This window comes from Elephas maximus, chromosome 5 (assembly GCF_024166365.1).
Source record: "Elephas maximus indicus isolate mEleMax1 chromosome 5, mEleMax1 primary haplotype, whole genome shotgun sequence".
In the NCBI taxonomy this organism is placed as follows: Eukaryota; Metazoa; Chordata; class Mammalia; order Proboscidea; family Elephantidae; genus Elephas; species Elephas maximus.
In genome coordinates, this window is record NC_064823.1 from 165,284,730 (window position 1) to 165,355,645 (window position 70,916).

Sequence of the window (70,916 nt, forward strand, 5' to 3'; positions counted from 1 at the left end):
TGTCTATTCATATCTTTTGCCCATTTTTTAATTGGGTAATTTGTCTTTTTGTAGTTGAGTTTGTGCAGTATCATGTAGATTTTAGAGATCAGGCGCTGATCAGAAATGTCATAGCTAAAAACTTTTTCCCAGTTTGTAGGTAGTCTTTTTACTCTTTTGGTGAAGTCTTTGGATGAGCATAGGTGTTTGATTCCTAGGAGCTTCCAGTTATTTAGTTTTTCTTCTACATTCTTTATAATGTTTTGTATACTGTTTATGCCATGTATTGGGGCTCCTAACATTGTCCCTATTTTTTCTTCCATGATCTTTATTGTTTTGGATTTTATATTTAAGTCTTTGGTCCATTTTGAGTGAGCTTTTGTACATGGAGTGAGGTATGGGTCATGTTTCATTTTTTTTGCAGATAGATATCCAGTTATGCCAGCACCATTTGTTAAAAAGACTGACTTTTCCCCATTTAACTGTTTTGGAGCCTTTGTCAAATATCAACTACTCATATGTGGATGGATTTATGTCTGGATTCTCAATTCTGTTCCGTTGGTCCATGTGTCTGTTGTTGTGCCAGTACCAGCCTGTTCTGACTACTGTGGCAGTATAATAGGTTCTAAAATCAGGTAGCGTGAGGCCTCTCACTTTGTTCTTCTTTTTCAGTAATGCTTTATTTATCCGGGGCCTCTTTCCCTTCCATGTGAAGTTGGTGATTTGTTTCTCCATCTCATTAAAGAATGTCATTGGGATTTGGATCAGAATTGCATTAAATGTATAGATCGCTTTTGGTAGAATAGGCATTTTTATAATGTTAAGTCTTCCTATCCATGAGCAACGTATGTTTTTCCACTTATGTAAGTCTCTTGGTTTCTTGCAGAAGTGTACTGTAGTTTTCCTTGTATAAGTCTTTTACATCTCTGGTAAGATTTATTCCTAAGTATTTTATCTTCTTGGGGGCTTCTGTAAATGGCATGGATTTGGTGATTTCCTCTTCAATGTTCTCTTTGTTGGTGTAGAGGAATCCAACTGATTTTTGTATGTTTATCTTGTATCCCGATACTCTGCTGAACTCTTCTATTAGTTTCAGTAGTTTTCTGGAGGATTCTTAGGGTTTTCTGTGTATAAGATCATGTCATCTGTAAATAGAGATACTTTGACTTCTTTCTTGCCAATCTAGATGCACTTTATTTCTTTATCCAGCCTAATTACTCTGTCTAGGACTTCTAGCACAGTGTTGAATAAGAGTGGTGATAAGGGGCATCCTTGTCTGGCTCCAGATCTCAATGGGAAAGTTTTCAGGCTCTCTGCATTTAAGGTGCTGTTGGCTGTTGCCTTTGTATAAATCATCTGGCTTACTTTTGACATGTCATCAGGAAGGATCAATCCCTGGAGAAGGACATCATGCTTGGTAAAGTAGAGGGTCAGCGAAAAAGAGGAAGACCCTCAATGAAATAGATTGACACAGTGGCTGCAACAATGGGGTCAAACACAGCAATGATTGTGAGGATGGTTCAGGACCAGGCAACATTTTGTTCTGTTGTGGCTGTTCTGTTCTGGGGTGGCTGTGAGTCAGAGCTGACTTGGCAGCACCTAACAGTAACAGAGGGAAAATGGTGAGCCACTGGTGAAACTCTGTGGCCTTATTGGGGTCCAGTGGGACTGCCTCTTTTCACCCAACCCGCAGAGCCACTTGTTTCAAGAAGAGGAGACTTGCAGAGTTCCCGAGAAGAGGGGTGTAGCCAGGGACCTGCAGCCCTTCCCCATTTCTCCCAACACAGCTGGGCAACTTGACATTCAGGAAGGGGCACAGCAAGTCACCACAATGGCTCAATAATAACGGCCATAATCTATTAACCCTATCTACTATTGGAAAGTCTGTCAGCTTGTTGTACTGTGGGGACGTGGGTTTTGTTGTGATGCTAGGAGCTATGCCACTGGTATTCAGATACCAACAGGGTCACTCATGGCTGACAGGTTTCAGCTGATCTCCCAGACTAAGAGAGACTAGGAAGAAGGATCCAGCAGTCTACTTCTGAAAAGAGTTAGCTGCCGAAAACCTTATGAATAGCAGTGGAACATTGTCTGATATAGTGCTGGAAGATGAGCCCCCCAGGTTGGAAGGCGCTCAAAAGATGACTGGGGAAGAGCAGACTCCTCAAAGTAGAGTTGACCTTACTGATGTGGATGGAGTCAAGCCTTTGGGACCTTCATTTGCTGATGTGGCATGACTCAAAAGGAGAAGAAACAGCTGCAAACATCCATTTATAATCGGAACCTGGAATGTACAAAATATGAACCTAGGAAAATGGGAAGTTGTCAAAAATGGAATGGAACACATAAAGATTGATATCCTAGGCATTAGTGAGCTGAAATGGACTGGCATTGCCCATTTTGAATTGGACAGTCATATGGTCTACTATGCCAGGAATGACAACCTGAAGAGGAATATTTTGGATTCATCGTCAAAAAGAACATTTCAAGATGTATCCTGAAGTACAATGCTGTCAGTGATAGGATAATATCCATATGCCAGTTAATGATATTATCCTGTTATACAGGAAAATTATTATTTAAATTTATGCACTAATCACTAAGGCCAAAGATGAAGATATTGAAGATTTTTACCAGCTTCTGCAGTCTGAAATTGATCGAACATGCGATCAGGATGCTTTATAATTACTGGTGATTGTAATGTGAAAGTTGGAAACAAAGAATAAGGGGTCGGTAGTTGGAAAATATGACCTTGGTGATAGAAAGAATGCTGGAGATCACATGATTGAATTTTGCAAGACCAATGACTTCTTCATCGCAAAGACCATTTTTCACCAACATAAACGGTGACTATACATGTGGACCTCATCAGATGGAACACACAAGAATCAAATCGACTACATCTGTGGAAAGAGACGATGGAAAAGCTCAGTATTATCAGTCAGAACAAGGTCAGGGGCTGACTGCAGAATGAACCATTAATTGCTCATATGCAATTTCAAGTTGAAACTGAAGAAAATTAGAACAAGTCTGCAAGAGTGAAAGTATGATCCTGAGTATATCCCACCTAAATTGAGAGACCATTTCAAGAATAGATTTTACTTGTTGAACACTGATGATGGACGACTAGATGAGTTGTGGAATGACATCAAGGACTTCATCCATGAAGAGAGCAAGAGATCATTAAAAAGACAGGAAAGAAAGAAAAGAACAAAATGGATGGCAGAGAGATTCTGAAATTTGCTCTTGAACGTTGAGTAGCTAAAGCAGAAGGAAAAAATGATGAAGTAAAAGAACTGAAGCGAATATTTCAAAGGGTGGCCCATGAAGACAAAGTAAACTATTACAATACAGGTGCAAAGAGCTGGAGATAGAAAACCAAAAGGGAAGAACACGCTCGGTGTTTCTCAAGCTGAAAGAATTGAAGAAAATATTCAAGCCTCGAGTTGGAATAGTGAAGATTCCATTAGGAAAATATTAAATGATGCAAGAAGCATCAAAAGAAGATGGAAGGAATACACAGAGTCATTATACCAAGAAGAATTAGTTGACGTTCAACCATTTCAAGAGGTGGCATATGATCAAGAACCGATGGTACTGAAGGAAGAAGTCCAAGCTGCTCTGAAGGCCTTGGCGAAAAACAAGGCTCCAGGAACTGACAGAATATCAACTGAGATATTTCAACAAACAGATTCAGCACTGGAAGCGCTCACTCATCTATGCCAAGAAATTTTGAAGACAGCTACCTGGCCAACCGAGTGGGAGAGATCCATATTTATGCCTGTTCCCAAGAAAGGTGATCCAACTGAATGCAGAAAGTATCGAACAATATCATTAATATCACATGCAAGTAAAATTTTTCTGTAGATCACGCAAAAGCAGCTGCAGCAGTATATCGACAGGGGACCTCCAGAAATTCAGGCTGGATTCAGAAAAGGATGTGGAATCAGGGATATCATTGCTGATGTCAGATGGATCCTGGCTGAAAGCAGAGAATACCAGAAAGATGTTTACCTGTGTTTTATTGACTATGCAAAGGCTTTTGACTGTATGGATCATAACAAATTATGAATAACATTGTGGAGAATGGGAATTCCAGAACACTTCATTGTGCTCATGAGGAACCTGTACGTAGATCAAGAGGCAGTTGTTCGAAAAGAACAATGGGATATTTGGGTGGTTTAAAGTCAGGAAAGGTGTGCATCAGGGCTATATCCTTTCACCATACCTATTCAGTGTGTATGTTGATGAAATAATCCCAGAAGCTGTACTGTATGAAGATGAACCAGGCATCAGGATTGGAGGAAGGCTTATTAACCACCTGCGATATGCAGATGGTGCAACCTTGCTTGCTGAAAGTGAAGAGGACTTGAAGCACTTACTTATGAAGATCAAAGACCACAGCCTTCAGTGTGGGTTACACCTCAACATAAAGAAAACAAAAATCCTCACAACTGGACCAATGAGCAACATCACGATAAATGGAGAAAAGACTGAAGTTGTCAAGGATTTCATTTTACTTGGATCCACAATCAACAGTCATAGAATCAGCAGTCAAGAAATCAAAAGACGCATTGCGTTGGGCAGGTCTGCTGTGAAAGACCTATTTAAAGTGTTGAAAAGCAAAGATGTCACCTTGAAGACTAAGGTGTGCCTGACCCAATCCATGGCATAAAGCATGGCTAACACCTGACGTAAACCATGGTTCTGATCCATAGCTACCCTATGTACAACAAAATGAAACACTGCCTTGTCTGTGCCATCCTCACAGTCGCTGTTGGAGCCCATTGTTGCAGCCACTGTGTCAGTCCATCTTCTTCCCTTTTGCTGTTCCTCTACTTTATCAAGTATAATGTTCTTCTGCAGGGACTGGTCCCTCCTGAGAACGTGTCCAAAGTACATGAGACAAAGTCTCGCCATCCTCACTGCTAAGGACCATTCTGGCTGTACTTCTTCTAAGACAGACTTGTTCATTCTTCTGGTGGTCCGTGGTGTGTTCAATATTCTTCACCAGTACCACAATTCAAAGGCATCAGTTCTTCTTTAGTCTTCCTTATTCATTGTCCAACTTTCACATGCATTCGAGGCAATTAAAAAGACCATGGCTTGGGTTTGGCACACCTTAGTCCTCAAAGTGACATCTTTGGGTTTTAACAGTTTAAAGAGGCCTTTTGCAGCAGATTTGCCCAATGCAATATGTCATTTAATTTCTCAACTGCTGCTTCCATGGGTGTTGATTGTGGATCCCAGTAAAATGAAATTCTTGGCAACTTCAGTCTTTTCTCTGTTTATCATGATGTTGCTTATTGGTCCAGTTGTGAGGATTTTTGTTTTCTTTGTTAAGGTGTAATCCATATGACAAGTACTTGAAGGAATATGTTAATGTTAACTATGGATTTTTTTAACAAAATTTTTATCGTGCTTTAAGTGAAAGTTTACAAATAAAGTTGGACTCTCATACAAAAATTTATAAACACCTTGCTATATACTTCTAATTGCTCTCCCCCTAATGAGACAGCACACTCCTTCCCTCCACTCTCTTTTTGTGTGCATTTGGCCAGCTTCTGACCCTCTCTACCCTCTCATCTCCCCTTCAGACAAGAGATGCCAACATAGTCTCATGTGTCTATTTGATCCAAGAAGCTCATTCTTCACCAGTATCATTGTCCAATCCCTGTCTGAAGAGTTAGCTTTAGGAATGGTTCTTGTCTTGGGCTAACAGAAGGTCTGGGGACCATGACCTTGGGGTCATTCTAGTCTCAGACCATTAAGTCTGGTCTTTTTATGAGAATTTGAGGTCTGCATCCTACCGCTCTCCTGCTCCCTCAGGGGTTCTTTGTTATTTTTCCTGTCAGGGAAGTCATCTGTTGTAGCCAGGCACCATCTAGTTCTTCTGGTCTCAGGCTGATGTAGTTTCTGGTTTATGTGGCCCTTTCTGTCTCTTGGGCTCATAATTACCCTGTGTCTTTGGTGTTCTTCCTTCTCCTTTGTTCCAGGTGGGTTGAGACCAATTGATGCATCTCAGATGGCCACTTGCTAGCGTTTAAGACCCCAGACCACCACAGACCACCACTCTCCAAAGTGGGTTGCAGAATGTTTTCTAAATAGATTTTATTACACCAATTGACTTAGATGTCCCCTGAAACAATGGTCCCCAAACCCCTACCTGTGCTACGGTGGCCTTCAAAGCATTCAGTTTATTGAGGAAACTTCTTTGCTTTTGGTTTAGTTCAGTTGTGCTGACCTCGCCTGTATTGTGTGTTGTCTTTCCCTTCACCTAAAATAGTTCTTGTCTACTACCTAATTAGTGAAAACCCCTCTCCCTCCGTCCTTCCCCCCGCCATAACCGTCAAAGAATATTCTCTTCTCTGTTTAAACTATTTCTCAAGATCTTATAGTAGTGGTCTTATACAATATTTGTCCTTTTGCAGCCAACTAATTTCACTCAGCATAATGCCTTCCAGATTCCTCCACGTTGTGAAATGTTTCACGGATTCATCATTGTTCTTTACTGATGTGTAATATGCCATTGTGTGAATATACCATAATTTATGTATCTGTTCATCCGTTGATGGGCACCGTGGTTGCGTCCATCTTTTTGCTATTGTAAACAGTGCTACAGTAAACGTGGGTGTGCATATATCTGTTCATGTAAAGGCTCTTATTTCTCTAGGATATATTCCAAGGAGTGGGATTGCTAGATTGTATGGTAGTTCTATTTCTAGCTTTTTAAGGAGGCCCCAAATTGATTTTCAAAGTGGTTGTACCATTTGACATTCCCACCAGCAGTGTATAAGTGTTCCAGTCTCTCCACCACCTCTGCAACGTTTATTATTTTGTGTTTTTTGGATTAATGCCAGCCTTGTTGGAGTGAGATGATATCTCATTGTAGTTTTGATCTGCATTTCTGTAATGGCTAATGATTGTGAGCATTTCCTCATGTATCAGTTAGCTACCTGAATGTCTTCTTTGGTGAAGTGTCTATTCATATCTTTTGCCCATTTTTTAATTGGGTAATTTGTCTTTTTGTAGTTGAGTTTTTGCAGTATCATGTAGATTTTAGAGATCAGGCGCGGATCGGGAATGTCATAGGCAGTCTTTTTACTCTTTTGGTGAAGTCTTTGGATGAGCATAGGTGTTTGATTTTTAGGAGGTCTTGTTGGGAGTTTTTTAATTACCTTTCATCTTCTTCTTTTGTTAGGGGTCTATTTAGTTCTACCTCTGTTTGTGTGAGTTTAGGTAGGTAGTGTGTTTCTAGAAATTCATCCATTTCTCCTAGGTTTTCGAATTTGTTAGAGTACAATTTTTCGTAGTAATCTGATATGATTCTTTTAATTTCAGTTGGATCTGTTGTAATATCGCCCATCTCATTTCTTATTCAGGGTATTTGCTTCTTCTGTTTTTCTTTTGTCAGTTTGGCCAATGGTTTATCAATTTTGTTAATTTTTTCAAAGAACCAGCTTTTGGTCTTGGTAACTCTTTCAATTGTTTTTCTGTTCTCTATTTCATTTAATTCTGCTCTAATCTTTATTTGCTTTCTTCTGGTGCCTAAAGGTTTCTTTTGTTGCTCTCTTTCTATTTGTTTAAGTTATAGGGATAATTTTTTTGATTTTGGCCCTTTCTTCTTTTTGTATGTGTGCATTTATTGATATAAATTGACCTCTGAGCCCTGCTTTTGCTCTGTCCCAAAGGTTGTGATAGGAAGTGTTTTCATTCTCATTGGATTCTATGAATTTCTTTATTCCATCCTTAATGTCTTCTATAACCCAGCTGTTTTGAGCAGAGTATTGTACAGTTTCCAAGTGTTTGATTTCTTTTCCCTGCTTTTTCTGTTATTAATGTCTACTTTTATGGCCTTATGGTCAGAGAAGATGCTTTTTAACATTTCAATGTTTTTGTATTCTGCTAAGGCTTGCTTTATGACCTAATATGCGGTCTATTCTAGAGAATGTTCCATGTGCGTTGGAAGAGAAAGTATGCTTGGCTGCTGTTGGGTGGAGTGTTCTGTATGTGTCTGTGAGGTCAAGTTGGTTGATTGTGGCATTTAGATCCTCTGTCTTTATTGAGCTTCTTTCAGGATGTTCTGTCTTTCACTGAAAGTGGTGTGTTGAAGTCTCCTACTATAGTTGTGGAGCTGTCTCACTTTTCAATCCTGTTAGTTTGTTTCATGTATCATGCAGCCCTGTCATTGGGTGCATAAATATTTAATATGGATATATCCTCCTGTTATATTGCCCCTTTAATCATTATATAGTGTCCTACCTTATCCTTTGTGGTAGATTTAACTTTAAAGTCTATTTTGTCAGAAATTAATATTGCCGCTTCTGCTCTTTTTTGATTGTTGTTTGCTTGATATATTTTTTTCCATCCTTTGAGTTTTAGTTTGTGTCTCTAAGTCTAAGGTGTGTCTCTTGTAGGCGGCATATAGGCACATCGTGTTTCTTTATCCAGTCTGAGATTCTCTGTCTCTTTATTGGTGCATTTAGTCTATTTACATTCAGCATGATTATGGATAGGTATTAATTTAGTGCTATCATTTTGATGTCTTTGTGTGTTGTTTCTTTTTCCCATTTACCTTCTTGTGCTGAGTAGTTTATCTTTATATATTGGCTTTTCCTCTTATTCATTGTTGTTGATTTTGTTTCTGCTGAGCCTCTATTTTTTCCTTGTATTTTATTTTGGTGAGTAGGGTAGTTAGTCTCCTTTGTGGTTACCTTAATATTTATTTTTCTAAGTTTAAACCTAACTTTTATTTCTTTATATCACCTTGTCTTCCTCTCCATATGAAAGATCTGTGACTACATTTCTTAGTCCCTCTTTATTGTTTTAACGTTGCCTTCTTTTACATTATGACATTGCTGTTTCCCTGTTTTCAGTGTTTTTTAATCTTGATTTATTTTTGTGATTTCCCTGTCTGGGTTGACATTTGATTCCTCTGTCCAGTGTTGTAGTCTTGGGTTGATACCTGGTATTATTGATTTTCTAACCAAAGAACTTAACTCTAGATTTTATAAAAAACAAGTAGAAGGCAAGAAGGTACTTTGGGTACTGTTATGGACTGAATTTTGTCCCCCTAGAAAGATATGTTGAAATCCTAACCCCTGTACTTGTGAATGTGATCCTGTTTGGAAATAGGCTCTTTGAAGATGTTATCAGTTAGGTTAACACAGGGTTATAAAGGAGTAAGGTGGCTCCTAATGCAATATGACCGGTGTCCTTACAAGACAAGAGACAGAGACAGGGAGACAGAGGATGGATGCCATGAGACACTGCAGCCACAAGCCAAGGAATGCCTGGAGCCACCAGAAGCTGGGAGAGCGGTATGGAATAGATTTTCCCTCAGAAGGAATCGACAAGGCTGATACCCTGATCTCGGACTCCCAGCCTCCAGAACTGTGGGAATAAATTTCTGTTCTTATAAGCCACCCAGTGTGTGGTATTTTGTTACAGCGACCCCAGGAAAACAATACAGGTACTAAATTTTATGATTTAACAGTTAATATAAATTGATTATGCATCTATTGAGGTAGGTCCACACCTACTCAGCCACAGTTCTGAAATCTAAACAACTCTGAAAGTGGAACGCTTCTTTGCGATTCCTTTGGTGGCGAGACCTGGTTTGTAGATGTGAAGTTGTTTGTGGTGGTTCTTCACCCAGTGTTGTGTGAACACCTGAGTGTTCATTGCAGGGATATCAGGGTTTGTTTCCTGTGCTGCCCCAGGTCTGGAGGGGTAGGGGTATTGCTCTTTCAATATAGGATGGTGCCCTTTCTAGAATTCTCAGGTGTCACAGTGGATTCCTCGCTGCCTTTCCCAGAACTTCCTGGGGTTGGCTTTTGAAAGTGAATGAAGACGCATGTGTGTGTGTGTGTGAAAATACCATGCATGTGAGACAGGAAGGCTGCTTGAATGGGGGAGGGTAAGAAACAGGACCTTGTAATTTAAATTTTATTTATAAAATGAAGAAAGAAAACTGCAAATCTGACCAAAAAAAAGAAAAACTATTGCCATTGAGTTGATTCTGACTCATAGTGACCCTATAGGACAGTGTAGGACTACGCCATCGGGTTTCCAGTGAGTGGCTGGTGGATTTGAACTGCCAACCTTTTGGTGAGCAGCCAAACGCTTAACCACTGAGCCACCATGGCCCCAAATGACCAATTCCTGAAGTTAGCCAGCTGAATTGGCAGTGCCGATTCAGACACTTGGCCTCCTGGCACCCTCCACACTGCTTTCCTTCCTTTCGTATTCTGTTCTGTTCTGTTACATGGAGTCACTGGTGGCCTGGAGCATTCGTGAGGGCTCACTGCTCTTGGAAGTGAACGAAGAACGTGCGGATTTCCTTTGGGTGGACTGTGACGGTGGTGCCTCCTGGCGGCCTCAGACTGGAGCTGGTGCCATCTAGGGGACAGAGGTGGTCTGTCCAGAACTGCTCTGGAGCCACCTGCTTCTCCAGGACGCTTCTTCCCATCCTCCCTCACAACCCTACACCTGCCTACAGTCTGCCGTGGCTCCCACTGTGATGATGGCTGTCTACCCCTCTGCCCTGGGACTCCTGGTGGGAGTGGGTCTCTCACATTTCTGCTGTCCCCCAGGGCCCAGCCCATGGCGGAAGCTATTAATAGGCTAGTTCTGGCCCCGATCAGCCTCATTTCCCCAAAGGGTGTTGCATTAGACATCTAAGGGCTTTCTGAGACCATCAGGTGAGCCTTGCCCTTTACCTCACTAGGCGCCACTGAAGCCATGCCCTGATGTTTGGGCTTCACCCTTGGGAGAGAAGTCTGTTCATCCATCCATCCACAAATCTGTCCATTCATCTACCCACTCAGCCATCTATCCACTCATCCAAGCATCCATCCACTCATCTGTCCATCCAGACACACACATTCATCCATCCATCATCCATCTACACATCTGTCTATCCATTTGTCCATCCATCCATTCACAATCCATCCATTTGTCCATCCATCATCCATCCATCCATCCATCTGTTCATCCAGCCATCCTTCCACCATTGACTGAATGTCTACTCTGAACCTGGAAGTATGTGTGCAGTGGATAAAGAAGAGATGTAGGAGACAGAAGAAACATGGGGAAGGGCTGGGAGAGCAGAGGAGGTGTGTGACCCAGCATGGGACTTGGGGAGGGCTTCGGGGGAGGCTGAGTGGGAGCAGGCCAGAATGGATGAGGGTGTTCCAGGCAGAGGGAGTGGCAGAAGCTGCCTGTGTAGGCAGGAGCTGACCATGCGGTGCAGGGTGGGTGCAGGACAGCAGAGGACAGCGGGGCCGGGCTGGGCGCAACCCTGTGAGCTGGAGAGCTTGGCTCTGACCTGGGGCATGGGCAGGGCTAGTGCAGCTCCAGGACCAAAAGTGACGGACAGGCCAATAGACACACACATGTATACACATGTAATCACACAGTACACATGCACACACATACCCCAAACATGCACACAGCACACAATGCTCACACGTATATACGGTACACACATGTATACATTCATGCAAACACACGGGGGCCCTGGCAGGCCTGATAGCTTGAGGAGGGCTGCGGATTCTTTGAGACTTATCTTGTGGCTCCTGGGGCAGGGTTGGGATCTGAACCTGGTCTGCCTAGCTCCCTGTCTGTGCTGACGGCCACGTTGGGAACCCCAGTGGAGGCCGAGTAGGGAGGGGGGTACCACCTCCGTGGGGCCCCCTCTACCTCCGTGGGGCCGAGCAGAGCTCCCACCTCCGCGGGTGCGGTGGGTCCGTGTCCGCCAGCTCCAGCGGCGCAGCGCATGCACATCCGAGGTCCCTGTGAGTGAGCGCTCCTCCAGGGCCACCACAGTCCCCAGGCCCCGCAGCACGGCCTGCAGGGACAGAGCAGGGGAGGGCAAGCCACACGGAGACCCCAGATCCCAGCATGAGAACAGCAGCAGGTGACAACGCCTTGGACTGAGTGTCCCGGTGCCGCCCTGCCCCAGAGCTTCACAAGTCGCTCTCTTAACCTTCACAACAAATCTGCAAGGACAGGCTTGGAGGTGGGGAAACTGAGGCTGGGGCGGCTGGATGTGCAAACCCAGGAATGGGCAGCATGTTAGCTGCCTCCCAGCATGGAGTCCCCTTCTCTGCCCAGGATGCGTGCTTAGCCCAGGGAAGGAGTGGCACAGCTACTCCCCACCCCCCACAAATAGCCATACCCCAGCCTGCCTCACAGATGTGGGGACAGTGGCCCCGTCTGCCACTGGGAGGAAAGACAAGCCTGCTGGGGGCAGTGGTGGCTCTCAGAGCATCCCTGAGTGACAGGAGAGAGCCCCAGGGGTGGCTGTACCCCACCCCCTCTGCCTTTCCCTACGCTCATGATGCTGTGATGCCTTGTGACACTGAGTTGACAATCAGGAAGACAACGGTCATGTGCTGAGGGCAGCCAGGTGGGGACATGGAGGAGACTGCCCATGATGACAGCGTCCAGCCACATTGCTCACAGCCAAGCTGTTCCTGACTACGAGAGGCTCCCTCCATACCAGGGAGAAAGGGTGCAGCTGGCAGCCCCTACTCCCCGTCAGCCTTGGGGCTTGAGGTGCCCATGGCAAGTGTACCTGCAGATCCACGGTCACTGGCTGAGACAGGACTGGGTCCTCCCCCACCTCATACAGGTGGTGGAGCCGCAGCAGCACTCGGCGCAGGTTGGCCTCGACCTCCCCCTGGCGGCCTTTGAGGACAGAGGGAGCAGTGAGAGGTCCATCTAGCCTTGTACCCTGAGTCTGCGCCTGGCGTGTACACATGACCCCATTGTGCATCCTTGAACCCCATGAGGCCGGCCACGGCCCCCATTGGACTGGCACCATACCAAGGCTCCAGGCGATGCAGGAGGGAGGGCCAAGTCTAGGCCTGGAAACCTCTGGTCTTGTCCAGGGGAGCCCAGCCCTGGAAGGGGTGTGGAACTTGAGGAAGGCTGTGGTACCGTCAGCCCCAGCCTCAGAGCTGCTCAGTCTAGGCGGGCAGGCAGGCTGTGGCTGGAGCAAATGCTTTGAGACAGGTCACATTAGCTCCACGGGCCTTGCCTCCACCAGGAAGCCCTCCCTGATGTCTCTGCTAGGGGCTTCTCTGTGATCACAGCCATCCTGTCTGGTGACTGTGCTGACTCCCTTGAGACAAGAGTGTGGTAAGCCCAGGGCTGTGCCCACCTGTCCCTGCTCCATCCTCAGCTCCTAGCACAGGACCTACTTGTGTAACAGTTAGGCTGCTTGAGCTCAGAGAAGTGGGCTCAGCATTCTGGGCTCCAGGACACCTGGGGAAGGCAGGGCTAAGTGGGCCCCTGAGGGTCGGCAGGATGTGGAGGCTGGAAGGGACTCCCTCAGAGAACTGGGAGGGTTGGAGACCTCGCTGTGGTCAGAGATCTGGAGTCTAGGCCTGCGTTTGCCCCGTTATGGGTTGAATTATGTCCTCCAAAAGCCATGTTCAAGTCCTCATCCTTGTACCCATGAATCTGGCCTATTTGGAAATAGGGTCTTTGCTGATGTTATCAGTTAGGTTAACATGATACCGTACTGGAGCAGGGTGGGCCCTGAGCCTATGTTGGAGCGATGTCTTTATAAAAGAGGAGAAGAGACACAGAAAGACAGGGAGACAGAGGAAGGTTGCCATGTGAAGATGGAGGCAGAGTGATGTGACCAAAAGCCAAGGATGGTGAGAAAGCACCAGAAGCAGGGAGAGACCAGAAGTATCCTCTCCTAGAGCCTTTGGAGGGAGCAGGGCCTGCCCACACCTTCATTGTGGACTTCTGCCTCCAGACTGTGAGAGAACATCCCTGCTGTTTTAAGTTCCTTGGTTTGTGGAAACTTGTTGTGGTGGTGTGAAGATGGTCACGGCCCTGTGTCCTCGGTCTCCTTGTTTGTCAGATAAGGGGCCAGGTGACCTCCGAAAGTCATGACAAGCTATCAGGGAAGCCCCTTCATCTGGGGCTTGGGGCCTGCACATAGCCTGTGTACCTGCCTCACCTTTCCGGAGACTCTCCAGGTGCTCGGTGTGGTTCGAGCTGTAGTTCCAGCCAGGGATGCTCAGGGTCTGCAGGTGAAGGTTGGGGGGAAGCGTCACGGCTGCCCGCTGCCGTGGTCCTGGGGGTGAGAACAGGAGAGCCCCCAGGGGCGGACGGATGGAGTGAGGAGAGGATCGTTGGGCCCGACTCCTTGTCCAGGGCTCCCCCACTACACCCCTACCCTTCTCCAGCCGATCCCCTCCCCCACACGCCCACCTGTGGGATCATAGATGCTGACAGTGGGAAGACCCTGTGTCTCCTAGTCCAGCGGTTTCAAACTACAAACAAGGAGACTAAGGCCCAGAGAGGGCATAGGGTCTGCTCAGGACCACATAGCAATTCACGCCGAGCCCGCTCCTCCCTGTCTTGTTGTCTGTCTCTCTTTCTGCTTGGAGGTGCCACGGCCCCCTCCTCCCTCTAACTCTAGGCTCTTGGCTGGAATGGCCCTCTCCCAACACCCAGGCCTCAGTGATTGGTTCAAGACCAGGCTGCATGACCTAAAAGGACCAATCAAAACCTTTCCCTGGACATTTACACTGGGGACCAGGAAGTCTGGGGCTCGGCTCCTCATGGGTGGGGGGAACCTGCAGCTGCAGGGCCATCCACAGGGGAGGGATGGGACAGAGGGACAGCCTTGTCTCAGTTCCAGTCCCTGGGCCCAGTTCTACCCCTGCCCTTCCCTTGGTCATGGGCCTTGGAATAACTGCCTTTGGTCAAGCTGGTTCAAGGGGGTTTCTCTTGCAGCTGCAGAGACCAGAGCAGGGCCAGGTTGTATGGGGCAGGCAGGAGCTGTGGACTTTCCCAGACTTAGAAGCTTCGCATGTCTGGGAAAGGCCCATGGCCCCTAACAGATCCAGGAGTGGATCCTGACCTCTCCTGACCCTGAGCTTGACATGGTCATATTGTCATAACTAGAAAGAACTGGGCACAGGAGGGAAGAGGATGGAGAAGACTCAGGGGAGGGTGCAAGGTGGAGGGGTGAGTCCTAGCCCTGCCGCTGATGAGCTGTTTGACCTCCAGCGAGCCCCTGATCCTCTCTGTACCTCAGTTTGCCCATCTATGAAATGAGGGCTGGACAGGTGGTCCCTGAGGTCCCTTCCTGCTCAAAAGTTGCCTGGATCCCTGAGGGCACAAACCCTCTGTGATGATTAATTTTATGTGTCAACTTGGCTAGGCTATGGCTCTCAGTGGTTTGGCCAAACACTAATCTAGGTGCTGTTCCATAATAGAATGTAATGCAGTGTAAGGAGCCTTGTTGGCGCAATGGTTAAGCACTCAGCTGCTAACTGAAAGGTTGGCAGTTTGAACCCACTGGCGACTCTGCAGGAGAAAGACCTGGCAATCTGCTCCTGTAAAGACTGCAGCCCAGGAAACTCTATGGGGCAGTTCTACTGTGAATTATAGGGTCACTATGAGTCAAAATCGACTAGATGGCACCCAACAACAGCAACAGTGTAATGTGATGTAATGATCTTCCATAACGTAATGTCCTCAAGCAGTCAGTTGAAAAGGGAGTTTCCCTAGGGTGCGTCCTGCCTCCGGAATACAAACAGATATTTTGGCAGAAGTGGACTCTGGGCTCTACTTGTCACCTGACCTATGGATCTTGCACTTGCCAGCTCCCCAGAGTTGAGTGAGCCAGTTCCCTGAAGTAAATCTCTCCCTCTCTATGTGTACATATCTCACTGGTTCTGTTTTTCTAGAGAACTCCAAGACCCTGTCCCAAAGCCCACCCTGCCAGGCTGGTGCATTCTGGGGTGGTGCCAACACAGCTCTGAGGCGTCTGCTCACCAGCTAGCTCCCCGCACAGTACCACGGGCCTGTGCTGCAGCGCCAGCCTGTCTCTCGGGTGCAGGGTGGCCGTGACTGGCTGGGGTGCCAGGAGCAGCCAGAGTGTGGGCCGGACGATCGAGGTGTCATTCAGTGTGAGGTTGTAGGCCAGGTCCCACTCGAGGTTGTTCCATAGCCGCCGGTGAAGCATGACCTGCAGGACAGGCTGTTCCTGGGCCAGTCTCTCACCAGGCGCCCAGGAGAACCGCCAAAGGGCTGCCTGCGCCCACTCGTACCTCCACCTGCCCGTTGTCCTGGCTGGAGACGCCATGTGCCCGCTCCGACAGCAGCACCAGCCTGCTTCGGTTGTCCTCGATGAAGGCCGTCTGGACCATGGGGTAGTAATTCTGCGGACACAACATCGCTAGGCTGACCACCGGGAGGAGGGCGAGGAGGCCAGGGGTCAGGGCTCACCTCCGCCCACCCAATCACTGTCCACACAGCATGGCAGCAGCTTGGAGCAGAGCCTTGGCAGGGTGCTCTGCTGCTTCCTGGCCACAGGGCCCTGGGGGATCGGCCTTGCCTGCCCAAGCCTGTTTTCCCACCTGTAACGCGGGGTCACACAATGGCTGGAAGGGGCGAGTGAATGAGTGTGGGCCAGTACAGCTTGGGGCTGGCCCTCCATCAACAGTCACTAGGCAGAAACCTGTGGGACGGCTGGGGTAGCAGCACAAAGCCCCTGCACCTGGCCCGTTGGAGGGGACGGCCTTGGCTCAGGGGCCTCCCAGCCTCGGCTCACAGGCCTCCCAGCCGTGGCCGTGAGAACCACCGAGACAGAATGGAAGGAGAGAAGCAGGAAGAAAGCAGAGCAGCATGGGGACCGCCCCTGCGGAGCCACGGGAGGAACAGGGTCGGCTTGCTGAAGGCCACAAATGCTCAGTGCTGCACCGTGCCTGTACCAGCCCCAGCCTCACAGCTCAGGGGTGTCACCCCCCTCCCGAGGACACAGGAGGGTGGCTGAGTAGCTGGGCAGCGTTCCTAGTAAGACCTGCTAATGTGGGTCCAGGCCCTGTAAATACTTGATGTCATCCTTCATCTCAGAACACCCCTTGGTGAGGTGTCCATTTTACAGAAGAGGAAAGTGAGGCACAGACCCCTTCAGTGACCTGGCTGAGGTCACTCAGTACCTGTTGTCCCCGTCGTTTACCCCAAGCCCACCTCTTAGCCCCTAAGGCCCAGCAGGGTGCATGGTGGGCAGCCCCGGGGCATTGTGGGTGTACCCGAGCGATGCTGTTGTTGGCGTGCGCCAGGTGGGGCCTGCGCTGCATCTGGTACCCGTTGTTGTCCGTGTGGATGACCTGCTGGCTGTCCAGGTCAGTGCTGGTCCTGAGCACGGCCTCGCGATTCAGCTCCAGTGGGCCTGCCCGGTACTCCTGCTCAATTCGTCCACACAGCAGCTCCCCTTTGGATGGTGGCACATGGACCAGCCGGGAGTGGATGGCGTATGTGTGCTCCTTGTCTGCTGGGTCCCTGCAGGAAGACGTGGAGCCGGGAAATACAGCCAGGAGCCTTCTGGATGCTCCGTCCCTCCTGCCTTTCTCCAGGGGTCAGCTGGGGGGAGGGCAGGAGGGACGGAGGGAGGGAGGGAGAGAAGGAGAAAGGGGAAGAAAGAGAAAAGGAGGGAGGGATGGAGGGTGGAATAGAAGGAGGGAAGGAAGGAGAGAGGGACAGGAGGGGACAGGGACGGGGGGAAGGGGCAGGGATGGAGGGAGGGGGAGGGCAGAGAAGCAGGGAGGCAGGTGAGGAGGCAGGGTGGGGCACAATTTGGCACTGTGTGGAAGAAGGCCCCATGTAGACACTGAGCACTGGGACGAGAGGGCCTGGGTCCTTGGTGCTGGAGGGCAGCTGAGCCAGCCCTGGACATGATGTCTACACATTGACAAAACAAGGACTCGTCCATGTGTGGGTTTGTCCCAGCCCTAAGCCTAGCTCCTAACCAGATGACCAGGGGGCTCTGTCCCAGCCCTGAACCTAGCTCCCAATCAGAGGACCCGGGGGCTCTGTCCCAGCCCTAAGCCTAGCTCCTAACCAGAGGACCCAGGGGCTGTCCCATCCCTGAGCCTAGCTTCTAATCAGATGACCTGGAGGCTCTGTCCCAGCCCTGATCCTAGCTCCTAACCAGATGACCCGGGGGCTCTGTCCTAGCCCTGATCCTAGCTCCTAACCAGAAGACCTGGGGGCTGCCCCATCCCTGAGCCTAGCTCCTAACCAGATGACCCGGGGGCTCTGTCCCAGCCCTGAACCTAGCTCCCAATCAGATGACCCAGGGGCTGTCCCAGCCCTGAGCCTAGCTCCTAATCAGATGACCCGGGAGCTCTGTCCCAGCCCTGATCCTAGCTCCTAACCAGATGACCTGGGGCCTCTGTCCCAGCCCTGATCCTAGCTCCTAACCAGATGACCTGGGGGCTCTGTCCTAGCCCTGATCCTAGCTCCTAACCAGATGACCTGGGGGCTCTGTCCCAGCCCTGAGCCTAGCTCCCAATCAGATGACCCAGGGGCTGTCCCAGCCCTGAGCCTAGCTCCTAATCAGATGACCCGGGAGCTCTGTCCCAGCCCTGATCCTAGCTCCTAACCAGATGACCCGGGGGCTCTGTCCCAGCCCTGAGCCTAGCTCCCAATCAGATGACCCAGGGGCTGTCCCAGCCCTGAGCCTAGCTCCTAATCAGATGACCCGGGAGCTCTGTCCCAGCCCTGATCCTAGCTCCTAACCAGATGACCGGGGGCTCTGTCCCAGCCCTGATCCTAGCTCCTAACCAGATGACCTGGGGCCTCTGTCCCAGCCCTGATCCTAGCTCCTAACCAGATGACCTGGGGGCTCTGTCCCAGCCCTGATCCTAGCTCCTAACCTGATGACCTGGGGGCTCTGTCCCAGCCCTGATCCTAGCTCCTAACCTGATGACCTGGGGGCTCTGTCCCAGACCTGATCCTAGCTCCTAACCAGATGACCTGGGGGCTCTGTCCCAGCCCTGAACCTAGCTCCTAACCAGAAGACCAGGCCACGCAGACACCATGGGACTGACAGACACCGGAGCACCTTCCTCCATTCACATTCAGCAGCAGCCGCAGTGGCAACCCCAGAGCAGAGCCAGGCCCTCTCCCTCATCCCGCTCACTGCACCCCTACTGTGTGCACCTGTAGAAGTATTGCCGGACCTCTGTCAGCAGCTTCCCAGCCACGATCTCCATCCCCACAGCACCCCAGGCGGGAACGGCTGCCTCGTGGGGCGAAAACATGTAGTTGTCAGAAATAGGGCCCTGCTTCACGTCGCCATTGGCGTGGTACTCCAGGAACTCCTGGGTCACGTGCACGGTTCGGTTACTCCAGCTGCAGAGGCAAGAGGACACTGTTCTTCTCATGGGTGAGAGAGCAGAGGGTCATTGTTGGGGATCAAGTGTACCCCTCACCCCAGATGCTGCTGTGAGCCAGGAGGGATGCAAATGACCCCAACAAGCCCAGGCAACTGTTCCAGGACCAGGCAACAAAGCTCCTACATCTGGTCCCTATCGGGCTCATCAGACCCCACCCAGCACCAATGTGGCCTTTGTCTCCACAAGGCTTTAACACTAGGCTGATGACCCGGGTCCCAGAGTGGATCACAGATCATGAGAGGACAGGGGATCACCCCGGCCACTGCAGAGAGGATGCACCAGCACAGATGGCAGCGCAGACTGAGAAGGGGCACACGGCCTACTCATTTCACGGGGTATGGGAGACAAAGCCTGAGAAAGGACAGGTTGGCCACAAACCATGGGGAAGTCCTGTCCTGGGTGGTCAATGGCCATTGCTGCTGTCAACTAAGAGCTGCTGAAGGAATGACCTTGTCAATGAATGAATGGATGGATGGGCGGATAGGTGGATGGGTGGGTAGGTGGATGGGTAGATGGATAGGAGGGTGGGTTGATGGATGGGTGGATGGGTAGATGGGTAGATGGGTGAATGGGGGGGTGGTTGGGTGGATGGATGGGAGGATGGATGGATAGGTGGGTGGATGGATGGATAGGTAAGTGAGTGGAAGATGGATAGGTAGGTGGGTGGGTGTATGCATGGATGGGTGGGTAGGTGGATAGATGATGAGTGTGTGGGTTGGACTAGATGATTTCCAAGGTCCCTTCATACTCTAAAGCCAGTATGACTATTGAACACAGATTTTGATTCTCTAAACTTAAAAAAGTGGGTAACATGAATATTGCATTTTTTCCCTGGAGTTGCTCAACACCTCTTTGTCTATGGATCAACAACCCCAGCATGAAAAAGTGCAAGAAAGGCTTTCCTAAGTCACTTTCCTAGAAGTAAAGGTCGTAACAGTGTTAACAGTCTGCAGCACCATCTGGTCCTTTTCTGAGCAGGTGAAAAAACAGAGATTCCAGGTGGGGGTGTGACGTGCCCAGGCCCAAGGGCACCCCTTCCACCTCAGAGCCAGCCATGGCTGCACCTCACCTCTCCTGGATGCTGTGCATCAGGTTGGTGTCCTGGTCCATGAGCACAGTGTAGCAGTCATTCATTATGGGCACCAGGCGCCTGCCCTTATGGCTGGCACGTCTCCTCGGCCTGCGGTCAAACTGGATGATGCTGGCCACGGTGGCAGATGGCTCCTGGAGGCCCTCCTGAGCCCCCAAAGTAGGTCTGATGCTATAGTGTCGGTAACTGAGGCCCGGGATTGTGGTCAAGATATGCAGGTCGTATGTGGATGGCGTGGATGTTGAGTTCTGGAGCTGCAAAGCCAGAAGGATGGAAGGAAATGATGGATTTCATGGCTAGAAGACACCCGAGTCTCCTCAGTATCCCTGGCTTGCACACTCCGATGAGGGGGGTGCTCACTATCCACGTTTCTTGTACTGTCCTGCGTTCTCCTCTCTGCCTCCTTCCCCTGGGCTTGGCTTCACCCTCTAGGACTCCCAGATTCACTGGCCCCAGGTAGCCCTTCAGTGACCTAGAGATAATCATTGGTTCCCCCTATGCCTTCTACTCAGGGTGAGCACTCCTAGCCTTCCATCTTTCCTCTTCGGCCAAAGGCAGATGCTATGGATTGAATATGTCACCCAAAAATAAGTGTTGGAAACCTAACCCCTATACTTATGGATATAATCCCATTTGGGAATAAGGTTTTGTTATGTTAATGAGTTCGTATCATTGTAGTGTGTCTTAAACCTACTCACTTTTGAGATATAAAAAGAGCAGATTAGGCACAGAGAAGCAAGCACAAATGGAGGGGAAGACACATGCCACGTGGAGATTGCCAAGGAATGCCAAGAACACTAGAGAAGCTGAGACAAGTATTTTCCCCCAGAGCGGACAGAGAGAGTCTTCCCCTAGAGCCAGCGCACTGAATTCGAACTTCTAGCCTCCTGACTGTGAGAATACACCTGATCATAAAGAAAATGAAAATCTCAGAACTGGACCAATAAACAGCATCATGATAAATGGTGAAAAACTGGAGTTTCAAGGATTTCATTCTACTTGGATCAACCATCAATGTCCATGGAAGCAGCAGTCAAATCAAACAATTGGCCAAATCTGCTAAAAAAGACCTCTTTCAAATATTAAAAAGCAAAGATGTCACTTTGATGACTAAGGTGCACCTGACCCAAGCCGTGGTGTTTTCAACTGCCTCATCTACCTGCGAAAGCTGGACAATGAATAAAGAAGACTGAAGAGGAATTGATGCTTTTGAACTCGTGTTAGCGAAGAACACTGAACATACCACATGGACTGCCAGAAGAACAAACAAGTCAGTATTGGACAAAGTACAGCCAGAAGGCTCCTTAGAAGTAAGGATGGTGAGACTTTGTCTCACATACTTTGGACATATTATCAGGAGGCACCAGTCCCTGGAGAAGGACATCATGCTTGGTGAAGTAGAAGGTCAGTGAAAAAAAGGGAGACCCTCGATGAGACGGATTGACACAGTGGCTGCAACAATGAGCTCAAGCATAACAACACTGATGAGGATGGTGCAGGACCGGGCAACATTTTGCTCTGCTGTACACAGGGTCACTATAAGTTGGGAGCCAACTCAACTGAAACTAACAACAAACTGCGAGAAAATAAATTTCCGTTTGCTGAAGCCACCCACTTGTGGTATTTCTATTACAGCAGCACTAGGAGACTAAGGCAGTGGGTGGCCCCAATCCAGGTCCTGATCTCAGACCTCTCCTGAGGACCATGAACATCCATGTTGGAGGCAGCCACTCGCATGTCCAGAGTAGACCCACCCCCTCCCACACCAGCTCACCTCCCACAGTCCCGCGCCAACGTGGTCCTTCCCGCACCCACCCCACAGCCACTCCACCTCACCCCCCCACAGCCATTTCCACCCCTGAAGGCCACCCTCCACCAAGGCCTGCTCAGGCCCCTTCTCGGGACTCCCAGGACCCCTTCCCCTGTGGCCTCCACTTGGTCAAAGCTGCCATGCACCCGCCTCTATGGCTGCTCAGAGTCCTCACTGGTCTCCCCATGTCCACCCCTGTCCCCACAGTCTGCAGGTCCAGCAGGCCCAGTCTCATCGTGCCCTCACATGCTATGACCACCTGCCCCTCCCCCCATGCCTCCCACTGCAGTGTCTTCCGTCAACACGACTTTGTCCAGGCTGGCCTCCTGGCCTCTCCTCTCTCTCGTTACCTGATTGGGGGTACTGAAGAGGGGACAGCCCCTAAGGGAAGCAGCAGTCTCTGAGGGAGGAGGCTGGGGGCCCTGCTAACAAGCCTCATGGGCTGTGTGGCCTCTAGCCCGGCGGAACCCACTCTCCACCTCCACCCTGCATCCCTTGTCCTCCCCAACGACCTCCCTCTTCAGTCATCCCTCGTCACACGCCATGGGCTCCTATCTTATTTGCTGCCTGCCTCCTCCCTAGACCATCAGCCCCAAGGGCGGGGTCTCTGCCTGTTGTTTCTGTAGACCAGGAGCAGGCACCCCACAACAGCTGGTGAGTGGGCGGACTCCTCCTCAGTGTTAATTCGGGTACGAGTGTTAGCTTCCCCCAACTTTCCAGACGAACCTTCCTCTCCCCAAGGGTGCCCCGCTATCATCTCCCCGCCTCCGTCATGTCTGTGTGTCTTCTGCTGGAAGGTGGCCTGCAGGGGTAGGGACTGGCCTCACTCACGTCAGGGCCCCCACCAGCCCCGGTTGGGCCCAGACTCACTTCCAAAAGTGTTTGCTGAAGGACCGAGGGGTGTCCCTGAGTCTCCCCCCAAGCAGGGTTGGCTGGATGACATGCAGCTGCCCTCACCCAACAGGTGCCCCCTTGGTGAGGCCTCTTAGTGAGGGTGGAACTCTAAGCACGGGTTTGTTAGGTCAGCGACATTTGGAGTTAGGAGCTGATATTACTTCCCCCGCCCCCGCCAGCCCCATCTGAGTTAGAATCCCAGCTCTGCCCCCTCCCAGCTGCGTGGGGCCTCAGTTTCCCCCTCGCAGGGCAGGGCCAGGGAGGATGACACGTGAGTATAGCAGTGCCCCCAGTGGGCTTCACCCCCATACCTGTGCAGGCACGGGGTGGCCTGATTCATCTGTGACTCGGACTCCGGGAAAGCCAACAGTCAGGGTGACGATGGTGGTGACAGTCCAGGCCAGCGGGTTGTAGACCACAGCAGAGTGCCCCTCAGGCCCCGCACCTGCACAGAGAAGAGGCTGGACTGGCCCCAACCACTCACTTGGCCACTGAGCCGCCCTCTGGGAGCCCTTGGGGAGGAACAGGAGGACAGGTGGTGTTCACAGCTGTGGCAGATGTCAAGTCCTGATCAGTACTGCAGGTGGCTTGGGCCACTGAGGCTGCTGTGAACCAGCTCCTGATGGGGGAGGGGGTGGGGTGTCCCTGGCCACTCCTCACACACCTGCCCCAGCTCCACCTTACAGATGAGGGCATTGAGGCCCAAGTGGACCCCGCTCTCAGAGGACAAGCTTTTAGCCCTGGGGACCAAGTGGCCAGGGCCATCTCTGCTGCCTGGAGGGCCATGTCCACCTGCCGAGCCAGCCTCCAAGGACTGGGCTCTCCTCAGCCACCCTACGGTAAGGACTGGGTTCCCCTCTGAGGCCCTGTGGTAAGGGTTGGACTTCCTTACAAGGCCTATGGTAAGGACTGGGCTCCCCTACAAGGCCCTGCAGCGAGAACTGGGCTCCCCTCTGAGGCCCTGCAGTAAGGACTGGGCTCCTCTCTGAGGCCCTGTGGTAAGGACCAGGCTCACCTCTGCGGTCCTGCCGAGAGGACCAGGCTCCCCTATGAGGCTCTGTGGTGAGGACCAGGCTCCCCTATGAGGCCCTGCAGTGAGGACTGGGCTCCCCCTCTGAGGCCCTGCAGTGAGGGCCCCAGCCCTTTGGTCCCATCCTGGCAGCCCACATGTCTTAAACCCCTCCAATCTGAGGACCCTGGGTTCCTGACCAGGTGCGCACACCCAGCCTTCTGGCCTCTGCAGCTACCCTGGCCTGGGATACCTTCCTGGGTATTTCTGACTTGTCATCGCTCAGGGAAGCTGCCTGGCATGCCCCTTGCAGTGAATGGCCTGGCAGCAAGCTCTACTTCTCCAGCTGTCTCCAGCAAGTGTCGTTCCCGAGGGCAGGGCCCAGTCTGCTCCATCCCTGGTCATCAGGGGCCTGGAGAGCGTCTGAAGGTCAGTGAGATGGGGGAAGGGCAGCAGTGGGAGAGATGGGGGTGCAGACTGGCGATGGAGGCTAGTGTGGGGAGCAGGAGAGGCGGGAAGGCTTGGGCTCAGAGACTGTCTCATCGAGCCGATGACTCGATGGCACCTGACAACCTGACAACGTGTAACTGAACGTCCGTCTGTCCCTTCTCATCTCACAGATGAGGAATGGCGGCACAGACAGGAAACAGCATTGCAGCTCACACTGCAGGTTGGGGTCGACGAGGGATCTGGACTCAGAGTATGGCACTCAGGCCCCTCCCTGCCGTGCCAGGACCTCTCACCCACGGTTCGGGGCTGCTTGCCTGAGTCTGCCGCCGGCACTGCTCGCCGCTCCCCCGCCTCAGGCCCGGCCAGGACGATGGCGGCCATCAGCTTTCGCACTCCCAGCATCCCTGTGGCCAGGTGCTCCTTGTACATGTCTCTCACCTTGGGGGACTCGGTGCCGGTGATGGCGTCGTGGTGCTGGACCTGTGTCCCCACCCCGTGTCAGGGAAGAGTGGGGTCAGGACCGCCTTCGCTCTGCACCAGCTGCCTGCCTGGCCCCCAGCAGCTCTGCTCAGTCTCACCAAGTGCAGTGGGGGAGGCTGGCATCGCCCCATTTTACAGAAGGGGAAACTGAGGCTCAGAGACTGAGGAACTTGCCTCACTTTTCCTGACCTCATCAGGCTTCTCTACTTGGGGCAGAAAACAGACTTCTGGAAAGGGCCATTCCAGGTTGCCCTCCTCCACCCAGTCTTCCCACACCTGCAGCTACTCCGCGCTGGGCCCACTCCACACGACACACATTTACATTTCCCTACAGCCCTGAGACGGTCCCTAGGTGTCCCAACCTAAAGGTTGGTGGTTTGAACCCAACCCGCAGTACCACAAAAGAAAGGCCTGGAGATCTGCTCCTGAAAGGTCACAGCCAAGAAAAGGCTATGGCAGTTCTGCTCTGTCACATGGGCCACTGTGGGTCAGGGCCAGTGGCAGCAACAGCACCGCCCTGAGGCAGAGGCAGGGTATCTCCACTTCAGAGGGGGAACCGAGGCCACGGGTGACACCCCTTGGCACACCCACTCTGCCAGGCTTTAAAATCCATCCATTTCACCCCAACACGATGAAAATCCTGCCAGCAATTCCCTTTAGGTAATCGTAAAAACGGCATGGCTGGGTAGCCCTTTCCTGGCTGGGTGACTGAGGACAAGTTACGGGACTTCTTGGCCCTCAGTTTTCACATCTGTACAATGGGGGTGGAATTTATGAACAACTTGCTGTGTGGCAGGCACCATGCCTGACAGCGGACCCCACCCCCCTGCCCTTTAACCCTCTGGTGAAATCGTCCACACGAGAAACCTCAAGCTTACACAGGCCGTCAGGCCTCCATGCCAACCTCATGATCAAAAGGCCCCTCAGTTTTCCCATTTGTGAAGTGGGCTCTAGTGTTCTGTGTGCAGGAGGACATGCTGAGATGAGTGGGGAGGTCCTGTTACCTCGGAAACAGCCCAGCGGAGCTGTCGCAGCTGTTGCAGGGCCCAGGCCGGGTCCAGGAGCCTGTGGGGGGCCGGCCACATGTGGCGTGTGAACATGGACTCACCAGCATGCAGCAGGGCGCTGGCTCGTCGTGCCAGCCCCTTGAGCACGCTTCGGGACGTGTAGAAACCAGTCCAGGCCTGAAACGGTTCTGGAGACCGGGAGATGGGGCTTGAGACTCCAGGCACCAGCCAGAGGGCTGGGGTGAGACCCCGAGGGGATGGGGGCTTCCAGGGGGTGGCCTTGAGGGCAACGGGGGCTCCTGAGGTGTGAGAGGATTGGGGGCCCCCAGGGCACAACCTGGGGGTAGCAGGGACTCCCAGGATTGCACACTGAGAGGATGGGCACTCCGGAACTTGACCTGCAGGCCTGGGCTTTGGAGGGTGCTCTCTGCCTCCCCTGGCTCTCAGTGTGATGCTGGATTTGGCCTGGTCCTTTCCCCTCCCTCCCAGCAGGGATGTGTCCAGAGCCCAGGAGCCAGGCATGAAGCAGACCAGCCCCCACATGACCATGCAGTAACAGAAGGAAACCTGGGGCCCACGGAACCCCAAGAAGGCAGCGGCCCAGCTGCACTCAGAAAGGCTTCCTGGAGCTGGTGACCTGGGAGGGTAAGGGGGGCCCATGCAGAGAGGGGAGGGGGGCCTGGGCAGGGGATCTGTGGGTGCAGAGGTGTGGAGGCAGGGGACTTCTGGGTGTGGAAGTCGTGAGAGGTCAGCCAGGGTGTCTGAGTGGAGGGTGGGGATGAGGCTGTCCCTGCCCCGCACCCCACAAGGCCTGTGGCACCCTGGGGGCCTGGAGGGCAGATGGCACAGACGCTGAGGTCGCGGCGCTGGTACCTGACGAATAAGGCAGGAAGTCCTGGTGGCCGCGCACGCCCCAGGTGGTGTTAAGAGCGTGCAGCGCACCGAAGTAGTCAGCCAGCGTGGCGTACTGTGCAGAGACGCCCAGCTCGGCCGCGCGGCTGTTGATGTGGTCCAGCAGGGGGTCCATGTTGGTGAACTGCACCGAGGCGTTGAAGAACTGCTTGTCACATCCCTGCGGGCAGGTGGGGGCTCATCACCACCCCGCCACCCCTTCCCCCCCGAGCTGGCTCCCACATCAAATCCCTGGCGTCTCGCCACAGCAGTCCCTGGGCTGTGTGGAGGATGCCAGGACCAGGACCCCCATACCCAGGGCCAGAGAACATAGGGCGTCCGGAACCAGGCAGCCCGCTGCCTCACGTTGGCCACCAGGGCTTCCGCGTACAGGTCAATGTTGGCTGGAGTGACGGGCTCACTCATGTTGGGGTACACCCCATCTGGGGGTGGATCCGGGAAGACAGCCACACCGTTCCAGTAAAACCCAGACCTGCAGGAGAGAACAGGGTCAGGGGGCCCCTCAACTGGCAGCAGGGTGAAGGAGCTCCTGCTAGGGAAGAGAGACGCCCCCAGCATCAGGGCCCCCCGCCAGGGTCAGAGAGACCCTCCAGGGTGAGGGCGGCCCACCAGGGTCACAGACGTCCACCTCAGGGTGAGGTAGCCCCAATTCAGGGAGAAGGAACCCCCCAGGGTCAGGGAACCCTGCTTCATGGAGAGGTAACCCCCCAGGGTCAGGGAGGCCTAGCAGGGTCCAGCTGGGGGCTGCTGACCCTCCCTCTGGTCATCTGTGAGGTGAGAGCAGAGCCTTGTAGATGGACAGGCTCCATCCCAGCTCCACCATTTACCAGTGGGGACCGCAGCCCGTCACTTCACCCTGACTCCCCCTGCTGTCATGTGGGTCAGCAGCTTGCCTCCTGCCCCCATGGCTGGTGCAGCCATGGGTCAAATCAAGGCACTTGTCTGTTTGCTTGTCCAGTCGCCTCCCTGCCTGTCAGACCCGGGGCTGGAGGCAGGAGCAGGGCCAGGCTAGGGTGAGGCAGGTGAGGCACTCCCTGGGTGCCCAGAGTCTCAGTCATCAAGATCAATGACAGCTTAAGGCAACACCTTAAAAATAAAAATTGATGCCCCAAATCCAGGATGAACAAAACATCAATGTTTAAAAAAGGACAGGATCAGTATTATGGGTTTTCCCTTTTGCCTCAGGCTCCAGTGTGGCTCTTTGGGCACTGACCCCAAGAAGCCACAGGTCAGCCTTCTGGGCTCACCCCTTACCCTACCCTGGGGCTCTGGGCCCCGCTGTGTCTTCACCCAAACTCCCCGGAACAGGGAGCCGTGCATCAAGGTGAGGGTGGATGGCGGTGGTCCAGCTGAGCTCCGCTGTGGGACCCCTTTTCTTCTCCCCCTCCCCTCCTTGCTGCAACCTGGCAGGGATAGGGACTCTCGCCATGCCAACTGCCCTGGCAACCTGAGGGAGCAAGGTGGGTGGGGACGAAGCCAGGCCATGGCGGGGCCTCTCCCCACCCCCAGCCCAGCACCCTCTGGCTTGAAGTCCACGCCCTCCAGGCAGAGGTGGGATGGGGGCCTGGAGGTGATGTCATTGTCAAGAGTTGCGGGTGGGTGGAGGGTATCAGAGGATGCTAGCACTGCTCCTCCACAGCTGGACATGCCCTGGGGGACGGCATGGACAGGAAGAGGGGGCCGGACGGTGCCGGGGCTCCAGGAACTGCCCGCTTCAACTTCTTCTCCCTCAGACAGGGGAAGCCCAGGACCGAGCGGGAGGGACCCAGTGGGCCAGGGTGGAGGTAAGACCTCACTCTTCAGATCTTCCCACTGTGGGAAGACTCAGAGCAAGGATTTTGGAGTCACACAGAACTGAGTCAATCCCAGCTCTCCACATACCAGGTTGGGCGACTACAGTGGGTTTAATTGTGTTCCCCAAAAGATATGTCTACCTCTTAACCACGTCATTAAGGTCAACTCTACTTTGAGGAGGCAGCTCTTCCCCAGTCATCTTTTGAGTGCCTTCCACCCTGGGGGCTCATCTTCCAGCACTATATCAGACAATGTTCCGCTGCTATTCATAAGGTTTTCACTGGCTAATGCTTTTCAGAAGTAGACTGCCGGGTCCTTCTTCCTAGTCTGTCTTAGCCTGGAAGCTCAGCTGAAACCTGTCCTCCATGGGTGACCCTGCTTGTATCTGAATACCAGTGGCATAGCTTCCAGCATCACAGCAACACGCAAGCCACTACAATAGGACAAACTGACAGACAATGCCAACAAATTTTGAAGACAGCTACCTGGCCAACCAACTGGAAAAGATTCATATATGTGCCCATTCCAAAAAAAGGTGATCCAACGGAATATGGAAATTAATAAACAGTATCATTAATATCACATACAAGTAAAATTTTGCTGAAGATCATTCAAAAACGGCTGCAGCAGTATATTCACAGGGAACTGCCAGAAATTTGGGCTGGTTTCAGAAGAGGACGGGGAACCAGGGATATCATTGCTGATGTCAGATGGATCCTGGCTAAAAGCAGCGAATACCAGAAGGATGTTTACCTGTGTTTTATTGACTATGCAAAGGCATTCGACTGTGTGGATCATAACAAACTATGGATAACACTGTGAAGAATGGGAATTCCAGAACACTTAATTGTGCTCATGAGGAAACTGTACATAGATCAAGGGGCAGTTGTTCGGACAGAAAAAGGGGATACTGATTGGTTTAAAGTCAGGAAAGGTGTGCGTCAGGGTTGTATTCTTTCCCCATACCTATTTAATCTGTATGCTGAACAAATAATCTGAGAAGCTGGACTCTATGAAGAAGAATGGGGCATCAGGATTGGAGGAAGACTCATTAACAACCTGCGTTATGCAGATGACACAACCTTGCTTGCTGAAAGTGAAAAGGACTTGAAGCACTTACTAATGAAGATCAAAGACCACAGCCTTCAGTATGGATTACACCTCAACATAAAGAAAACAAAAATCCTCACAACTGGACCAATGAGCAACATCATGATAAACAGAGAAAAGATTGAAGTTGTCAAGGATTTCATTTGACTTGGATCCACAATCAACAGCCATGGAAGCAGCAGTCAAGAAATCAAAAGACACATTGCCTTGGGCAAATCTGCTGCAAAGGACCTCTTCAAAGTGTTGAAGAGCAAAGATGTCACCCTGAAGACTAAGGTGCACCTGGCCCAAGCCATGGTATTTTCAATCACATCATATGCACGTGAAAGCTGGACAATGAATAAGGAAGACCGAAGAAGAGTTGACGCCTTTGAATTGTGGTGTTGGTGAAGAATATTGAAATATACCATGGACTGCCAAAAGAACAAACAAATCTGTCTTAGAAGAAGTACAACAGAATGCTATTTAGAAGCGAGGACGGTGAGACTTTGGACATGTTATCAAGAGGGACCAGTCCCTGGAGAAGGACATCATGCTTCGTAAAGTAGAGGGTCAGGAGAAAAGAGGAAGACCCTCAAGGAGGTGGATTAACACAGTGGCTGCAACAATGGGCTCAAGCATAACAACAATTGTGAGGACGGCGCAGGACTGGGCAGTGTTTTGTTCTGTTGTGCATAGGGTTGCTGTGAGTCGGAACTGACTGGATGGCACCTGACAACATGTCCTAACCCTGGTACCTGCGAACATGACCTTGTTTGGAAATAGGGTCTTTGCAGATGTTAACAGTTAGGTTAACATGAGCTCGAACTCGAGTAGGATGGACGCTGGTCCAGACTAATGTGCTTACAAGAGGAGAAGAGACAGACACAGAAGAGGTTGTGTGACTGGGGTGATGCGGCCACAAGCCAAAAAACACCTGGGCCACCAGAAGCTGAAGGAATCCAAGAAGGATCCTCCCTTAGAGCCTGTGAAGGGAGCACGGCCCTGCCAACCCCTTGATTTCAGACGCCTGGCCTCGAGAACTGTGAGAACACGCCTCTCTGTCGTTTGAAGCCACCGATGTGCGGTAATTGTTGCAGCAATCCCAGGACACTCATACAGTGACCTTGGCCACGTCCCCTCTCCAAGCCTGGGTTTTCTCATCTGTGAAGTGGGGTTAATGATGCTATCCACTCTGAGTTGCCGGAAGGCTTAACAATGGGAAACCTCACACGGGAAGCCTAACAAGCTGCCGTCACAAACCTGCCCAAGAACTGCTGAAATTGGGGCCTGCGTAAGCACAGCCTGCAGAGTCCCTGAGGTGGGTGCTGAGACCCAACAGGCAGGGCACCTGGAGGGGCACGGACCTGTTGGAGAAAGGGATGTGGGCAGGGGTGCAGTAGCTGTACTGGTCCATGACGTGCGTGAAGCTCTCCTGCTGCTCTGCCAGGGACAGGGACCCTCGCCACACAAACTGCAGCTCCTGCAAGAAGGGCGAGTGACAGTGTGAGGGCTGGGCCCCTCCCTCGGATGGTTCACAGATGAGGTCTCCCTCCCTGAGCTCCCAGATCCACAAAGTCGAGGCACCTGCCCTCTGGGAGGGGCCGTGTGCTCATTCAGCCCACCCTGCCAGGGCCTCCAGGAGGAGTCCTCTAACTCTGCTTGAATGCTCCAGGAGCGGGGAGCTCATCACCTCTCTCAGTCTATTTTTTAAAAATGATTTGTTTATTTGTGTTGTTGTTGAGGAGATACACAGCAGAACATACACCGATTCAAGTTTCTACATGTACAATTCAGTGACATTGATTACAGTCTTTAAGTTGTGTGGCCATTCTCACCCTTCTTTTCTGAGTTGTTCCTCCCCCATCAACTACTTACTCTTTCAAGATGTTGTCAGTTTGATCCCATATAGATAGTTCTTAAAAGGCTACAATCCTCGAGACAGACATTCTTTACTTGTTAAACTATTGTTTGGTTTTAAGATGACTTCAGGGGATATTTTTGGCTTAAGATTTAAAGATTATCTCAGGGCAATAGTTTCAGGGGTTCATCCAGTCTGTGGCTCTAAAAAGTCTGGATTCTATGAAAATTTTAAATTCTGTTCTGCATTTTCTCCCTTTTGATGAGGATTCTGCTAAAGTCTCCCGGTCTATTTTTAGTAGCTCTGATGGTTAGGAGCTCAAGGTTACAAAGCGGGGATAAGGTCCTGGTTCTGTCTGGTGCTGGGACCACACACAGGTCCTTGGAGCTCTCTGTGCAAGGTTCCTGCAGACGCAAATGCAGGGAACAGGCAGCACACAGCGCCCCCTGCAGGTGAACGAGCTGACACGCAGGCCTGTTCAGTGTGGCAGCGGGGTGACTGGATACAGTGTTACTCTCCTGGCCCACTAGAGCCCACAGCCACTTCTGTAAACTGCCTCCTGGCAGGCCTCCGGCTGCACTCCGGGCTCGAGCACACAGGTGGGGGTCGGGGCAGAAGCTCAGGCTTCCCACCCAGGCCTCATCCTCACCATCAGTGCGATCCCGGCAGGTTACTTAACTTTCTGGGCCTCAGTTCCTCTATCTGTAAAATGGGGATAACTGTGACAGTGCCCGTCCCCTAGGGCAGCTGTGAGGAGTCAAGAGGAGGAAGGCGGAGCTCTGCTCCCCGCCAGCCTGGTGCGTGGTAGGGGCCCAAGACTGGAAAATCTGTGTTGTTGTTTGTTGCTATTATCAATCCTGTGAGAGCTGCCTGCACCCCTTAAGAGCTGGGACGTCCCTGCTGACTGTCTCCCACGGAAACCCCCGCCACTCCCTCGAGTCTGGCAATCCCGTCTACTGAACAGGGGTCTGTCCTAGTCCCTGGCAGGGCCTCCGCAGGACTCAGCCCCAGCTCCGGCCCCAGCTGAGGGCAGAGAAGGTGTCTGGAGGCAGGGGCATCCATGCTGGGCCTGAGCATGGTGGGAAGCCAGGCACGTGGGGAGGGGGCTTCCTGGTGGAAGGTGTGTGAGGCTGTTGGGACTTCCTGCATGCCCCAGACCACACGCGGACTTTCTCAAGGTGGGGCACTGGCGGCCTGTTGGTAGCGGCAGACAAGGGGTGCCCCTCACCTGGGCTTCCTGCATGGCCTCCTTCAGGTCGTAGTCGATCCGGGAGATGAGGTGGGCATCGAAGCCGGCCAGGGCAAATAGCGTGGGGGTCGTGGCGGATGCCCCAAAGGGATCGACATGCCAGGAGAACCGTGGCCGGATCCCGAACGTTTCATAGAGAAAGCTGTGTCCTTCTGCAAAGAGAGCCAGAATGCTCCTTAGAAGGGAGGATGGTGAAACTTGGTCTTATGTACATTGGACATGTTATTGGGACCAGTCCCTGGAAAAAGACACCATGCTTGGTAAGGTAGAGGGTCAGCAAAAAGAGGAAGCATCTCAATGAGATGGACTGACACAGTGGCTACAACAATGGGCTCAAACATAGTGACGATTGTGAGGATGGCGCAGGATTGGGCAGCGTTTCGTTCTGTTGTACATGGGGTGGCTGTCACGGCCAAGTCGACAGACCCTAACAACAACTAACCAGACGTGGCACGCTTATCCCTTTCTGCCAGAGATTTGTTTTCTTAGTCTGTGTGGCAGCTAGAGTGGGTGTGGACCATAGATACAGCCAATATGATGCGTGACTTAAGCCTGCTTGGGGATTTCAGGGGAAATTCCCCACCTTAATTAAAAAGAGACAGTTGGAAAGAAAGCCCCTTTTCCCTCTTTCCTGCTTGAACATGGCTGGGGTGGTGACATGATGCCTGGAGCTGTGGCAACCGTCTTGTGACCATGAGAGGAAGTTCAGGAAAATAACAGAGATATCATGGAGCTGCCTGACTGGCCCCCAAACTATCCCCATCTTGTTAACTAAGCAATACATGTCCGTAAAAGCCACTGTTACTCAGGTTTTCTGGCACTCCAGTAGAAGGCATTCCTGAGGAGATGTTTAATGACAGAAACTGTAATTCTCTCCTTCTTCCTTTTAGTAACTGAACCACATGCTCCCTCTTTTAGCAAGGCACATGACCTCCCAACCAGACTACCTTGCAGCTAGTGAAGTCACATGACTCCATTCTGACCAATGAGATGTGAGCAGAATGAAGGACTGCATTCCCCAGTCTCCCTTGCAGCCAGTGGAGGCCATGTGACTAAGTTCTGACCAATGGGATGTGAGCAAAAGAGATGAACTATATCTCCCAGCTTCCCCTGCAGCTAGAGGCCATGCAGCCACATTCTGGCTAATGGAATATGAGCAGAAGTGATGTGGCAATTTCTGGATCATGCTCTCAAAGAGAGGCTGCCTAACCCTAGCCTTGTCCCCCTTCCCTCCCTTTCCCCCTTCTCTGGGGCTGGAATGGCAATCCAGCGGAGTGAGCCAGCCTCTACCATGGGACAAGAGAGCACCCTAGGTGTGGCAGAGCAACAATATGGAAGGTAGTGCCTAGATCCCTGCACCACCCCGTGGAGCAGAGCCATCCGATTGCCCGCGATGGCCCACAAGGGCAAACTTCTACAGAGAGAAAGAAACTTTCCCTCTCTTTGAGCCGCTGGTATTGGCCCCTATTAAAGAAGGCTAACCAGTACAATGACCAGGTCAAGATGCACCTGGCAAGAGTGTGCAGGGCAGAGGCCAGGCTGCAGGGGCCAATCGGGGAAGAGAAGGGGACACGAAGTGTGGCTGCGACCTCAGCTGGAGCGACCTGCATTCCTCCTTTGTAAAATCACATTTCAGATATTTTTGAGTTGGCTGGGAGGAGCCAGAGCACACGGAGGGATGTTAGGGGAGTCTGATGACACATGAGGGAGGGGTTACTGGTCCAGCTGATGGGAGGATGACAGCTGCGGTTTGAACAACCAGAGCAGGAGTGACGCCCAGGACAGCAGTGATGCCCAGGACAGCAGTGACCACCCAGGACAGCAGTGATGCCCAGGAGAGCAGTGACACCCAGGACAGCAGTGATGCCAGGGCAGCATGACGCCCAGGACAGCTGTGACCACCTAGGACAGCAGTGACGCCCAGGACAGCAGTGACCACCCAGGACAGCAGTGACGCCCAGGACAGCAGTGACACCCAGGACAGCAGTGACATCCAGGACAGCAGTGATGCCCAGGACAGCAGTGACACCCAGGAGAGCGGTGACGCCCAGGACAGCAGTGACACCCAGGACAGCGGTGACGCCCAGGAGAGCAGTGACACCCAGGAGAGCAGTGACGCCCAGGACAGCAGTGACCACCCAGGGCAGCAGTGACCACCCAGGACAGCAGTGACCGTCCAGGACAGCAGTGACCGTCCAGGACAACGGTGACCACTCAAGACAGCAGTGACCGTCCAGGACAGCAGTGACGCCAAGGACAGCAGTGACCACTCAGGACAGCAGTGACCACCCAGGGCAGCAGTGACCGTCCAGGACAGCAGTGACCGTCCAGGACAACGGTGACCACTCAGGACAGCAGTGACCGTCCAGGACAGCAGTGACGCCAAGGACAGCAGTGACCACTCAGGACAGCAGTGACCACCCAGGGCAGCAGTGACCACCCAGGACAGCAGTGACCGTCCAGGACAACGGTGACCACTCAGGACAGCAGTGACCACCCAGGACAGCAGTGACCACTCAGGACAGCAGTGATGCCAGGGCAGCAGTGACACCCAGGATGGCAGTGACCACCCAGGACAGCAGTGATGCCCAGGGCAGCAGTGACCACTCAGGACAGCAGGGATGCCCAGGGCAGCAGTGACACCCATTATACCAGTGATCACCCAGGACAACAGTGACCACTCAGGACAGCAGTGACCACCCAGGACAGCAGTGACACCCAGGATAGCAGTGACCACCCAGGACAGCAGTGACACCCAGGATAGCAGTGACCACCCAGGACAGCAGCGATCACCCAGGACAGCAGTGACGCCCACGACAGCAGTGAAACCCAGGGCAGCAGTGACACCCAGGACAGCAGTGACCATCCAGGACAGCAGTGACCACCCAGGACAGCAGCAACCACCCAGGACAGAAGTGACGCCCAGGATAGCAGTTACCATCCAGGACAGCAGTGACCACTCAGGACAGCAGTGAAGCCCAGGGCAGCAGTGACACCCAGGACAGCAGTGACCGCTCAGGACAGCAGTGATGCCCAGGACAGCAGTGACCACACTGGATAACAGTGACCACCCAGGACAGCGCAGGTAAGGGCTGCTGAGGCGGGGCTGAAGTTGGTCTCCCTTCTCTCGGCCTGGACTCCCCTCTTTTCTCCACTCCTGCTCAGGGGGTCCTGACACCTCCAAAGCCCAAGCTGGGCTCCCCCGATCCAGAGCAGGGTGGGATGGTGGGTCTCCCTTCGCAGCTTCTGCTGTTCCAGGTTTTGCTGAGACCCGCAGCTCCGCGAGGGGGGTGAAAGCCCCCACCCAGGGCAGCTGGCCACAGCAGCTCCTCATAATCCCGGAAGTGCTGAGAACAAACGCTTTTTCCCTCTTGAGAAATGTCAAGTCTAAAATTAAGGTGGGTGTTGGGTGTTGGTGTGCCTGCAGAGAACAGGTGGTGAGGAGGGAAGGTGAGAACAGTGAGCTCCTTGGCAGGCCTGATGGCCACCTGGCCAATGGTGGGCAGTCGGAGAGGGTGCTGGGGATGGAGAAGCCACAGGGGGTGCTGGGGATGGCGGGCGGCCTGGGGGTGCCGGGAATGGCGGATGGCCAGGGGGTGCCGAGGACGGCGGGCGGCTGGGTGGTGCCGGGGATGGCAGGTGGCCAGGGGGTCCTGGGGACGGTGGGTGGCCGGGGGGTCCTGGGGACGGCAGGTGGCTGGGGGGCCCTGGGGGAGGAGATGTGCCCAGAGAAAGGTCAGAGGCCTTGAGGCACGGCCCTAAACCCACCCACCCTGGTCCCTGCCTGCAGACCTCCTTCTTCTTCCCCTGTCTAGGGCTCGACTCTCAGCAGGTTCAACCAGGGACCCCGAAGTCCAGCGTGACTTGCCCACACACCTGAGAGCCCCTCACCCACTGTGTGTAAGGTGAAGCTAGATCTCTGAGAACATCGGAACGTGTGGTTTGAAAAGGCCTCACCGAGGGTCCAACGCGCGCCCCGCCTACAGCCCTACACGCCCTCTTCCCCTCCCTGGGACCACACGTCTGACGCAGAGAGGCCAGGCTGACCGGGCTTGAGATCTGACTCTACTACTCGTGCATGCCAATCCTTGCATCACTCTGTGCCTTAGTTTCCCCATCTAAGAAACAGGGCTATGAACAATGCCACCTGCTTCCAAGGTGTTCAGAGGCAGCATGGCAGCAAGATGATAATGAATTTCCTGAGTGTTTACTGGGACCACACACACTGCTCAGGGGATTTTACTCGCATTAGCTCAATTTACTCCTCACGGCAACTCTTTGAGGTGGGTGCTGCCACCAAGCTCATTTTATGAACGAGGAAACTGAGGCCCAGGGGCTACTTGCCTTGCCCAGAGTCACAGGCTGGGATCAGCAGAGCAGGACACGCCCAGCCTCTCTGGCTCTAGAACCCTCTATCCCTGGACTCCATCGCCCCAGCGCAGGTGTGAGCATGACACCAGCGGAGAATCACTGCTCGCTCACTGGCCGCGGTCCCCCACTACAAGGGCGGACAGAGCCAGAACCCCGGTCTTCAGACACCCTGCCCCAGCCCAGGTGGAGGTGCTGAGGGACCCTGAGTGTAGGGCTGTGTGGCCGAACCTGTAAGCTGTAGGATTTGGTCATCAACGTGGGTCACGGCCTCGTCATGCATGACCTGGCCTCCGAGGACGAACTCCAGGCGTCCCGTGTCCAGGAGCTTGCGGACCTTGGCACAGGCAGGCAGTGAGAAAAAGAGAAGAGTCAGGTAACAGCCCTGGGGATGGCTGGGTCTGTGGGGGGCCTGCTCCCCTTAGAGCACCTCATCCTCAAATGCCTGTTCTTCTCAGCCCCTCCATTGTAAGCTCTGCAAAAGCAGGGCCCTGTCTGTCCCAGTCAGCACCGTGCCCCCCACCTAGGGCAGCACCTGGGCATGGTGGGCTCTTGACATTAAATATACCTGTGTCTCAGTTGTACTTTTAAGATGATTTCCAACTTATAGAAGCGCTGCAAGAATAGTACAAAGAGCCCCCGTACAGCCTTTATGCAGGTTCACTGGCCGCCGACATTCTGCCCTAACACTCCCCCTTCTCTACGTACCTACGGTGCTTCTCTCTAAACCATCTGAATAATAAGTCAGCAGGATCGTGCCCCTGTGTCCTGAATACTCCGCTGTTTCCTAAGAGCCAGGACAACTACCGCCACAGGACAGTCAAACATCCGGAGGCTTAGCACGGATACAGCACTGCTATCTAACTCACAAACTTGTTTCAAATTTCGCCAACAGTCCCACTAATGTCACTTTTCTGGGGGCAGGATCCAATCGAGGGTCACTCATAGCATTTAATCATTTCTCTTTAATATCCTTTGCTTTGGGACAGTTCCTCCGCCTTTTTCTTTCACATGACTGACACTTTAAAAGATCACAAGCTGGTTATTTTGTACAATGTTCTTCAATTTGGGTTTGTCTCATGATTCAATGATACATTTTTTGAGTCTGCGAATGGGAAGTAGGAAGGTTTAATGATGGCCAAAGAATGTGGGGTATAGGAGGCTCCCATGCCCCTCAGACACTATATTTTGGTTTGTTTCCGAAAGGTGCAGTATCTGGAGTTCACTAACTCAACACAAGTTGAATGAGGACCTACTTACTACATGCAACCCCCTCTCTGAGCCCCAGGGCTACAGGCGGCAAAGGACAGAAATTGGAACTGTACCATGGAAGTTCTTGACCAGGTCTTACCACCATCCTTACCACCATCACCTCCACCACCATCATCACCACCCTCACCACCGCCATCGCCACCACGACCATCACCACCACCGCCACTGTCACCACCACCGCCACCGTCACCACCACCGCCTCCACCACCGCCACCGCCACCACCATGACCACCACCTCCATCACCACCACCACCACCTCCATCACCACCACCACCAGCACCACCACCAGCACCACCATCACCACCACCTCCATCACCACCACCACCACCACCTCCACCACCGCCACCGCCATCGCCACTGCCACCGCCACCACCATCACCACCACCTCCATCACCACCACCACCACCTCCATCACCACCACCACCAGCACCACCACCAGCACCACCATCACCACCACCAGCACCACCACCACCTCCATCACCACCACCACCACCTCCATCACCACCATCACCACCACCACCACCTCCATCACCACCACCACCACCTCCATCGCCACCACCGCCACCACCATCGCCACCACCGCCACCACCATCGCCACCACCGCCACCTCCATCGCCACCACCGCCACCACCATCGCCGCCACCGCCACCACCATCACCACCGCCACCACCGCCACCGCCACCACCATCACCACCACCTCCATCACCACCATCACCACCGCCACCTCCATCACCACCACCACCACCTCCATCACCACCACCACCTCCATCACCACCATCACCACCTCCATCACCACCACCACCACCTCCATCACCACCATCACCACCACCACCATCACCACCACCACCACCGCCACCGCCACCACCATCACCACCACCTCCATCACCACCATCACCACCGCCACCTCCATCACCACCACCACCACCTCCATCACCACCACCACCTCCATCACCACCATCACCACCACCACCACCGCCACCGCCACCACCATCACCACCACCTCCATCACCACCATCACCACCGCCACCTCCATCACCACCACCACCTCCATCACCACCACCACCTCCACCACCTCCATCACCACCATCACCACCTCCATCACCACCACCACCACCTCCATCACCACCACCACCTCCATCACCATCACCACCTCCATCACCACCACCACCTCCATCACCACCATCACCACCGCCACCACCATCACCACCACCACCACCTCCATCACCACCATCACCACCACCACCACCACCTCCATCAGCACCACCACCACCTCCATCACCACCACCACCTCCATCACCACCATCACCACCTCCATCACCACCGCCACCACCATCACCACCACCACCACCTCCATCACCACCATCACCACCACCACCACCACCTCCATCAGCACCACCACCACCTCCATCACCACCATCACCACCTCCATCACCACCACCACCACCTCCATCACCACCATCACCACCTCCATCACCACCATCACCACCACCACCGCCACCACCATCACCACCACCACCACCTCCATCAGCACCACCACCACCTCCATCACCACCACCACCTCCATCACCACCATCACCACCTCCATCTCCACCATCACCACCACCACCACCATCACCACCACCTCCATCACCACCACCACCACCTCCATCACCACCATCACCACCACCACCACCACCATCACCACCACCTCCATCACCTCCATCACCACCTCCATCACCACCATCACCACCACCACCACCACCATCACCACCACCTCCATCACCACCTCCACCATCACCACCAGCACCACCACTTCCACCTCCACCACCATCACCACCACCTCCATCATCATCATCACTACCATCACCACTATCACCATCACTTCCACCACCTCCACCACCATCATCACCGCTAACACCACCACCACCAGTCAGCCACACCTCGTTGAGGGAGGTAAGGGTAGGGATGGGGACAGGCAGTTGGGCTTGGTAATGTCCCATAAAGAGGAGAGTACTGCCCACGGGACACTCCCGAAAAGACAGGCTTGGAGTCCCACCTATCCCTCGTGAGCTGTGTGACCACAAGCCAGCGGCCTGCCCTCTCTGACCCCATGCCTTCTCTGTAAAGTTGGGTAACAACCCTACCTCACAGGGCTGTAGTGAGGATTCAGAGAGGCAATGTGTGAGAAGTACCAGCCAGACCCTGGCCCAAGGTGCACGACCATCCAATGCCAGGTTGCTCTGCCTCGGCAGTGCACTTGGCCAACACCCTGCTCACCTTCTTAGCTGTCTACCTTGAGCAGGGGCCCTGCCTCTCTGCGTGTTACCTCCTGTGACTGCTCTGAGGAAGGTGGGTGCTGGGGAAGGGACATGGACAGAGGCATAGCAGGGTAATGAGTGCCCGGGGCAATCTCTAAGTCGCACCCCGCCCCCAGTTTCAAGAGGAACTGACTCTGATAGTGGCGACACCTCAGCAGAAATGTTTCTCCCTCTTGTCTGGCTGCCTCAGTCAGGAACCCTTCATATTTGTGGTGCCTCAGAATGTCATTCTGTGCATCGGCTGGTGCTCCCTTGGCTTTCGCCCGGGGGCAAGCGGCCCCCTCTGTGCCCTCTCTCACTATGTCTCTGGACATGGAGCCCCTGCATCCTGTTTTGGGTGCTCACACTACACTTCCATCCTTGGAATGGCCTCTCTAGGAGGTGGGGTCTGCAGTCATGGAGGTGGCAGCGGCAGGACCGGGTCTGGCTGCCCAGCCATACAGCAGGGACTGTAGGAGGCGATCCCTGCCCACTCTCAGCACATGGGGACATCCCGGCCCAGGAACTGTCTCACCCTCATGATTCACCAGCTCCTGTGCCCACAGGGACTGGGCAGAGGAGGGAGTCGAGTGTGGGGCTCAGAGCCCGGGAGCGTCCAGCCTTAGGAGGTGGCCGCCTCTTGGTGATGCAGGCGGCCAAAGCTGAGGCATTTTCAGGAATAGCCAGAAGGCCAGGGCTCAAGAGTCTCTCCTGGGTGTGGGGCTGGCCAAAACTTGTCCTTCCCTGATTTAAGTAAGCCCGGGGCGGGGGGGTCTGCTGCGGCTGCCCCCGCGGCTGCCCCCCCGGCCACCCCATGAGGGCCACCCCGGCAGCCAGTCACCTGGCGTCTCTGCTCGTCTGAGGCGACGTGGCTCCACCACAGCCGGAAGAACTGCTGCTCCACAGCGATGAAGGTGCGCTGCGGCCTGCGGGTCAGCTCTTCCACGACAGAGGTGTAGACATTGGCTGCGTAGGCCCGCATGCTCTCCTGGGGACAGGCCACCACAACACCGCCCTTGAGGGTCCCCAGAGCCCTCGGGCCCCAAGGGCCAAAGGAAGATCCGGGCGAAAGAGTGTGCCCAGGGCCCTGTCCTCCCAGAGTGCATGGCGAGGGCTGGGCACAGAGAGACAGCGTGACCTGCTCCCTTGGGGGACAGCACAGGACACAGGGATGATGGGGGGGCCAGACAGCTTCCTGGGGTGGGGGGTGGGCAGTCTGGGACCTGTGGTGGGAATGGGGATCGCACAGGCAGTCCCAAGGGTGAGCGGACTTGGCCCAGTGACCCCAGAGAGGCCACCCCCCTCAGCTGGGAGCTCTGACGGCTGCAGCCACAGCCGCTTCCGCTCGGAATTTCAGGGCCTGCAGCAGAGGGGGCCAGAGAGCCCGTTAAATAAATGGAGAGACCTCGGGTTATTCCTGAGTGACCCTGGGCAAGGAGCAGCCCTCTCTGGGCCTCAGTTTCCTCTTCTGTAAACTGAGCACGGCGGCAAGCTCCCCAGCCCTCAGCGTCTCCATCTGAGTGGGTCGCCCACAACCCCAAGGCTCCCCAGTGCACCCCAGGACCGGAGCTGACACTCAGCATCAAAGCCTCCCCCCCCCGACCTCTCTTATTAACATCCTGCAAAGTTAACTGTGTCCATAGTCACAGGGGTTTCTAGGCACTGATTCAGGTCTCTCCTTCCTCATCCCAGAAAAGCGCTGGAGGCCTGGGTAACAGCACCCTTTACCTGCCCCAAGGCCTAAGGAAGCAGAGCTTTCTCCTCTTTCTGCACTCATGTCAGTCATTCGTTCACAAGTGCTCATGGTAATCTGCTCAGATCAGGTGGGGGAGGGTCTGTGCTGATAACGAGAAGGTCTGGTCTGTCCATGGTGACAAGTGATAAAGGACATACAGGAGGGAGGGGGCTGGGAAGGCCTCGCCAAGAATGCCACTGAGTCACATCCTAAAGGGAGACAAGGGTTGAGGCCCGCAGACCTCTGGGAGGAAAGCATTGCAGGAATGGCCAGTGTAAAGGCCCTGAGGCAGAAGCAGCCAGGGTGCTGGAGGACGAGCAGGAGGTCAGAGTGGCTGGGGCCAGTGAAGCAGCGGGAGGGTGGGGGGAGGAACACTACTGCCTGCAGAGTTGTAGGGAAGAGAGGAGCTTCTAGATGTCTCGGCTGGTGGGCACACGGCTAACACCCGCGACGCGCAGTGACATGACGACGAAGGTGAGGGTGCTGGTCCCTCCCTCCCCTCTCACTGAAGGTGCAGAGGAGGGGTGGGAATACAGCCTCGGTGGGGCTGTCCAGGGGCTGTCCAGAGTCCCGAGGCCAAACCTCCAGCTGCCCTGGGAACTCCAGGGCTGCCTTGCTCCGGCAGCCCCAGGTGCTGAGAGCTGTGTGGAAAATCCAGCACCTCCTGTGGCTCCCAGGGCCCCTGGATGAAGGCTAGGAAGTACTGTTCTCACTCCGCAGATGGGGAAACAAGTGTGGCTCAGGAAGCAAGGCCTCGCCGGAGGTGCTGAGCAGAGCCCTGAGGTGACCACAGGGCCAACCCCAAAGTCTGTCCCCAGGGACGCTGGCTGAGCTGTCCTCCAGCCTCCCGCTCACAGGGGCCCTGCCCAGCAGCTGACACCCACCTGACCTGAAGAAGCTGATTATCACCTGACCTGCAGCCAGCCCCGCCCCTCCTGCTCCTCCCAGCTTCCCTGGGAGTGGGTCACCTCCACACTGGAGGCCCCTACCACTGGGTTTCCCCTTCCTCCCCAACCTGGAACACAGGGACCATCCAGTCAAAGTACCACCCTGCAGAAGGGAAACTGAGGCCCAGGAAGGGAGCACAACCTGCAGGGTCCCCCAGACCAGGACGGTGACAGTGGTCCAACTTGCAGGCCAGAGGCTCTTCATTTGACCTCCACCACCTCCAACTTTCCCTTCATGTGGGGAAGCTGAGGCTCAGAGCAGGAAGCCAGCAGCCCAAGGTCAGTCTCTCGACCAGCTTCGGCAGAGTCGGCGCTGGAACCCAGGCTGACTCTCCGCCTAGCTGGCTTCAGCCCCAGGTGGCTGGGTGCAAACCCACACCCACACCCGGATCCCTGCAGGGAGGAGGGGGTTGCAGCTGTGGGGCGCGGGCGCCGCCGCCGCCACCTACCTGGACCGTGTAGACCCAGCCCACGTCCATGTGGCTGTGGGGTACCACAAAGGCCCGGATGGGAACTCCGGCCCGGACCCCCTGCGGCCGCAGCAGCGCTAGCAGCACGAGCAGCCAGCGGAGCGGCCCCATCGCGGCGGGGAGGCCGGCGGCGGGGACCTGCAGAGGGGCAGGCTGTGGGGCGGGTGCCGGTCTCCCTTCCGGGTCCGCCCAGGGAGAGGCGGGGCGGCGGGCCGGGCCAAAGCCGGGGACAGGGTGCCGCCCCCGGGGACAGCGGGGAGGGGCCCTGGGCGCCTGTGCCCCAGGGAGGCGCCTGGGGACACTGGCTCCGCCCTCATCTCCGGTTTCCTGGCCGTCTAGTCCAGCCTTGGAGCTGAATCCCAAATGCCACCTACCCCGGGAAGCCTGCCAGATTTCCCCCAACCAGAGGAGACCTCCCCACCCCGTGTGGTGGCCCTTGGTGTTACCTGCACATGACCACCCTGAGCCTCTGCTCCTGCTGAGTAGCCGGCCCGATGGCCCTCCCCATCCCAGGAGCACGCCCTGTCTGGGCTTGTTAACTCTGGGGTTGTTAACTCGGTTAAAAGGGAAAAACTAACCTTGTCACCTCCCACAGCTAGTGAGGAGCCAAGGTTCCCTGGAGATTTCAGAATTAGGCCCGGGTTGTGTGTGGTGACAGGGGGCAGGGTCTGTGACCTTCGAGGCTCAGCTCAGCACCCATAAGATGGGTGGGAGGAGATGGGAGTAGAGTGAGAGGATGCAGGCGAAAGCTCTCCTTCCCCTCTGCCCTGCCAGCCGCGCTGGTTGAGGGGAGGGTGTTGCCTGGCACCCTGTCTGTCCTTCCCCGAGAACAACAGTTTGTGGGGTTAGGTTTGCTGTGGAGAACCAAATGGCTGGGCCTCCAGCTGGGCTCTCCATGGGTCAAAACCGTGGCCCCAGCCCCGACCCTCACATCTAGGCAGTCTCACCAGCATCTGGCTTGGAGCCGGAGGGTCAGAGTTTACGTTCAGGTTTGGTCCCTTTTCCATAGAGGCGAACTGTCTTCTCACGTTGTTGTTGTTAGCTGCCGACCCATGGCGATCCACATGTGTAGGGTAGAACTGCTCCGTAGGGCTTTCAAGGTGTGACCTTTCAGAAGCAGATAGCCAGGCCTGTCTTCCGAAGAGCCTCTGGGTGGGTTTGAACTGCCAACCTTTTGCCTACTAGCTAACATTTGTTGAGCACTTACTTCTAGGCAGCCTTTGGAGCACTTTACACGTGTTAACTCAGTCACTCTTCTCAGCAGCTCTGTGTGGGGAGGACTCTTAGTCCATTTTACAGATGGCAGCAGGGGAGATACTTACCCCAAACCCTACAGTTAGTCAGTGGCAGAGCCAAGTTTCACAGCACAGCAGCTGAGCCTTCAGCTGGCTTTTCCATTGCTTTATCAGGCCACAGCTCCCAGATGGTACAGCCTGTAACAGGGCCAGTGGACCTATGGCCATGCGCCCACCGCTGACCTCCTTGTTGCAAAGTGGGTTCCTTGACCCGGGGGGATGCTGTGTCTTCTGTGGGGCCATGTGGTCTGGAGGAAATTAGCAGTTGTGTCACAAACACAAACACTAAAGCAGCTGGTAGAGAGGCCACGTGGAGCAGAGAGGGGCTGAGGTCTCCGGCCAACAGCCAGCACCTTGGGAGCAGGTTCCCCAGCCTTAATCAAACCACCAGTGTGTGCAGACCCTGCCACCATCTTGACTACAACCTCATGAAAGACTCTGAGCCAGAAACACCCAGCTGAGCCGCTCCCGAATTCTTCACCTGTGGAAACCAGGATGATAATATTTATTGTTTTAACCATAGTGGTCAAATAAATAAATCAGTATTCCACTTTCCCCAGTGACTGGTTACCAGGGAAGGACTGCGGGAACCATTCCCATATGCCACATGGTGGGATAGAGGCCTTTTCCCAGGGACACCGTCCCTCCTCCTATCAATGGGCTAGGGTCTGGAGAGCAGTCGGGAGACCCTGTATTCTCACTGGGGCACTGCCCTCAGGCTCGCTATCGCCATCTGTGGGTTCTTCTAAGATCCAGGCTGAATGTCACCATGCCAGCTGTCCGTCTGATTGTCCCCTGGGGCTGCCGTCTTCTAGCACCCACCCACGGCTAGCGGTGGACTTTGCTGCCAGTCCGACTTTGGTGCTTATGACCACAATCGCACCAAACTTGGTCCTGATGGTTAGTGCATCTGCCTGGCCTCTTGTTTCTGTATCATGTTATTCTCACCTGCCACCATCAGCCCTGGCTGCAGAGGACAGCTCCATCTCTGGGCCTCTGTGCAGTGCTGGTGCTCGGCTGATGGTGTCGCCAGCCCTGCACCGTCTTCATGATTGTTGGTGTGTTTAAGACCATTGTTGTGGCTTGTTGTGTCAGTCCATCTCATGGAGGGTTTCCCTTGTTTTTGCTGACCCTCCACTTTACAAAACGTGATGTCTTTTCCTAGGGATTGGTCTTTCCCAATGACGTGCCCAAAGGAAATCCTCACTGTAAAAGAGCATTCTGATTGGATTTCTTCCAAGACAGATTTGTTTGTTCTCCTGGCAGTCCACGCTATATTCAGTATTCTTTGCCAACACCATGGTTCGAACACATCAATTCTTACTTTGTCTTCCTTTTTCATTGTTCAGTTTTTGCCTACGAGGTGGTTGAAATGACTATGGCTTGGGTCAGGCACACCTTAGTCACCAGAGTGACAGCTGTACTTTTTGGAACATCATTCGATTATACTCTCTGTCTCTGCTTTTCCCCCAAAGCCTGACGTGTTGCTCCCAGCATGCAGCTCCTTGCACAGGTAAAACGCCCTGGTTCAACGTCCGTGAATGTGTGAGCAGTTGTATCACTACCATGTTCTCAGAACTGTGTGCACCACCCCCACCACGACGGGGTGATCCAGCTCCAAACCTACGTCAGAGCTAGCTCCACAGTTTGGATGCATCAATTCGGAATAAGCCTACAAAGGCACAGTTATCCCGGTGAGTCCCGTAGGGCGAAAGCAGCAACCTGTGTGTGGGGCTAATGGTGTGGGCTGTTTCTTTTAGGTCAAGTCACTCAGTGTCTCAGAGTTGCCTGCCTCGGTTTCTCATGTCGGGAAGAAGAAAGCGTTTACTGAGCACTTACTGTACCCCACGCACTGTTCTGGGCACTGGGGGTCAGCAGAAAGACCCCCACCTCGATAGGGCTTACGTGCTGTGGGCAGAGGCAGACAATAGGTGAGATAAATAAGCCAAATGTACACATACTCTGTTGGGTAACTCTATTGGGACCAGTCCCTGGAGAAGGACATCATGCTTAATAAGGTAGAGGGTCAGCGAAAAAGAGGAAGACCTCAACGAGATGGATTGACACAGTGGCTGCAACAGTGGGCTCAAGCATAGCAACGATTGTGAGGGTACAGGACCAGGCAGTGTTGCTTTCTGTTGTACACAGGGTCACCGTGAGTCAGAACCAACTTGAGGGCACCTGACAACAAGGAAAAATGAAAGCAAAGAGGGACAGAGGCACGGTTCTGACTAGAAAAAGCCTCATCGAGAAGCGATGTCTGAGCTGGAGGCGAGGGAGGAGCTGCGTGGATGTCTGGGGAAAGCTCTCCTGGCCAAGGGAATGCCCTGGGGTAGGACTGTGTTCTAGGACCCACAGGGAGGTCAGTGTGGCTGGAGTGGAGTGAGCTGGGGTGGGGGTAGGGCAGGAGGTGAAGAGGGCAGGGTGGGGGGGTGTGGGCAGGCCTTGTGGGCTCTGTGGACTCAGGATGTGTGGGGCCAGAGGAGCATGCTGGGCAGAGGTGTGGTGAGATCAGACCTGAGTTTTCACAGAGCTGCTCTGACCGCTGAGCTGCGGTCAGAGGCCAGGTGGAAGCGAGAGGCAGGGGGGCTCTTGCAGCAGCCCGGTGGGAGGCGATGGAGGTTTGGACCCAGGTGATAGGCAGGAGGGGGAGGCTGTTCGGACTTGACTGCACTTTGCAGGAAGAGCTGAGGTGCTTTGCTGCTGAACTTGATGTGGGTGTGAGAGGAGGAGGGGAGCCCAGGGGGAGCCCGAGGTCTGTGACGACGTTTGTGGCAGGTTAAGACCTAAGTGCAGGGTTCGTGTCCCTTCCCACCCTCTCATGGTTCTTTTTTTTTCCTCTCTCTCTGTTTTTTCTCGCTGTTTTCTGAGCTGCATCAGGCGTGAGGAAGGGAAGCTTCAAGTGTCCACCCTGGGGCCCCGGTGCCGAGTTAGGGGACACCTTGTGTGGCTGGGGGAGAGCCTGGCAGCTCCTGTGCCACCTCACCTCACTGGGGGAGGCACCTCACGGCAGGGACAGGCTACCACGCAGACACAGGTCTTTCTAGGAACAGCTTCTGGTTCACCCAGCTTGAAGGGGCTATTTTAGGTTTTGAGTTCTCTTACTTTGCTTACTGGTAGCAAATTGTCGTCAGAAAAAAGCTGGTGCCAAGTGTGTTTCCTCTCCAATCGGGTGTACCGCAGATGCTCGGGATTTGAATGGTGAAGACACAGGGGCCTGCAACTCCCCCACAGCCACGGCAACCTGTCTCCCGACACACGGGGCTGTGGGCTATCAGTGCCCCTGACCGGTCTAGGGCCCATCCTCGCCTTCCTCAACAGCCTCAGTTGCTGTGACCCAGAAAAAGCGGCCACCTGGCCATTCTTTGCAGGCATGGGGGAATTTGCATCTGGACCCAGTGGCATGGGGGTGCTCGTCGTCCTCTGGGGCAAGCGAGTCAGGTCTGGGGGCTCTCTTGCTGCGACGGGCAAACCACCTGGGACCACACCCAAATGACCTTCTCAACCAGCATGGATCCCAGCACCCCTCTGCCACCAAACCTTCCATAGCTACTGTTACTGACCGAATTGTGTCCCCCCAAAATTACGTGGAATTCCTAACTCCTGTACCTGTGAGCATAACCCTGTCAAACAGGGGTTTTCTTTTGTTATGCTAATGAGACCATGCCCGAGTGGGGTGGGTCCTAACCCTAATCCCTTCTAAGAGTGTCTTATAAAAAGGTACACAGACATGAGGACACACGGAAAAGATCATATGAAGATCCTTCTACAAGCCAAGGAACCCAGGGCTGCTGACAAGGAAGGACCCTCCCCTAGAGCTGATGCCCCGGTTTGGACTCCCAGCCTCCGGAACTGAGAGATAATAAATTTCTGTTCTTTAAAGCCGCCCACGTGAGGTATTTGTGTTACAGCAGCCCCGGAGGACTCAGACAGCTGCCCAGGTTCTAGTCCCAAGAAGCTGGATGAGCCTGCACCTCAAACGCCTCAGGGCTTGGCCCCAGCCTGCCTTTCTGGCCTCACCTCTCCTGCCCTTCCTTCTATGATTGCCCTGATGGCAACTGCTGCCAGGCCACTGCACCCACCCCGAGACCCTTCCTACACAGCATCCCAACCATGTGCTTCCTCTGCCCAGAACGGTGCACTTCCTCCAGCCTCTCCCCCGCAAACAGCCAAATCCTTCCTGCTCAGCTGCGCTCTCCCACCGCAGGGCCTTTCCAGGTCTGTTGCCTCTGCCTGGCAGGCCATTCCTCCATGCTCTGCCCGGCTGACCGCTCACCCACCCTCTGCCCGGCTGACCGCTTGCCCACCCTCTGCCTGGCTGACTTCTAGCCTGCAGTTTGCATGGCTGACTGCTAGCCCACCCTCTGCCCTGCTGACAGCTAGCCCACCCTCTGCCCCAGCCAACAGCTAGTCCACGTTTCGCCTGGCTGATGGCTAGCCCACCCTCTGCCCGGCTGACCGCTAGCCCACCCTCTGCCTGGCTGACTTCTAGCCTGCACTTTGCCTGGCTGACTGCTAGCCCACCCTCTGCCCGGCTGACAGCTAGCCCACACTTTGCCTGGCTGACCACTAGTCCCCCTTCTGTCTCACACCTTCAGAGAGGCCTCCACGAGCCTCCCAGACCCCTTCACTAGCATGCATCATTGTGGGGAATTCTGTGTTCATGTGTGTTCCCTTACTGTCTTCTCGCCCCCTCTCATCAGCGCCACAAGGTCCTACTTTGCTCACACCTGTATTTGCACCTGGGACAAAGGGGGAGCTGTGCATTTTGGTTGAAAGAACTAAGGAATTTAATTGGGGGGTGCATACCTGTCTCCCTTCTATGCTCAGGGCAGAGGTAAGCTTGTGGTGCACCCCAACTCCCCCTACCTCCGCTTGTCCTTGGGCAAGTCAGGTAGCCTTGGAGGGAGGACAGCGCATCTCTTGGAGGCCTGACAGGAGCCTCAGGACTCCAACCTATAAAATGGGGACATTGTTGCCCACCTATAGAGTTGTTGCAGGTATTATGTGCTTGGGGGCCTACAGAGTGACCCCCACGGGGGCAGCGGTGGCTCTGTGGTAGAATTCTAACCTCCCATATGGGAGACCCGGGTTCCATTCCTGGCCAGTGCACCTCATGGACAGCCATCCCCCATCTATCAGTGGAGGCTGGTGTGTTGCTGTGATGCTGAACGAGACTAAGAAGAAGGTCCTGGCGTCTACATCTGAAATCAGCCAATGAAAACCCTATGGATTACAACGGTCCTATTGCAACCAGGCAGCATTTTGTTCTGTTGTGCATGGGGTTGCCATGAGTCAGGGGCTGACTTGACGGCAGCGAACGACAACGACAAGTGACTGACCACCAGTGATCCACAGTGGGTGCTCACTGATGAGCAGGCTCTGAGATAGGCATCTGGCGCCTGGACTCTATTTCTCGCCTTCTCAGTAAACACCCACCAAGCCCCAATCCCACCACGGTCTGTGCTGGGCACCAGGGGCACAGTGAGAATGGGAGGTGGCGATGCCTGGAGTGCCCTTGGGATGGGACAGACTGTGGCCATGGTGGTCGCTGCCCAGAGTGGAGGAAACAGCTCTGGTGCTGCAGAGGATCCTGGGAGGGCCTGGCGGCCTTTCTGGAGGAAGGGGCCAAGGACCTGGGCCTCCAAGGCCAGGAAAGAAGGGAGAGGGGTCAGGGGCTTTGACGTCAGAGGAAACAGAGTGAGCAGGGTGCCTGGTGGGGTGTACAGGGGTCAGGGTATGGTGGAAATGGTCATCAGGCCTCCTAGAGGTAAGGTGTAGAGGGTCTGGCAGCAGAGACAGGTCAAGATGGGTGGCCCACCCTTCTGCCCTTCTGCTGGGAACTCCTTTCTCACCTTCCAACACCCCTGGCCAGCCCCTGCCCCTTCCTTCTTTGGTGTTGTGGGGTATTAACGTCTGCCTACCTGGCTTGGTGCTGGCACTGTATGCACATGGGTGCCATGAAGGGGACATTTGTGTTCATTTGGGCTGAGGTGACCTCCTCAGGGTCACCTCCTTGGGGCACCCCCTGTCCTCCCACCAGGACCCGATCCTCCTCCAAAGGACATCAGACTCCAGGGGTGGACACTGTGTTGGGGGTTAGCAGTCCTTCTCCCTCCCAGCGTGGCCTGCTTTGGAAACACTGGGGAACAACGAGCACAGGCGCCGAATGGGTCTCAGGCTGGAGGCCATCAGTCCCGGATTTGAGGCTGCCTTGGCCGCTTACTTCGACTCAGTCCGTTCCCCTCTCCTCGTCTCAGTTTCTTCTCTGTAAAATGGGCATCGTAATTTTTTAATAAGGTCGGTTTAATAAGGCCGGCAATCCCAAAGCAGGGTCTGCGCGCAGAGGCGGCGGCGCGGTCCAGCTGGGTAGAGCAGGCTGGTGGGGCGGTGGCTCCAGCTCCGCGTCCAGCGCCCGCACCCCACACTTTGTGGCTCCCTGCACCTCTCAGCCCGCGCCCCATACCTTACACCCGGTGCCCGGCTCCCTACCTCACGTTCCCGGAGCCCCGCGCCCCGAGACTGCACCTGCACCTGCGCTCCGGCCCGAGCCTCGGGACGCGCCTCCCTCTCGCCCCACCCGCGCAGGCCCTCCACGGCGGCGGCGGGAGGAGGAGCCGCGGCCACGCCCGGCCTTCAGCCTGCGGGGCGCAGAAGCCTCAGCCCGGGAGCCCCGCGGCCTCATGTCCCAGCAGCCAGGTGAGCCAGCGCTCCGCGCCCCGCGCCCGCCCTCGGCCAGCCCCGCGCTTACTCCCGCCCGGATGTCTTGCAGGCGGCCGCACCCGCACAGCGCCCGCGGGTCCCGCCGGGGACGAAGCCGCCTGGTGCCTGTGCCAGCTCAATGGCACCGGCGACCCCGAAGTTTCCGAAGGTAAGCGCGGGCTTGAGGGTGCGCTCTAGCCCCCGCCCGTCCTCCTCCCGCGCCCCCAGCCTTTCCTGCCGCCAGGTCCTCACGCCGCGCCGCGCCCGGGATGGAGCCCTAGGGAGCCAGGATAACGCGGTGTGAAGGGAGGGTGCAGATCCAGGGCCGGGGCGTCCCGGACTGGGCCGGGCCGCAGTCCTGGGCAGGGCAGCCTCTGCGGGGCACAGAAAGAACTGGGTCACCCCAAGCCTGAGGACTCGAGAGAACCGACTGACCTGGGTTGGAGCCCTGGCTCCAAGAGGCACCAGCTGGGTGAGCCGGCAGACCTGGCTCCCTCTCTGAGCCTCAGTTTCCCTTTTGTAAACCAGGGTGGTTGCCCCACCTTGCTGTGGGGCTCACTGGTGTGGGGGTTGCATGAGAAAGTGTGGGCATATGGCCAGCAGGGTCCAGCATAGGGCTGACCGTCCGAGGTCCTCAGGCCTCTCCAGTTGCCAGGCATCTTTGGGTGCTGAGTCAGGCCACACTGTGCTGGGTGGAGACGCCTTATCTGGCAGTGCCCGAGGGGTCTGAGTGTCCAGGGACAGCAGGAGTGTTGGATGGTTCCCTGGGCAGGAGTATCTGTACCCTGGAGAGGCTGGCAGATTTCCTTCTGGCTGCTGGCCTGGGCTCTTGGAGGGGGGAGCCCTCCTTCACCTGGGGCGTGATGTGCTCAGACAGTCCTTTCCCCTCACAGGCCCACCCTCTCCTGGTGGGGAGGTGGGAGGCGTCCGGGAGGTGAGTGTGGTTCCCTCCCTTCCTTCAAGGGTCCATGGGAGGGAGATACGGCCCCCTGTTTAACATGAGTCAGTAGCCCGCCGTGTCCTGAGTGCCCCTCATGTCCACCACGGGCCCACCACAGCCTGCCAGGCAAATACCACCACAGTCCAAGGAAACTGAGGCACAGAGAAGCTCAGAAACTTGCTGAGGCCACACGGCTGTAGGGGACAGGGCTCAGGGCACTCTGCTGGGGCAGCTCCCCTGTTTGCCTGTTAGCTCTGCTGCCAGAAGATGCCCTGTGGTCAGCACAAATGGAAGGGTGGGGGTGGGGCAGTGTGGGGTGGGACATGGGAGTGGGGTGGTGTGGGGTGGGGTGTTGTGGGGTGGGAGTGGGGTGGTGTGGTGTGGGGCATGGGGGCGTGGTGTGGGTGGTGTGGGGCGTGGGGTGTAAGGGGGTGGGAGCTGCTGCTGGGAGGAGGCACCTGATTGTCAAAGGGCTGGGGGTCACTGCAGGGATGAGGCACCCTGTCTCCATGGGGCTGGCTGAGAGCCCCCAGGACCTGTCCTGCTCCTCAGCTTCATCATCCCCCTACCCCTGCACCATGCCCTGGTCACTCGCTCATACTGACTGCCCTGCAGGCCCCTGAACGTCTGTCCCATCCCACCTCCCACCTGGGACATCCTTGCCTGGTGAGCTGTGAACATCCCCAGCTCAGGGATCCTTGTCTCTAGAAATCCTCTCAGCCCGCCTTGAGGGCGGGGCCGCTCCCAGTCACATCTGCAGATCCTGGACCCACTCGGAAAGTAGTGACTGTGAACGTGGGACTGTTGGCGGGGTATGGGAAAAAGTCCTGAGTGCGTGAAGGAACGAGCGAATGGCACGTTGTCCCTCTCGGCTGCTGACGAAGGGGCTCCGCCTCGCCCGCCGGCTTCAGAGCCTTCTCTCAGCCTCTGTGCTCTTCAGCTCCCCAGGGCCTGCGCTGGGCAGGTAGCCGGTCAGGGCCTTCACGGGCTCCAGGCCCCTGTGTGCGAGTATGCATGTGTGTATGCGTGTGTACACAGGTCAGTCAGCGGGTGTGCTCAGTGTGTGCATGTGTGTGTACGTGTGTGTACATGTAGTGTGGCCATTAAACTCTTTTTGGAGTATTTTTAATTGCAAAAGTAATCCTTGAACACCTGCATGTCAGAGAAACACTCAACGGTGTAGAGAAGGTTGAAGTGAAAAGTACGAGTCCTCCCCCTCCTTCCAAGCCAGGCCCAGATATGTGATTTTCGAGACCAGTGTAAAATGAGATCACAGGACCCTTTGTTCAGAAAGTAGAGAAAGAGTGCTGTGAAAGGTGCCAAAATAACTAAGAAGAAAGGCCTGTTGGTCTATTCCAAAAATCAGACAACGAAAACTCTATGGATTGTGACGGTCTGATCCAAAACTGACCATGAGGGTGGTGCAGGACCGGGCAGCGTTTCCTTCCGTGGTGCCTGAGGCAGCCATGAGATGGGGCAGCTAACCACCACCACAGGGAACACTGTGGATTGCCCCAGGTACCCTGGGGGGAGTGTCAACTGGGGGTGGAAAGGGCTCCCTGTAGCAGAAGCTGGTCCATGAAGGGCAGGCCCTCCTGGGGTGCACGCCCAGTGTTGGCATTGGAGAGAGCCCGGCTTGTCTAGTGGAGGGCTGGGGGGCTTGGCCGGGGGGTCAGGGCCCAGGAGGAAAGAAGAGGAGATGGGTGAGGGTGGGGGCAGTGTGGGGAGGGTCTCACAGCAACCCGCAGGGTGCTGGCCTGAGGGGCTGGGGGCTGGTTGCACCTGTGTTTTAGGACTTATACCTGTTGACCATGGGGAGGAAGGGAAGGAGGGTGGAAGTAGGCGTGGGGACCGAGGGCCAGAGGGATCCCATGACTGACACCCAAGGTCACACAGGCAGAGTGTGGGGTGGGACAAAGGGCCTCTGAGGTCCTGCCACGGGCTGCCCCCTCACATGTGACCCCTGTGCTGTTCCTGCCCGTGCTGTGACCCCCCCATGACCCTATTCTGCGACCCCCCATGCTGTTACTCTCCTGTGCTATGACCCCACTGTGCCCTTAAGCTGTGACCCTCTCATGTTGCAACCCCCCCTTTGCCCCCTGTGCTGTGACCCTCCCATTCTGTTACTCCCCCTTGACCCCTGTGCTGTGATTCCCCCGGTGCCCAGACTTCCAGGGCTCATGCTGTGACCCCCTATTCTGTGACCCCCCTGTGCTGCAGTCCCCACGCTGTGACCCCTCCGTGTCCCTATGCTGTGACCCCCTGCAGTGACCCCCCAACCATGACCCCCCATGCTGTGACCCCTCTCCGCCCCCTGTGCTGTGACCCCCCCATGCTGTGGCCCTTCTCTGCCCCCTGTGCTGTGACCCTCCCCATGCTGTGGCCCTTCTCTGCCCCCTGTGCTGTGACCCCACCATGCTGTGACCCCCCCCGATGCTGTGACCCTTCTCTGCCTCCTGTGCCATTAGACCCCATGCTGTAACCCCTCCCCCTGTGGTGCGACGCTCCTGCCCCAGCTGCGACAGGTTAAAAATGCAGCGCTGTGGTGGGTCAGGGGCTCTTTACGGCAGGGTGAGGGTGTCACTTTGTGGGATACTCTCTGCAGCTGTCTCCTCAGCATGTCCCTCCCCAGACACTAATGCTCACCCCCACATCTGTGGGCCTGTGAGGCTGAGAGGTGGGGTGGGGCCACCTCCTGAGCTCTGTGTTTGCCAGGCCCCAGCTGGGGGTAGGTCACCTCCAGGGTGGCAGGGTGGACTGTGGAATCTGTTGTCACCCTCGTGTTGAGGTGAGGACCAAGGACCAGAGAAAAGGGTTGCCTACTCAGTACCGCACACCAGCGAGGGGCAGACCCAGCTTCAGAACCCTCAGCTCATTTGGGTCTACCACCCAACTGAGTTAATTTTTGTGTAAGGTGTGAGGTATACTTCCAGGTTCTTTTTTCTTTTTTTTATGGATATGTCTGTTGTGGGTTGAATTGTGTTGCCCCGCCTGTAGCCCCCAAGTATGTGTTGAAGACCTAACCCCTGTATCTGTAAATATGATGCTGTTTGGGAGTAGGGATTTCTTTTTTTATATTAATGAGGTTGTAATCCAGCCTCTCGGATACAACCATGCCTCACTTCTTTTCCAGTTTAAACCACGCAAGATCCCCTTGTTATGTTTGAACGACCTCCTCTTGGTCTATGTCTAGGCTCGGCACAAGCACACTTAAGTGTCCTGGAATTCCCACTCTTTGTAATGTTACCCATAATTTGTTATGATTCATACAGCTGAATGCCTTTGCATAGCCAATAAAACACAAGTAGACATCTGTCATGGATCGAATTCGGTGTATATCAGTTTGGCTGGGCCATGATTCCCGGGATTGTGGGATTTTCCTGTATGTTGTAAATCCTGCTTCTATGATGTTAATGAGGGAGGGTGGGCGGCAGTTGTGTTAGTGAGGCAGGACTCTATAGGTTGGATTGTGTCTTGAGGCAATCTCTTGAGATATAAAAGGAGCGAGCAGAGGGACCTGGGGAGCTCATACCACCAAGGAAGCAGTGCGAGTCCTTTGGACCCAGGGTTCCTGTGCAAAGAAGCTCCCGGTCCTGGAGAAGATTGATGAGAAGACTGACAGAGAGAGAAAGCCTTCCCCTGGAGCTGACACCCTGAATTTGGACTTGTAGCCTACTTTATTGTGAGAAAATAAACTTCGTTTTCTCAAAGCCATCCACTTGTGGTATTTCTGTTATAGCAGCACTAGATGACGAAGACAATATCTTTCTGCTATTCTCTGCTTTCAGCCAGGATCCATTCTGACATCAGCAATGATACCCTTCATTCCATGTTCTCTTCTTACTCCGGCTTGAACTTCTGGCAGTTCCCTGTTGATGCAGGGCTGTAGTTGTTTTTGAATTATCTTTAGCAAAATTTGGCTAGCATGTGATATTAATGATATTGTTTGATAATTTCCACATTCGGAGAAGCTAGACTATATGAAGAATGGGGCATCAGAATTGGAGGAAGGCTCATTAACAACCTGAGATATGCAGATGACCCAACCTTGGTTGCTGAAAGCCAAGAGGACTCGAAGCATTTACTGATGAAGTTCAAAGACTACAGCCTTCTGTATGGATTACACCTGAAAGTGAAGAAAAGAAAAATTCTCACAGCCAGACTGATAAACAGCATCATGATAAATGGCAAAGAAATTGAAGTTGTCTACATTTTCATTGTACTTGAATCAATAATCAATGTCCATGGAAGCAGCAGTCAAGAAATCAAACAACTGCTCTGATCAGGATCACAACAGAGGGTCCTGGACAGAGTGGTAAAAAATTGTAGGAAAAAAACTGAAATTAAAAAAAAAAGACTGGCCTGCTGGTCTGATGGAGACTGGAGAAACCTCTGAAACTATGGCCTTAAGATGCCCTTCTGAGGTGGAACTGAAGCCATTCCCAGAGATGGCCTCCCAGCCAAACAATAGACAAGCACATAAGATAAACGATAACACCCAAGAGAAACGTATTTCTTAGAACAATCAATTATAAGATGAGAAGACCGGAAGGGATAGATAATCAGGATGAAAGAAAATTGGGGAAACCAGGGCGGAAATGGGAAGAGCACAGACACATTGTGGGGAATAAAACCAGGGTCATGAAACACTTTCTGTAAAAACCAATAGAATGGCAAACTAATTTGCTCTGTACACTTTCGCCTAAAGCACACACACACACACAAAATTATCTTCCGCTAAAAAAGGAAAAATCACAGTTGTCGTTGTTGTTAGGTGCCGTCGAGTCAGTTCCGACTCATAGCGACCCCGTGCACAACAGAATGAAACCCTGCCCGGTCCTGCACCATCCCCACAATCGTTGTTATGCTTCAGCCCATTGTTGCAGCCACTGTGTCAGTCTGTCTCATTCAGGGTCTTCCTCTTTTCCGCCGACGCTCTACTTTGCCAAGCATGATGTCCTTCTCCAGGGACCGATCCTTCCTGACAACATGTCCAAAGTACGTGGAGGGACCGATCCTTCCTGACAACATGTCCAAAGTACGTGGACGCAGTCTCGCCGTCCTTGCTTCTAAGGAGCTTTATTTATGCCACTCTCCTCTGTCTGTGCTTTCTTGTTGTAGGTTGTTTTCTTGGCTAGTCTTTACCAGGATGTGTTCCTTTTATCAGTAGTTTCAACCAACTAACATTTGACTTTATTTACCTGCTTACCTATATGCTTAGTTTTCCCCCATTACTTTCTACCCTAATCAATTTTATTTTAATTTCCTTTCTTCCGCTTTCTTTACATTTAATTTGCTCTCCTCTTCTTCCAAGACAGATTTGTTTGTTCTTCTGGTAGCCCATGGTATATTCAATATTCTCCATCAATATTTACCAATTTAAAGGCATCAGCTCTTCAGTCTTCCTTATTCCTTGTCCAGCTTTCACGTGCATATGAGACAACTGACAACACCATGGCTCGAGTCAGGCGCACCTTAGTCTTCAAGGTCACATCTTTGCTTTTCAACACTTTAAAGAGGTCCTTTGCAGCAGATTTGCCCAATGTAATGTGACGATTGATTTCTTAATTTCATGGGCATTGATCGTGGATCCAAGTCAAACGAAATCCTTGACAACTTCAGTCTTTTCTCCATTTATCATGATGCTGCTCTTTGGTCCAGTTGTGAGGATTTTTGTTTTCTTTCTGTTGAGGTGTCATCCATACTGAAGGCTGTGGTCTTTGATCTTCATCAGTAAGTGCCTCAAGTCCTCTTCACTTTCAGCAAGCAAGGTTGTGTCATCTGCATAACACAGGTTGTTAATGAGTCTTCCTCCAATCCCGATGCCCTGTTCTTCTTCGTATAGTCCAGCTTCTCAGATTATTTGTTCAGCATACAGATTGAATAGGTATGGTGAAAGAAAACAACCCTGACGCACACCTTTCCTGACTTTAAACCAGTCAGTATCCCCTTGTTCTGTCCAATTGGCTGCCTCTTAGTCTATGTACAGGTTCCTCATGAGCACAATTAAGTGTTCTGGGATTCCCATTCTTCGCAATGTCATCCATAATTTGTCATGATCCACACAGTCGAATGCCTTTGCATAGTCAATAAAACACAGGTAAACATCCTTCTGGTATTCCTTGCTTTCAGCCAGGATCCATCTGACTTCAGCAATGATATCCCTGGTTCCACATCCTCTTCTGAAACCAGCCTGAATTTCTGGCAGTTCCCTGTCGATACACTGCTACAGCCGTTTTTGAATGATATTGTTCAATAATTTCTGCATTCAGTTGGATTAAATAAGATAATACATAAAAAAAAATCAAACGACATACTGCTTTGGGCAAATCTGCTGCAAAAGTCCTCTTTAAAGTTTTAAAAAACAAAGGTGTTACTTTGATGACTAAGGTGCATATGACCTAAGCCACGGTGTTTTCAATCACCTCATATGCATGTGAAATCCGGACAATGAAAAGGAAGATGGGAGAAGAGCTGGTGCATTCGAGCTGTTGGCAGAGAATGTTGAGTATACCGTGGACTGCCAGAAGAATGAACAAATCTCTCTTTGAGGAAGTACAGCCAGAATGCTCCTTAGAAGCAAGAATGACAAGACTTTGGACATGTCAACAGGAAAGAGCAATTGCAGAAAATGGACATCATGTTTGGTAAAGTGAAGGGTCCGTGAAAGCGAGGGAAACCCTCGGTGAGATGAATTGACACTGGCCGGAACAAAAGGGCTCAAACAGCAATGATCATGAAGATGGTGCAGGACTGGTCAGCATTTCACTCTGTTATATATAAGGTTGCCATGAGCCTGAGCTGACTTGATGTAGTAGACAACTAACAACAACAACAACGAGGTCACAGCACAGCAGGGTGGGTCCTAAACCTAATCACTAAGACCCTACTGAGTCAAGTTCTACACAGACACACACAGGGGAAGACAGATGTAAGGAATGCCAAGAAACTCCCAGGGCGACTGCATGGGAGGACTGTCCTCTAGAGCCACTTCATGATCTTGGACCCCAGCCCCCAGAACTGAAACAACAAGTTCCAGCTCTTTAAAGCCACCCACTGTGTGTCTGTGCTATGGCAGCACTAGGTAACAGGGACAGGTGTTCAATTGTTAAAGCACCATTTGTTGAAAAGACGACCCTGGGTCTTTTACGCCGTGCTGCAAGCCTGTTGCAGAAATCAGGTCGTTTGTCCTGCAGAATGTCCCCTTCTGCGTGGCTCTGCTTCCTTGTGGTGTCAGCTGGCAGTCCCCTCCGTCCTCTGAACGTTCTGTGATCTGTTTGGCACCTGTAGTGGTTTTATTAGCTTTCGACTCAGCGTTGCTTTTCTTGGCAAGAAATTTGGTGTCTTTGGTGTTCTTGGGGTGGTGGGCTTCCCAGTGCATCCCGTCCTGGGGCTCCCAGTGTCACTGTTACTGAAACCCAGGTTGGCCAGTGAATTCAGGGTGAGAACCTGACCCCTCTATGGTCCACTTCCTTCTCAATCTTTTATCTCATGGCTTAGATTATGCCAATTACATTATGGAATCTACTAGATGAGAAATTGTTGCTTTTGTCTGGTGTGATCAAGGCCTTGTGGTTATGTGAGAAACACCCATGGTTTTAGAGATTCATGCTGAAGTGTAAGGTGTGACTTTAAAATCTTCAGTAAAGGAAAATAAAACCAAAAAAACCACATGGCATTTGAGCGGATTCCGACTCATGGTGACACTGTGTGTGTCAGAGTGGAACTGTTCACAGTTTTCAGTGACTGATTCCGACTCGTGGTGACACTGTGTGTGTCAGAGTGGAACTGTTCACAGTTTTCAGTGACTGATTCCGACTCGTGGTGACACTGTGTGTGTCAGAGTGGAACTGTTCACAGTTTTCAGTGACTGATTCCGACTCGTGGTGACACTGTGTGTGTCAGAGTGGAACTGTCCACAGTTTTCAGTGACTGATTCCGACTCGTGGTGACACTGTGTGTGTCAGAGTGGAACTGTCCAGAGTTTTCAGTGACTGATTCCGACTCGTGGTGACACTGTGTGTGTCAGAGTGGAACTGATCACAGTTTTCAGTGACTGATTCCGACTCGTGGTGACACTGTGTGTGTCAGAGTGGAACTGTCCACAGTTTTCAGTGACTGATTCCGACTCGTGGTGACACTGTGTGTGTCAGAGTGGAACTGTCCACAGTTTTCAGTGACTGATTCCGACTCGTGGTGACACTGTGTGTGTCAGAGTGGAACTGTTCACAGTTTTCAGTGACTGATTCCGACTCGTGGTGACACTGTGTGTGTCAGAGTGGAATTGTCCACAGTTTTCAGTGACTGATTCCGACTCGTGGTGACACTGTGTGTCAGAGTGGAACTGTCCAGAGTTTTCAGTGACTGATTCCGACTTGTGGTGACACTGTGTGTGTCAGAGTGGAACTGTCCAGAGTTTTCAGTGACTGATTCCGACTTGTGGTGACACTGTGTGTGTCAGAGTGGAACTGTTCACAGTTTTCAGTGACTGATTCCGACTCGTGGTGACACTGTGTGTGTCAGAGTGGAACTGTCCACAGTTTTCAGTGACTGATTCCGACTCGTGGTGACACTATGTGTGTCAGAGTGGAACTGTTCACAGTTTTCAGTGACTGATTCCGACTCGTGGTGACACTGTGTGTGTCAGAGTGGAACTGTTCCACAGTTTTCAGTGACTGATTCCGACTCGTGGTGACTGTGTGTCGGAGTGGAACTGTTCACAGTTCTCAGTGACTGATTCCGACTCGTGGTGACACTGTGTGTGTCAGAGTGGAACTGTTCACAGTTTTCAGTGACTGATTCCGACTCGTGGTGACTGTGCGTCAGAGTGGAACTGTTCACAGTTTTCAGTGACTGATTCCGACTCGTGGTGACTGTGTGTCAGAGTGGAACTGTCCACAGTTCTCAGTGACTGATTCCGACTCGTGGTGACACTATGTGTGTCAGAGTGGAACTGTTCACAGTTTTCGGTGACTGATTCCGACTCGTGGTGACACTGTGTGTGTCAGAGTGGAACTGTTCACAGTGTTCAGTGACTGATTCCGACTCGTGGTGACTGTGTGTCAGAGTGGAACTGTTCACAGTTCTCAGTGACTGATTCCGACTCGTGGTGACACTGTGTGTGTCAGAGTGGAACTGTTCACAGTTTTCAGTGACTGATTCCGACTCGTGGTGACACTGTGTGTGTCAGAGTGGAACTGTCCACAGTTTTCAGTGACTGATTCTGACTCGTGGTGACTGTGTGTCAGAGTGGAACTGTTCACAGTTTTCAGTGACTGATTCCGACTCGTGGTCACACTGTGTGTGTCAGAGTGGAACTGTCCAGAGTTTTCAGTGACTGATTCCGACTTCTGGTGACACTGTGTGTGTCAGAGTGGAACTGTCCACAGTTCTCAGTGACTGATTCCGACTCGTGGTGACACTGTGTGTGTCAGAGTGGAACTGTCCACAGTTCTCAGTGACTGATTCCGACTCGTGGTCACACTGTGTGTCAGAGTGGAACTGTCCACAGTTTTCAGTGACTGATTCCGACTCGTGGTGACACTGTGTGTCAGAGTGGAACTGTTCCACAGTTTTCAGTGACTGATTCCGACTCGTGGTGACACTGTGTGTGTCAGAGTGGAACTGTTCACAGTTTTCAGTGACTGATTCCGACTCGTGGTGACACTGTGTGTGTCAGAGTGGAACTGTCCAGAGTTTTCAGTGACTGATTCCGACTTGTGGTGACACTGTGTGTGTCAGAGTGGAACTGTCCACAGTTTTCAGTGACTGATTCCGACTCGTGGTGACACTGTGTGTGTCAGAGTGGAACTGTCCACAGTTTTCAGTGACTGATTCCGACTCGTGGTGACACTGTGTGTGTCAGAGTGGAACTGTTCACAGTTTTCAGTGACTGATTCCGACTCGTGGTGACACTGTGTGTGTCAGAGTGGAACTGTCCACAGTTTTCAGTGACTGATTCCGACTCGTGGTGACACTGTGTGTGTCAGAGTGGAACTGTCCACAGTTTTCAGTGACTGATTCCGACTCGTGGTGACACTGTGTGTGTCAGAGTGGAACTGTTCCACAGTTCTCAGTGACTGATTCCGACTCGTGGTCACACTGTGTGTCAGAGTGGAACTGTCCACAGTTTTCAGTGACTGATTCCGACTCGTGGTGACACTGTGTGTCAGAGTGGAACTGTTCCACAGTTTTCAGTGACTGATTCCGACTCGTGGTGACACTGTGTGTGTCAGAGTGGAACTGTTCACAGTTTTCAGTGACTGATTCCGACTCGTGGTGACACTGTGTGTGTCAGAGTGGAACTGTCCACAGTTTTCAGTGACTGATTCCGACTCGTGGTGACACTGTGTGTCAGAGTGGAACTGTTCACAGTTTTCAGTGACTGATTCCGACTTGTGGTGACACTGTGTGTCAGAGTGGAACTCTCCACAGTTTTCAGTGACTGATGTTTCGGTTGCAGATTGCCTGGACTTTCTTCTGAGGCTCCTCTGGGTAGATTCCAGTGGCCAGCCTTTTGGTTAATAGTTGGGGACCTAACCATTTGCACCACCTAGGGACTCCTAAAGAAAAATAAGCAAGAGGAAAAAGGGAGAGATGAAGCAAATTGGTAGATCTTGAAAACTGTTGTCTCTGAGTGATTCTGTGTTTTGAGTAAACGTTTTGAAAGACCAAGTCTGGGACACACAGCCCCCTGCCCCCATGCCCCCAAGTCGCAGATGGATGTGCACAGTTTGGAGCTTTTGTGGTGACCCTCTGCTGCCTGTAGTTGGGGGCCCTCTGTCATTCCTCTTCTCCTCTCTCCCTTTCCTCTTCCACCCCCCACTTTTCCAAGACCATTCTAACCTCAGAGCCCCCTTCCATGTCCTGCTTTGTCTCATCAAGTCCACCAGGGGGCGCTGTGACCCAAGTCAGCTGCTGTTCTTGGCCCTGAAATCGAGGAAGCAGGTGGGGCACTTTGGGGTCCATGAGCTCTTGAGGGCGCCGGCCCTCTTTTCTGTCCCTTTGAAACACAGTTTTGCGTCCTGTGAACACACGGCTTTAGCTTCCTGAGCTCTGCTTCCTGACGTTTGTATCCCCAAGGTTGGAAGATGTCGGTTTCCTTATTGTTGATAGGTGCCGCCGAGTCCGTTCCCACGCACAGGAACCCTGTGTACAGCAGAGTGAAACACTGCCCAGCCCTGTGCTATCCTCACAATCGTTGTTACGTTTGAGCCCGTTGTTGCAGCCACTGCGTCAGTCCATCCCGTCGAGGGCTTGCCTCTCTTTCGCCGACCCTCTACTTTACCAAGCATGACGTCCTTCTCCACGGATCGGCCCTTCCTGATAACATGTCTGAAGCACATGAGACGAAGTCTCAGCCTCGCTTTTAGCGAGCATTCTGGCTGCATGTCTGCTAAGAAATATTTGTTCGTTCTTCTGGCAGTCCATGGTATGTATGTTCAATATTCTTCGTCAACACCGTAAGCCAAAGGCGTCAATTCTTCTTCGGTTTTCCTTATTTGTTGTCCAGCTTTCTCATGTATATGAGAGATATAAGTACCCTAGGTCTGCCATAACAAAGCACCATAGAATAGATAGCTTTAGTGAACAGAAATTTATCCTCTCATTATTCTTGAGGTTAGAACTCCAGGCTCAAGGCGTTGTCTGCGCTCTCTCTGGAGGCTCTGCTGGGTGGGAGCCTTCCCTGCCTCTTCCAGCTCCTGGTGGCCCCAGGGGTTCTGGACTTATAAGTCACCTTCATGTGGTGCCTTAGTCACCTAGTGCTGCTGTAACAGAAATACCACAGTGGATGGTGTCTCAGTCACCTAGTGCTGCCATAACAGAAATACGACAGTGGATGGTGTCTTAGTCACCTAGTGCTGCTATAACAGAAATACCACAGTGGAGGGTGTCTCAGTCACCTAGTGCTGCTGTAACAGAAATACCACAGTGGACGGTGTCTCAGTCACCTAGTGCTGCTGTAACAGAAATACCACAGTGGACGGTGTCTCAGTCACCTAGTGCTGCTGTAACAGAAATACCACAGTGGATGGTGTCTCAGTCACCTAGTGCTGCTGTAACAGAAATACCACAGTGGACGGTGTCTCAGTCACCTAGTGCTGCTGTAACAGAAATACCACAGTGGACGGTGTCTCAGTCACCTAGTGCTGCTGTAACAGAAATACCACAGTGGACAGTGTCTCAGTCACCTAGTGCTGCTGTAACAGAAATACCACAGTGGATGGTGTCTCAGTCACCTAGTGCTGCTGTAACAGAAATACCACAGTGGACGGTGTCTCAGTCACCTAGTGCTGCTGTAACAGAAATACCACAGTGGATGGTGTCTCAGTCACCTAGTGCTGCTGTAACAGAAATACCACAGTGGACGGTGTCTCAGTCACCTAGTGCTGCTGTAACAGAAATACCACAGTGGATGGTGTCTCAGTCACCTAGTGCTGCTGTAACAGAAATACCACAGTGGATGGTGTCTCAGTCACCTAGTGCTGCTGTAACAGAAATACCACAGTGGATGGTGTCTCAGTCACCTAGTGCTGCTGTAACAGAAATACCACAGTGGATGGTGTCTCAGTCACCTAGTGCTGCTGTAACAGAAATACCACAGTGGAGGGTGTCTCAGTCACCTAGAGCTGCTATAACAGAAATACCACAGTGGGTGGTGTCTCAGTCACCTAGTGCTGCTGTAACAGAAATACCACAGTGGATGGTGTCTCAGTCACCTAGTGCTGCTGTAACAGAAATACCACAGTGGATGGTGTCTCAGTCACCTAGTGCTGCTGTAACAGAAATACCACAGTGGACGGTGTCTCAGTCACCTAGTGCTGCTGTAACAAAAATACCACAGTGGATGGTGTCTCAGTCACCTAGTGCTGCTGTAACAGAAATACCACAGTGGACGGTGTCTCAGTCACCTAGAGCTGCTATAACAGAAATACCACAGTGGGTGGTGTCTCAGTCACCTAGTGCTGCTGTAACAGAAATACCACAGTGGATGGTGTCTCAGTCACCTAGTGCTGCTGTAACAGAAATACCACAGTGGATGGTGTCTCAGTCACCTAGTGCTGCTGTAACAGAAATACCACAGTGGACGGTGTCTCAGTCACCTAGTGCTGCTGTAACAGAAATACCACAGTGGACGGTGTCTCAGTCACCTAGTGCTGCTGTAACAGAAATACCACAGTGGACGGTGTCTCAGTCACCTAGTGCTGCTGTAACAGAAATACCACAGTGGATGGTGTCTCAGTCACCTAGTGCTGCTGTAACAGAAATACCACAGTGGATGGTGTCTCAGTCACCTAGTGCTGCTGTAACAGAAATACCACAGTGGATGGTGTCTCAGTCACCTAGTGCTGCTGTAACAGAAATACCACAGTGGACGGTGTCTCAGTCACCTAGTGCTGCTATAACAGAAATACCACAGTGGATGGTGTCTCAGTCACCTAGTGCTGCTGTAACAGAAATACCACAGTGGACGGTGTCTCAGTCACCTAGTGCTGCTATAACAGAAATACCACAGTGGATGGTGTCTCAGTCACCTAGTGCTGCTGTAACAGAAATACCACAGTGGATGGTGTCTCAGTCACCTAGTGCTGCTATAACAGAAATACCACAGTGGAGGGTGTCTCAGTCACCTAGAGCTGCTATAACAGAAATACCACAGTGGGTGGTGTCTCAGTCACCTAGTGCTGCTGTAACAGAAATACCACAGTGGAGGGTGTCTCAGTCACCTAGAGCTGCTATAACAGAAATACCACAGTGGGTGGTGTCTCAGTCACGTAGTGCTGCTATAACAGAAATACCACAGTGGATGGTGTCTCAGTCACCTAGTGCTGCTGTAACAGAAATACCACAGTGGATGGTGTCTCAGTCACCTAGTGCTGCTATAACAGAAATACCACAGTGGAGGGTGTCTCAGTCACCTAGTGCTGCTGTAACAGAAGTACCACAGTGGATGGTGTCTCAGTCACCTAGTGCTGCCGTAACAGAAATACCACAGTGGATGGTGTCTCAGTCACCTAGTGCTGCTGTAACAGAAATACCACAGTGGAGGGTGTCTCAGTCACCTAGTGCTGCTGTAACAGAAATACCACAGTGGATGGTGTCTCAGTCACCTAATGCTGCTGTAACAGAAATACCACAGTGGATGGTGTCTCAGTCACCTAGTGCTGCTGTAACAGAAATACCACAGTGGATGGTGTCTCAGTCACCTAGTGCTGCTGTAACAGAAATACCACAGTGGAGGGTGTCTCAGTCACCTAGAGCTGCTATAACAGAAATACCACAGTGGATGGTGTCTCAGTCACCTAATGCTGCTGTAACAGAAATACCACAGTGGATGGTGTCTCAGTCACCTAGTGCTGCTGTAACAGATATACCACAGTGGACGGTGTCTCAGTCACCTAGTGCTGCTGTAACAGAAATACCACAGTGCATGGTGTCTCAGTCACCTAGTGCTGCTATAACAGAAATACCACAGTGGAGGGTGTCTCAGTTACCTAGTGCTGCTGTAAGAGAAATACCACAGTGGAGGGGGTCTCAGTCACCTAGTGCTGCCGTAACAGAAATACCACAGTGGATGGTGTCTCAGTCACCTAGTGCTGCCGTAACAGAAATACCACAGTGGGTGGTGTCTCAGTCACCTAGTGCTGCCGTAACAGAAATACCACAGTGGGTGGTGTCTCAGTCACCTAGTGCTGCCGTAACAGAAATACCACAGTGGATGGTGTCTCAGTCACCTAGTGCTGCCGTAACAGAACTACCACAGTGGAGGGTGTCTCAGTCACCTAGTGCTGCTGTAACAGAAATACCACAGTGGATGGTGTCTCAGTCACCTAGTGCTGCTGTAACAGAAATACCACAGTGGAGGGTGTCTCAGTCACCTAGTGCTGCTATAACAGAAATACCACAGTGGATGGTGTCTCAGTCACCTAGGCTGCTGTAACAGAAATACCACAGTGGACGGTGTCTCAGTCACCTAGTGCTGCCGTAACAGAAATACCACAGTGGATGGTGTCTCAGTCACCTAGTGCTGCCGTAACAGAAATACCATAGTGGATGGTGTCTCAGTCACCGAGTGCTGCTGTAACAGAAATACCACAGTGGATGGTGTCTCAGTCACCTAGTGCTGCTATAACAGAAATACCACAGTGGATGGTGTCTCAGTCACCTAGTGCTGCTGTAACAGAAATACCACAGTGGAGGGTGTCTCAGTCACCTAGTGCTGCTATAACAGAAATACCACAGTGCATGGTGTCTCAGTCACCTAGTGCTGCCGTAACAGAAATACCACAGTGGATGGTGTCTCAGTCACCTAGTGCTGCCGTAACAGAAATACCACAGTGGAGGGTGTCTCAGTCACCTAGTGCTGCCGTAACAGAAATACCACAGTGGACGGTGTCTCAGTCACCTAGTGCTGCCGTAACAGAAATACCACAGTGGATGGTGTCTCAGTCACCTAGTGCTGCTGTAACAGAAATACCACAGTGGACGGTGTCTCAGTCACCTAGTGCTGCTGTAACAGAAATACCACAGTGGACGGTGTCTCAGTCACCTAGTGCTGCTGTAACAGAAATACCACAGTGGACGGTGTCTCAGTCACCTAGTGCTGCTGTAACAGAAATACCACAGTGGACGGTGTCTCAGTCACCTAGTGCTGCTGTAACAGAAATACCACAGTGGACGGTGTCTCAGTCACCTAGTGCTGCTGTAACAGAAATACCACAGTGGACGGTGTCTAAGTCACCTAGTGCTGCTGTAACAGAAATACCACAGTGGACGGTGTCTCAGTCACCTAGTGCTGCTGTAACAGAAATACCACAGTGGACGGTGTCTCAGTCACCTAGTGCTGCTATAACAGAAATACCACAGTGGATGGTGTCTCAGTCACCTAGTGCTGCTGTAACAGAAATACCACAGTGGACGGTGTCTCAGTCACCTAGTGCTGCTATAACAGAAATACCACAGTGGATGGTGTCTCAGTCACCTAGTGCTGCTGTAACAGAAATACCACAGTGGATGGTGTCTCAGTCACCTAGTGCTGCTGTAACAGAAATACCACAGTGGATGGTGTCTCAGTCACCTAGTGCTGCTATAACAGAAATACCACAGTGGAGGGTGTCTCAGTCACCTAGAGCTGCTATAACAGAAATACCACAGTGGGTGGTGTCTCAGTCACCTAGTGCTGCTGTAACAGAAATACCACAGTGGAGGGTGTCTCAGTCACCTAGAGCTGCTATAACAGAAATACCACAGTGGGTGGTGTCTCAGTCACCTAGTGCTGCTATAACAGAAATACCACAGTGGATGGTGTCTCAGTCACCTAGTGCTGCTGTAACAGAAATACCACAGTGGATGGTGTCTCAGTCACCTAGTGCTGCTATAACAGAAATACCACAGTGGAGGGTGTCTCAGTCACCTAGTGCTGCTGTAACAGAAGTACCACAGTGGATGGTGTCTCAGTCAACTAGTGCTGCCGTAACAGAAATACCACAGTGGATGGTGTCTCAGTCACCTAGTGCTGCTGTAACAGAAATACCACAGTGGAGGGTGTCTCAGTCACCTAGTGCTGCTGTAACAGAAATACCACAGTGGATGGTGTCTCAGTCACCTAATGCTGCTGTAACAGAAATACCACAGTGGATGGTGTCTCAGTCACCTAGTGCTGCTGTAACAGAAATACCACAGTGGATGGTGTCTCAGTCACCTAGTGCTGCTGTAACAGAAATACCACAGTGGAGGGTGTCTCAGTCACCTAGAGCTGCTATAACAGAAATACCACAGTGGATGGTGTCTCAGTCACCTAGTGCTGCTGTAACAGATATACCACAGTGGATGGTGTCTCAGTCACCTAGTGCTGCTGTAACAGAAATACCACAGTGCATGGTGTCTCAGTCACCTAGTGCTGCTATAACAGAAATACCACAGTGGAGGGTGTCTCAGTTACCTAGTGCTGCTGTAACAGAAATACCACAGTGGAGGGGGTCTCAGTCACCTAGTGCTGCCGTAACAGAAATACAACAGTGGATGGTGTCTCAGTCACCTAGTGCTGCCGTAACAGAAATACCACAGTGGGTGGTGTCTCAGTCACCTAGTGCTGCCGTAACAGAAATACCACAGTGGGTGGTGTCTCAGTCACCTAGTGCTGCCGTAACAGAAATACCACAGTGGATGGTGTCTCAGTCACCTAGTGCTGCCGTAACAGAACTACCACAGTGGAGGGTGTCTCAGTCACCTAGTGCTGCCGTAACAGAAATACCACAGTGGATGGTGTCTCAGTCACCTAGTGCTGCCGTAACAGAAATACCACAGTGGAGGGTGTCTCAGTCACCTAGTGCTGCTGTAACAGAAATACCACAGTGGATGGTGTCTCAGTCACCTAGTGCTGCCGTAACAGAAATACCACAGTGGAGGGTGTCTCAGTCACCTAGTGCTGCCGTAACAGAAATACCACAGTGGACGGTGTCTCAGTCACCTAGTGCTGCCGTAACAGAAATACCACAGTGGATGGTGTCTCAGTCACCTAGTGCTGCCGTAACAGAAATACCACAGTGGATGGTGTCTCAGTCAACTAGTGCTGCTGTAACAGAAATACCACAGTGGATGGTGTCTCAGTCACCTAGTGCTGCTGTAACAGAAATACCACAGTGGAGGGTGTCTCAGTCACCTAGTGCTGCTATAACAGAAATACCACAGTGCATGGTGTCTCAGTCACCTAGTGCTGCTGTAACAGAAATACCACAGTGGATGGTGTCTCAGTCACCTAGTGCTGCCGTAACAGAAATACCACAGTGGAGGGTGTCTCAGTCACCTAGTGCTGCCGTAACAGAAATACCACAGTGGACGGTGTCTCAGTCACCTAGTGCTGCCGTAACAGAAATACCACAGTGGACGGTGTCTCAGTCACCTAGTGCTGCCGTAACAGAAATACCACAGTGGACGGTGTCTCAGTCACCTAGTGCTGCTGTAACAGAAATACCACAGTGGACGGTGTCTCAGTCACCTAGTGCTGCTGTAACAGAAATACCACAGTGGACGGTGTCTCAGTCACCTAGTGCTGCTGTAACAGAAATAC

General features: G+C 53.0%; 1 protein-coding gene and 1 long non-coding RNA gene across 2 annotated transcripts; one reads left to right on the forward strand and one right to left on the reverse strand.

Moving 5' to 3' along the window:
* Positions 1 to 9,917: 9,917 nt before the first annotated feature.
* On the reverse strand, positions 9,918 to 44,093 carry MAN2B2 (mannosidase alpha class 2B member 2). The gene is made up of 19 exons (XM_049886787.1): positions 43,889 to 44,093; positions 41,599 to 41,745; positions 37,441 to 37,546; positions 32,821 to 32,993; positions 31,099 to 31,214; positions 27,143 to 27,320; positions 26,810 to 27,008; positions 25,934 to 26,124; positions 24,764 to 24,929; positions 23,302 to 23,435; positions 20,266 to 20,540; positions 18,961 to 19,152; positions 17,049 to 17,298; positions 16,065 to 16,175; positions 15,790 to 15,982; positions 13,961 to 14,077; positions 12,560 to 12,672; positions 11,710 to 11,830; positions 9,918 to 10,380 (listed from the first exon to the last, which is right to left on the reverse strand). Exons 1-19 carry the CDS (start codon positions 44,018 to 44,020, stop codon positions 10,283 to 10,285), a joined length of 3,012 nt encoding a protein of 1,003 aa, XP_049742744.1. The 5' UTR covers positions 44,021 to 44,093; the 3' UTR covers positions 9,918 to 10,282.
* A 2,684-nt stretch (positions 44,094 to 46,777) lies between these two features.
* LOC126077417 (uncharacterized) lies at positions 46,778 to 49,023 on the forward strand. Its single transcript, XR_007517740.1, has 3 exons — positions 46,778 to 46,898; positions 47,353 to 47,566; positions 48,925 to 49,023. It is a non-coding gene; the product is annotated as an uncharacterized LOC126077417 (long non-coding RNA).
* The last annotated feature ends 21,893 nt before the right edge of the window (positions 49,024 to 70,916 follow it).

Coding starts and splice junctions, on each gene's coding strand:
- MAN2B2 (XM_049886787.1), bottom strand. CDS start 44,020: ATGGGGCCGCTCCGCTGGCTGCTCGTGCTGCTAGCGCTGCTGCGGCCG. Junction 31,215..32,820: donor AGGCCATGCAGGAAGCCCAG/GTGAGGGGCACC, acceptor CCCTTCTTGCAG/GAGCTGCAGTTTGTGTGGCG. Junction 19,153..20,265: donor ATGCACAGCATCCAGGAGAG/GTGAGGTGCAGC, acceptor TTGCCTCTGCAG/CTGGAGTAACCGAACCGTGC.